Here is a 72089-nt window from a genome sequence, read left to right as displayed (position 1 = left end):
GCGTCACTAACCAAGCTTAGCTTCACCCTTGTCCCACAACTTATTCAGGCTTGAAGCTTACAGTGTCTGCTAATCACCAGAACAGCACCAGATCTCACTCTGTGTCAAGGGGTGGGACGCATATCGTTTTTTTTTTGCATTGAAGTTCCGAATACTTTGTAGTCTTAGGTGAAATTGCACAGCTCAGCACAATCAATGTATGCTATACGTAAGGCTGCTTTCTCTTTAAACTTAATCAGCAAAAAGCAGCTACTGCCGTTTTTGCAAACCTTACCCTATTTCCTAACCATTCCGTGATCAAAATGTATTAAATTAATATGTGCCTCTTCTATTGTTTCACAGATACACATAGGTGGCGGTGTATATGTTGAAAAGGGCGTGCTGAAGAGGCTGCGCCTGGATGCTGGCATTTCTGGCTCGCAGTTCTCGGGGACCTGCTCCAAGCCCTTTTCGCAAAAGAAGAGTTTGAAGGTGGGTCCTTCTTTGGGTGGCCGTCAAATGACTACCACAGAAGGAGCCATTGGATTCCAAGGTCAACGCCATACTCACTACTTATGTGACAAAGAAGCATTTTAATATTCTTTGTGAAGTTTTCAACAAAACTCTTTTCATGACTATTTCAGTGCTATCTTAGGGTAGTGCTTGCTTTCCTGGGAAAATAGCTATTAACCTTATTTTAATAGCATATTGACATTCGCCGGCTAACAAATGTTATCGCGCAGCGCTGGACGCGTCTGCATGTATCCGAAGTTTCTGGAAAGTTATCGATGCTTCTATCCGCTGTTTGTTGTCGCCGAACCTTGTGTTATCTGATTTCATCGCGTGACTCGAATGTTGTAGCACTTTTTGGAAGGCATGCGGGTCCCAGCGATTATCCTGGAACATTCGATGGCTGCTGTATAAAAACCGACGCACTTGACCCGCTGAGCAGATTTTCGACGATCGCCGACTGTGTTCGCCGCTATCGTTGTGCTTTAAGTGTAGCCTGTTTTGTGGGCACAGGTTCGCCCAATAAAAGCTAGTTTTGTCTTTCACAGTACTGCTACTGTGTTCTTTGGCGTCACTACCACGTGACAATATTATAATTGATGTTTTGACAACATAACTAGAAAACTGTGATTACTGTTGGCATATGTACTTTTGGGATAGAGGTCCTGGTCACATTCATGCACTGATAATACAATGTCCTGTCTTGCGGAAGGTTAACATGTTTAGTAACAAGCTCACTTTGACAATGTCTGCCTGCACAGTAAAGTCATTTTAGATCTTGCTTAGAACGTCCATAGAGCCTGTTCAACTGTTTACATGTTGCTTGTATCCTTTCTTGATTCTTAAGTGTCACACTTAAGTCAACTCGTCTATGTACCAGTGACCAAGCAAAGCTGCGACACAGTTTCGACTGGCACCTTGGTTTCCTAAAATAATTCACACACATGAAACTTCCATGTACTGGTCACGATACCATAATGGAAGCCAATTAAACTGAAGCTGATTTGCAGCTTTTGTTTGCAGATGACAATTAGTATGATTGAGCTTGTGTCGTGCGTTTGTTGCGCTCATCCATCTCGCTCCCAGCTCTAATTCAGCCATTTCATGCACTTTAAAAGGACTTTAGAGCTCACTAGGCTGAAAACCTGCGTCTTTTGCACTTCCTACCTCAGAAACAGATGCATAGTGTGTTGCAATGTCACAGTAACTAAACCAATACATTGCCTTCTTTCTCTAATCTAGACTACACAACGCAACATTTTCGCGTACTTATAGGGCAGCTGAATAACTCTTTGGCCTCATTACTAGCCCGGGGATATTAAATATATGTGTTCATGGACACATGCAAACCAGTCTTCTGTTGTATGCAACACCTAGCCACTTGGCAACGTGTGACACCTGCTATTGTTTAGTGCCTGCTTCTATGAGGGAAGCAATTCTTGTGCACAGCCACTATAAACCTTACAATGGCCAGCATTCTAAACTTTCTTGAGAAATGTCAAGCTAATTCATGCTGCATCAAAATGGACATTAGGTAGCTTTCATGAAATCTTGGATGCTATTCACTAAATAATAACTGCAGTCAGTTGAATGGTATATATTTTTTAAGACGGCCGCAAATCTGTGTTACTCAGAACGTCATTATAGTGCTCAGTGAACTCCGACAAGGATCTCTTGGGCAGTTGCAAACAAATTTTCAGGAAGTACATAAAACTTTTATTCGGGGCATAATAAAACGTTTCTAAATGCTTGCAACATATCCGTGGCCAATAGTTGACAGTATATTACTACCAAGTTCTTAGAGTGTATAAATGGGGTTAATAAATAGTCGCTTCAGAGTTGGCACGTTCTACCAAATAACATAATAAGCCGTCGGTAAGAATTCAATCGATATTTTATATCTATATTTTCAATTCAATATCTGTGGCCAATAGTTGGTAGGAGGTAAAGAGGAAGTTTTTATGGTGTGTAAGAAGGATTTCTTTTAATGGTACTAAAAATTTTTGTAATGGTTGTTAGGGTTTCGTGTGATGATCGACTGCAAACATAAATTTTTGTACATAATGCGACCGCAGAGTAACTGGTTTATTTTTTCAAACAAATGACTAGAATATACAAAACGTAAACGCGTATAAAGTGATGCTTGCAAGGGTGAAAGGGCGTTACCCTATCTTGCCATTCATGAACTCAGTTTCTTTATCCTGCAGAGTGATAGAAGTCTGGCTGACGCATGCGCCTGAGTGTACTAGTACATGCATGAAGTAGGCTTCCACAATCTCGCAGTTGATTTGATTCGTATATTTAAACAATATTTCCGTTGGTTCAAACATAGGATTGCCTAAGAAAGCTCTACGATGCGCGGCCAGATTAGAACCTGTTGCATTCCTGATTGCACCTTGGTGCTGCCTAAGGCGGATGTTAAGGCAGCGTCCCGTCTGCCCAAAGTACTTTTTGCCGCACGAAAGTGGAATGACGCTGACCGCTCCCACCGAACATGCCACACGCTGCCCCGAGTGTGGCGCGGCACATAGCTTGGACACCTGTTTAGGTTCATTGACAAGAATCTTGTTTAACGAGTTCTTTGCTGAAAAGACGACTGTATTTCATGGCGGCCTTTTTTAACCAATGCCCCATCTGATGTACATAAGGGATGACAGCATACTTTTTAATTTTTTCGATCTGTGTTTGCGGTGCTTCACCTTTTTCTTCACTAGCGCTTCACTTATTGACATGATAATGGAATATCTAAATAATAATAGCATATAGATAATAGATAATAAATAGATATATATTCTAGGTCATGGCACCACCTCCCCAATCTGAGCTTTTCGCAACAACTCAATCGTCTTGAGACGGCCAGTTTTCCAAAATCTATTATCGTGTCAATGTGTGAAGAGCCAGTGAAGAAAAAAAATGGGGGGAAGCACCTCAAACACAGATTGAAAAATTTGAAGCGTATGCAGTCATCCCTTATGTACATCCCCCGCAGGGGCGTCTGCGTAAGCAGGCGTTTGGTGTGTTGCGACACCACGTACCCGAGCACACGAGGGTTGGACCCTCCCGCGTGTAGCCGTGCGCGGCTCAGCCGTGTCCGGGGAAAGGGGGATCCTGGAGGTTGAGTCGATGCCGGGTGTTAGGACCTTTAAGGCCCCCCGGCGGAGGCAACACACCTCTTTGGCCTCTGCTTCACGTAAACGGCACCGCCGGACTGACCCACCCGGGGGAAATCGGTAGTTGCCTTTTCCTGTCTCTCGTTCTCTCTCCAACCTTCGTCTTTCTCTTACTTTCCATCTTTCCTGTCTTCTCCTAGCTTCCGCTCACTTCCAATTTTCCAGGCAGCAAGGGTTAACCTTGTGTGAATAACCAACCTAGGTTATCTCATATTTGGTTATTGTGATAACGTACAGCTGGCGTTTGCAGGATCTGTTCTTACAGTCCCTGTAGCGTCCCCTTGTAGGACTCCACGGTGGGTGGCTGGCGTTATTGTCGAAAATTCAATCCCTTTATGGCAACCTCTCCCTCCGCTTCCTGATCGCCTTCAGAAAAGAGGGCGCACCGATGATGTATTCCAGTTTTTTGGTCGGCAAAAAGAATGCTTCCCTCGTTTTCACGTGATCCACTCTGAAAAACCAGCTAAACCAGTTCGAACAATCTCACCATTCCTTGTCTCTAAGACATTGACTGAACTCATTGGTCCAGGTTATAAGGCGTCGAGGATGGCAAGCGGTGATCTCCTCTTGAAACTCTGCGATCAGAAACATTATGAGAAATTGACGAAACTAGTATCATTTAGGGAAAGCCAAGTAATTGCAACCCCGCACCGTACAATGAACACAAGCCGCGGTGTTGTCTCGGACGATGACTTGCTGGAGCTCACTGAGGATGAACTCTTGGTGGACTTAAGTGACCAGAATGTTATCAATGTTAAATGAATTAAGATCAGGCGTGACAGCAAAGAAATCAAGACCAAACACCTTATATTGACTTTCGGCTCGAGTATTTTGCCCGAAACTGTAGAGGCCGGGTACATCAAGCTCCGTGTTAGGCCATATGTGCCAAATCCCCTCAGATGTTTCAAATGCCAGTGGTTCGGCCACAGTTCGCAAAGCTGTCGAGGCCGTCAGACCTGTGCGAAGTGCAGTGCCCATGAACATACTTCTGAAGCTTGCGTGAACACTCTCCATTGTGTAAACTGTGAAGGGGAGCACGCCGCATACTCGCGGTCGTGCCCGTCCTGGAAAAAAGAGAAAGAAATATTCACAATCAAAGTTAAAGAAAACATATCGTTCAAAGAGGCACGCAAGGCGGGTAGCATACCTGCCAAAGAAAAGCTTTGCCGAAGTGGCGCGTCAGGGGGCAGCGTCACAACGGCCTCCGGCGGCTGTCCGACCCACAGGCAGTGAGTCGGCAGTTACGCCATCTGCCCCCACGGTGGTTGCAGCTAGCGCTGCTCCGCCAACTCAGCAAACGGGGCCATCGACCCAGAAGGTGGGCGCAGCCGAGGCTGCCCCAACCTCCCCGGCCCCTTCCAGCGCTGGCAACAGCCGGCGCAGCCAAATCCCCCAGGGAGCCCCATCGACCTCCGGGCTGGTGGGCGCAGGGGTCTTGCCCCCCAAGGCGGGACTCTCTCGGGAAACTTCTCGCTCGCAAGAGCACGTGTCCGGCGCCTCACAAGAGGCAATGGACACAACACCTATCCTCAAGGCGCACCAAGCGCCTAAGGAGCGCCGAGGTTCCTCGAACGCTCCAGAAAGGGCAAAACACCCGTTACAGGGCCTCGAAAGGGCTCTGTAATTTAATCTCTCTAATTTCCATAATCACTACTTCTGTTTCTGTACACACAGCACCTATTGACTTCCAATATGGACACACAAATAATTCAATGGAACGTCAGAGGTCTTGTTAGGAACCTTGATGACGTGCAAGAGCTTATCCAAAAACACAATTCAAAAGTGCTGTGTCTACAGGAAACACACCTAAAACCACAACACACAAACTTTCTCCGACCGTATGTCAAGTTTCGCAAAGATCGCGATGATGCTGTCGTATCATCAGGCGGTGTTGCCATTTTTATTCATAAAAGCATAGCGTGTCAACCTTTACAGTTACGAACGCCCCTTGAAGCAGTGGCGGTTCGAGCTGTTCTCCTAAACAAACTCATCACCATTAGCTCTCTTTACATACCCCCAGATTACAAATTAACGAAACATGAATTCCAATCCTTTATAGATCAATTGCCAGAACATTATGTTGTTCTTGGCGATTTCAATGCGCACAGCTCCCTGTGGGGCGACTCTCGTATAGATGCGCGAGGTCGTCTTGTTGAACAGTTCTTTTTTCTTCTGGTGCGTGCCTTCTGAATAAGAAGAAACCCACTTATTACTGCCTTGCAAGCAATACCTTTTCGTCAATTGATCTGAGCACAGTTTCCTCGTCCATACTGCCTGAACTCGAATGGGAAGTTATGAACAATCCTTACGGAAGCGACCACTTCCCCATACTATTAAGAACACTTAAAGAAAACGAATATCCACCACAGGCCCCCAGGTGGAAGATTGACACAGCAGACTGGGAGAAATTCCGAAACTTAACTAGTACATCATGGGATAACACTCTTCTTTAGAAATCGATGGTGCTGTGGAGTACTTCACAGCCTTCATAATAGATGCCGCATCTAAATGCATACGTGAATTAAGCGGCTCGACATGCAAACGGCATGTCCCGTGGCGGAACGATGAATGCAAAATAGCACGTAGGAATCAGAAGAAAGCGTGGGGGTTGCTACGCGCTTCGCCCACTGCAGAAAATATTGTCAACTTTAAAAAAGTAAAGTCCCAAGGTAGGAGAACCCGCCGACAGGCCAGAAGAGAAAGCTGGCAGAAGTATCTATTGAGTATTATCTCGTTTACAGATGAGGCCAAAGTCTGGTACAGGGCAAATAGAGTTAGAGGGCGACAAGCATATTCACTACCTCTAGTAAATACACAGGGCGATACACTGGAAGATCAGGCAGACTCACTTGGGGAGCACTTTGAGAGCGTATCAAGTTCAAATCATTATTCGCAATCCTTCCTGAAACATAAACAAATAGAAGAACGTAAGCCATTAACAAGAAAATGTCGAGAGAATGAGCCTTACAGCTGCCCTGAGCACATGCAAGAGCTCCGCACCAGGATCTGATAGAATCGTGTATGAAATGCTCAAAAACTTACACAATCACACGCAAGTTTCACTACTCACACTTTTCAACACCATCTGGGATGCAGGGTACCTTCGAACGGCATGGAAGGAAGCCATCGTGGTCCCTGTTTTGAAACAAGGCAAAGACCCTTCCTCAATGGCAAGTTACCGCCGGATAGCCCTCGCAAGTTGCATTTGTAAGGTGTTTGAAAAAATGATAAATCGGCGACTCATTCATTTCCTTGAACAGAGCAAAATGCTTGATCCTTATCAGTGCGGCTTCCGAGAAGGGCGCTCCACAACCGATCATCTCGTACGTGTTGAAGGGAATATCCGGGACGCATTTATACATAAACAGTTCTTCCTATCGATATTTCTCGATATGGAAAAGGCGTATGACAAAACGTGGCGTTACGGAATCTCAAGAGACCTGTCAGAAATGGGCATCCACGGTAATATGCTTAACATAATAGAAAGCTATCTGTCAAATCGTACCTTCCGGGTAAAAGTCGGCAATGCACTCTCACGTCCTTTTACGCAAGAAACGGGTGTACCCCAAGGAGGCGTGCTCTGCCGCACGCTCTTTATCGTGAAGATGAACACGCTTCGTGCTTCATTACCACCGGCCATCTTTTACTCTGTCTACGTGGACGACATTGAAATAGCTTTCAAATCTTGTAACCTCGCAGTCTGCGAGAGACAGGTACAGCATGGCCTGAACAAAGTGTCAATGTGGGCAGAGAGGAATGGATTTAAGATCAATCCTAACAAAAGCTCTTGTGTTCTTTTTACAAGAAAGAGAGGACTTATCCCAGATCCTTGCATAGAACTGCGTGGACAACAGATGCCTGTAAACAAAGAACACAAATTTCTAGGTGTCATACTTGACTACAGACTCACTTTCGTCCCCCACATTAAACATCTTAAAGAAAAATGTCTAAAAACAACGAACATAATGAAACTTCTATCCCAGACTACATGGGGTAGTGACAGGAAGTGTTTAATAAATTTCTATAAAAGCCTCATTCGATCACGACTAGACTATGGTGCCGTGATTTATCACTCTACCGCCACGAGCGCACTAAAGATGCTAGACCCAGTCCACCATCTAGGAATCCGACTGGCCACTGGCGCTTTCAGAACGGGTCCCATACAAAGTCTATATGTAGAATCAAATGAGTGGTCATTTCATCTGCAGAGAACATACATCAGCCAAACATATTTTCTGAAAGTCCACTCAAATCCTCAACATCTGTGTTTTAATACCGTTAATGACATGACACATGCTACACTCTTTCGCAATCGTCCCTCCGTAAGACAGCCGTTCTCGCTGCGTGTGAGGAAGTTTAGTGAAGAAATGCATGTTCCGCTCCTAGAGCTCCGCCTAATGCATCCAGCCAAGCTGCTACCTCCTTGGGAGTGGCAGCTGATACAATGCGACACATCTTTCACTCAAGTTACAAAGCACGCTTCAGACATTGAAATCCAAATGCATTTCCGGGAACTTCAGCACAAAGACTCCTGCACGGAGTTCTACACAGGCGCATCGAAGTCACACGACGGCGTGACCTATGCAGCCGTCGGTCCATCCTTCTCGGAATCCGACGTACTGCATCCGGAAACTAGTATCTTTACGGCTGAAGCCTACGCAATGCTGTCGACCGTGATGCATATAAGGAAATCAAAACTCAAAAAATCAGTTATATATAGGGACTCCCTAAGTGTTGTGAAGTCTTTGATATCGTTCTGTAAGCACAAAAATCCTGTTTTAATTGAACTCTATTCCGTTTTATGTAGAGCATATGTATCTAACCAGCATGTGATTATATGCTGGGTGCCAGGCCATAGGGGCATCCAGGGTAACGTTCTAGTGGACCAGGTGGCCACATCAATTTCATTGCATGCAGTTAAGCCTACTGCTTCGGTCCCTGTCACAGACCTGAAGCCTTTCTTAAGAAGGAAACTGCGAAACCACTGGCAACGTATATGGGACGCAGAAGTAAATAACAAACTGCACTTGATAAAGCCACAGTTAGGTTCTTGGCCCTCCGTAACAAAATTACGGCGAACAGATGTCCAATTCTGTCGCCTCAGAATAGGGCACACATTTGGCACGCATAACTTTTTACTCACTGAAAATTATCCTCCAACCTGCGGTAGATGCGGGGAGAGGCTGACCGTCCTCCACGTCCTCCTGGAGTGTCGGGCAGCTGAATCTGAGAGAAGGAAACATTTTTCTCTAGCATACCGGCAGCACATCCCCCTACATCCCGTAATGCTACTCGGCCCCGAACCTTTTTTTGACACCAACGCAGTTCTAAGTTTTCTGAAAGATAATGTTTTGCATCTTGTTAGCCCCACATGTTCGTAGCGGGTCCTCTCTTCAGAGGATGCCGCTGTGATAGCGCTTTCGTGTAGCACATGCCTCTAGGCCCTTGTGTTTCAAGGGCTCAGATGAGGCAGCAGTGCTCCAAGTAATTTTATTAGCTTATATATTTTCTATTTTGCATCATTCTCCTACGATGCATATTAATGTTCATAGTATTCGTCATTAATCATTGCCATAATTTTATAGCACGTAGATTTTACAAACTTTACAGCGACTATTTTTAGGCCACTTTACAGCCCAGTCACGTCTTCCATAAAACATCTTCAACATTACCACTTGTCATGGCGCTCTTTGGCCAAACCTGGCCCTTGCGCCACAAAACACCACACATCATCATCATCATCATATTATGTACATCAGATGGAGCATGGGTTAAAAAAGACAGCCGTGAAATATGGTGTTCAAGTCGTCTTTACAGCAAAGAAGTCGTTAGACAAGATTTGCAATCTTGTCAATCGACCTAAACAGGCGTCTAAGGTTATGTGCCGCGTCAAATACTCGGGGCAGCTTGTGGCGGGCTCGGTGGGAGTGGTCTACGTCATTTCACTTTCGTGTGGCAAAAAGTACTTTGGGCAGACGGGACGCTGCCTTAACATCCACCAAGGTGTGATCAGGAATGCGACAGGTTATAATCTGGCTGAGCGTTTGCTTATCCAAACCTATTTTTAAACAAACGGAAATATTGTATAAAAATATGAGTCAAATGAACCGCGAGATTGTGGAAGCCTACATCATGCATGTAAGCTCAGGTGCAAGCGTCAGCCAGACTTCTATCACTCTGGAGGATAAAGAACTGAGTTCTTGAATGGCAAGATAGGCAAACACCCTTTCACTATTGTAAGCGTCACTGTATATTTTAGTCCCTGGTTTGAAAAAATAAAGCAGTTGTTAGTCTGCACTCGTATTGTGTACTTCCTCTCGTCTTTCGTCCGGGTTGCGCTGCCCACCCAAAGGAACATGTTCAACCTAACAGCTTAAACGGTGGCAGTTGTCTTCCCAATGGCCGGGCCCTTTCGTTTGTCCACAGATATGTGTGCGACCCGCCGTGGTTGCTCGGTGGCCATGGTGTTAGGCTCCTGAGCACAAGGTCGCGACATAGAATCCCGGCAACGGCGGCCGCATTCCGATGTGGGCGAAATGCGGGAACACCCGTGTACTTAGATTTTGGTGCACGTTAAAGAACCCCGAGTGGTCGAAATTTACGGAGTGCTCCATTGTGGCGTGCTCACCAGGAAGTGGTTTTGGCACGTCAAACCCCATAATTTAAAAGGTATGTGTGTGTGTATCTCGGTGTGCACACTCGTGCGGATGGTATGGTATGGTAAAACTTTCTTGAAGTCCTGCAGATCGTGAGACTTCACGAAGCGGGCCGCTCCTATGTGCGAAAGGAAGGCCGAGCCTCTCGGCCGCATCGGGGGCTACCTGGACAGCCCAGAGTTGGTCAGCCAGAAAAGGGTGGCGGATATCTCGCGGAAATTGCATCTCGATAAGGCTGCTAGCACTGCAAGACCGACAGCGCTGCTAATCGCTCCCTAATCGCCGTAACCTTTTATTTGAACCAGAATTTCTGAATCTTACCCTCCATAAAACTCTGGTAAGACCTCAAATAAAATACGCATGCGCTATATGGGACTCATATTCCTCAGTGGGCTCGGCGAAAACGCAGGAAGCGGAGCGTTAACCATGCGTCCCGTATTATTGTTCCAGGTGGCTTTGCTGCCTATCGTCACTGCTTCCTGGACATCGCAGAATGATACCTGCGCTGTGCGTGCTCGTGGAACAAGCGGAAACTTCACCCATCTGGCAATCAGTTGGACGTCAGGCATTCTACAAGATACCGGCAGCGCATGCGTCACATCGGCCAGTCCCGAACGTATAAAGGAGCAGCTCCAACACGGATTCCTCAGTGGGCTCGGCGAAAACGCAGGAAGCGGAGCGTTAACCATGCGTCCCGTATTATTGTTCCAGGTTAGTTGTGTTCACTCATACCGCAGCGATGAAAGAGGCGTTGTTGTTGTGCCGTGCCCACGGACTTTGATTGCATTAGCCTACGAGTGTTATCATGTGTGCAAATTGTTACTTTGTGGCGATGTACAATTGCAACCGGGTCCTTCCAATGCTGATATGCTCCAGACGTTGATACAAGGCCAAAAGGCTATTAGGGATGATCTGGCAGAGCTTAAAAAGCGGTTGGAAGACGCCGAAAAAACCGGCAATGCATTCTCGACCCGAATGGCCCACCTTGAAACAAATGTGAGTGAAATAGCACATAAAGTAGACAATTGCGAAACCCTTAGCAATTCTGTTGAAAAACTTCAACAAACACTCGTATTGCAACAGGCTAATTTTGTAGAGCTGGAAGATCGGAGTCGGAGATCTAATCTTGTGGTTTTCGGCATAGATGACCGAACAAATGAAACTGAGGCTGATCTGCGACAGAAAGTAATCAAGGATGTGTTCGAGGACAGACTTGGTGTAAAGTGTTTGTCTATTGCTCGGATACATCGCCTGGGAAAACATCCTGGAAAGCGACCTGTAATCCTGCTTTTTCAATATTATATGGAAAAACAAGAAGTGCTACGTAACTGCAAAAAGCTTAAGGGAACGCAGATTTCCGTGCAAAATGGCTTCTCTGTCGAAACATTAAGAAAACGAAAACTGTTGTGGCAAAGTGCTAAAGCTGATAAAGAACAAGGAAAGAAGGTCGCACTAGTGAACGATAAACTTCGCATCGATTCCCAGTTCTACGCATAAGATGACGTTTCGAACACACGTGTTGTTGTCTGATCCGGGAAAGATCCTACACCAAGAGCGTAGCTTTCACAGTCTACTCTTAAGAATCTTCGTGTGCTCTCTTTTAACGCCAGAAGCATTGTGAACAAAGTGGAAAAACTAGAAATATTGCTTGTGACTTACGACCCTCATGTGGTTGCTATCACTGAGACGTGGTCGCATGATGGCGTACACGATGATGAAGTTATTCCGCCCGGCTATCAGATACACAGGGGTGATCGAGGCACACGTGGCGGAGGAGTTGCTGTCATTTCTAAACTCGGTATTGATGTATGTCTGACAAACCAGATTAATGATCACGAAAGCCTGTTTCTGAACGTCACTGTTAATGCTGTTACATTTATGCTTTGTGTTGTTTATAAAGCCCCTGAAATGTGAGAATCATTTCTCGAACAACTTTACGATCAACTTCTTCTAAAACACCCACGACACGTGATTATTACAGGAGATTTCAACCTTCCAGCTATTAAATGGGATAAATTAGTTTACGAGCAATCTAAATCGAGTGATGTTATTTAAGACACAATGCTAGCTCTGAACCTTGATCAAATTGTCTGTGAACCTACGCGCAACAGTGCTGTCTTGGACTTATTCTTTCTAAGTGATATGTTTTTAAATGGTGTTATTAGTACTGAACCTGGCATGTCGGATCACAGCTTATTGTTTTTTTCTTCGTCTTATCGAAGGTCCGCAGGGCATTCGAGTACTCATTCAGTGTGTATTAAGGACTTTGGCTGCGCTGATGATACATCTATCACAGATTACTCAGACACTGCACTAAACCACACTACACATGATGATGTTAATGCCTTGTGGGCACAATTTAAAAAGGCAGTCATATTCTCAATTGAACAATATGTCCCATTCCGGAAGGTACGTAGGAACCGTAAAAACCCATGGATCTCTAGGGAGATTATTCATATTAAACGTAGACTCAAGCGACTTAGAAACCGTAGAGACGTAATACCTGAGAACTTTAATGAACTGAAAAGAAATTTGGCAACTAAAGTAAATGAAGCGCGGACATATTACTATCAAGTCACTCTCCCTGCATTCATTAGAGATGATCCTGCTAAATTTTGGAGATTTCTGGGTCCGAAGAACGAACCCAGGGAAGTGCAGGTACCCCCCAGGGCTCAGTTATATCTCCGCTCCTTTTCAACTTAGTCATGCTGGGTCTCCCCAGCAAACTACGTGAAATCGAATGAATCCACCACGCTATATACGCAGATGATATAACGATATGGGCAGACCGCGGCAGTGATGGCCAAATTGAACACGCACTACAAATGGCCATTCACAAAGTGGAAGAGTACCTCGAAGGAACGGGCCTCAAATGCTCCCCGAGCAAGTCCGAACTACTCCTTTACCGGCCCACGCGCAGAGGCATGCCACCAAAGAGCTACACAGGACCCCGGGAGTACGAGGAAATCGGCCTGTACACCCAAGACGGAAACGCAATCCCCAAAGTAAACAAGATTAAAATCCTCGGAATGGTCATTGAGGCCAACGGAGCTAACGGTGAAACCGTGAGGAAGATCAACGGCAAAGTCATCAGCGCCACGAGACTCATAAAGAGAATAACCAATAGACACGCGGGCATGAAGGAAGACAACGTCATTCGACTGATCCACTCATTCGTTATCAGCCACATCGCCTATGTAGCCGCCTACCACAACTGGTACGTCGCGGAAAAGAACAAGATTAACACGCTCATAAGGAAAACGTACAAGATAGCCCTGGGCCTACCGGAATCGACAAGTACCGAGCTCCTGACTCAGCTGGGCATATACAACACCATAGAAGAAATAGCCGAAGCACAACGCATCTCGCAGCTCGAACGCCTGTCGACCACCACGACGGGAAGACACATTATGAACACGCTCGGCATAACGTACCACAACCAGCACGGCCAGAAAATGCAAATCCCCAACAAAATCAGAGAGACCATTACGGTGGCAACCATCCCAAGAAACGTGCACCCCGATTACAACCGAGGTAGAAGAAAGGCAAGAGCCGAGGCTCTGCTCCGTTCATTCGGCAGGGAGAGAAACGCGCGCTTTGTCGACGCAGCCGAATATGCGAATGGCCAAACATACGCCGCCGTAGTCATAGACGCAGAGTCAAAAATCAGAACCGCATGCAGTGTATACACCAAACACTCGGAAATAGTGGAGGAAGTAGCGATTGCGCTGGCCCTCACAGAACAGGAATGCGAAGTTGTACTCAGTGACTCGCAAACGGCAATAAAGAATTATGCCAAAGGTCGAATTTCCAAGGAAGCCCTGTCCATTCTGGCCAAAGCGGGCAGATCCAAAACCGCGAGCTCGAGGACCATATGGTTCCCCGCGCACGTCACCACGGAAGGCGACGCGCTCCCGAACCTAAACGAGACGGCGCACCGGACGGCGCGAGACATGACCCGCCGCGCCGAACAGGGCAACGCCTCTCGCACAATAGCGAACGCTTCTCGAGCAGAACGGGACAGGCTCACCAGATACAACGACATCACCAGTGCATATTTGAACGCCAGAAGGATATACCCACCGCCGAGTCCCAAATTGAACAGGAGGCAGGCCGTCGCCTGGCGACAACTACAAACACGTTCCCTAATCTATTCCGTCTCAAACGTATCTTCCCAGATAAGCATCAGGACGACACGTGCAAATTGTGCCAGGAAGGACCAGCAACACTCAAACACATGCTGTGGGAGTGCAATGTAGTTATAGAAGGGATGTCAGTTACTCCGAGGACCCTGTCGTCGAGGTGGGCCGCCGCTCTGCGCAGCTCAGACCTCGGAATTCAGATGTGGGCAGTCCAGCAAGCCCGTGAAGCGGCGTTGAGGCAGGGCCTTGACGTTCCTCCGTGGGAGACCTGAGCGCGGGTCGCGTTAAACCTTGCCGGACATACAAGAAAGTTGTATCCGTCCATCCATCCATCTGGGTCAAGGCAATGAAACGGTAAATAAAATTAAACTGAACGGGAAATTCGAAACTGAGGGCTTTATAATATCGCAGGCTTTTAATATATATTTTCAGAGCGTTTTCTCTCCATCAAGTGCTTACGTACCCCAACCCGCTATGCTTGATGATAGGGACATTCCTATCGTCACAAGTGAAGGTGTCTTAATTATGTTAAGGAACTTGAGCACCAGGAAGAGTATAGGACCAGATAAAATCCCAAATACATTTTTACAGCGCTATTCTATACAGATAAGTGATTTCTTGGCGAAGGTCTTTAATGAATCCTTGCGTAGTTGCGAACTTCCGGATGATTGGAAAATTGCACGCGTAATCCCCATCTTTAAAAAAGGTGAAAGGTAAATAATATTTAATTATAGGCCGATTTCTTTAACTTCTGTCTGTTGCAAGTTACTAGAGCATATTGTGGCTCACAATATTCAGGGCTTTTTAGCAGATAATAACGTCTTATCTCCTTGCCAACACGGCTTTCGGAAGGGAATGTCCACGACGACACAATTGGTAACAACTATTCACGACTTTTTAGCAGCTCTAGATCGTTCTGGGCAAATTGATATACTTCTGTTGGATTTTTCTAAAGCATTTGATAAGGTTCCGCACTGTAATTTACTTCGAAAATTAAATAACCTAGGATTGCCGCTATATCTTATCAAATGGGTTGAGGCATATTTAACTAATAGACAGCAGTTTGTTGAAATCAAATCTAGTGTATCTAGGACGCTCAGCGTTACATCCGGTGTTCCCCAGGGGAGTGTTTTGGGGCCATTATTATTTCTTATATATGTAAATGACTTAGTTCAAGTAATCCCTCACTCAGTGTCTATTAAACTTTTTGCGGACGATTGTATAGTGTTTAAAGAAATAACCTGCCATGAAGATCATAAGCTACTACAGCGAACACTCAGCCACATTGAATGCTGGTGCGCAGAATGGGACATGGAACTAAACGTTAACAAAACAGTGTTATTAAATTTAACGCGGAAAACTAATCCTAGCATGTTCACTTACACTATCCATGGCTCTCACATCAAGCAGTAACTCAAGATAAGTATTTAGGGATTACTCTTTCTAGTGATATGATATGGGGAGCGCACATCTCTGCAGTTTGCGCAACAGCTTTTTGCAAACTATGTTTTTTAAAAAGGAAGCTTACAAAGGCAACGGTGAATGTTAAACTTCAAGCATACAATGCCCTTGTCAGACCTAAATTGGAGTATGCATCCGTTGTATGGGATCCACACACAAAAAAGGATATATATACACTGCTTAGAACACCTGCAAAGGAAAACTATCAGATTTATATTTAATAAATATAAAAGGCTGGATTCTCCAACTAAGCTCATGATTGCGCATAACATTCCCACCCTGGCTGCACGCAGAAAAATCAGTCGACTAAAATTCTTGCATAATATTTTGTCTGGAAAAATAAATATATCGGTACCCCCATATTTAAAGTCCACCGCAAGAAGACCAACACGTAACACTCACAAACACTCCCTACAACCAATTTTTGCCAAAACAGAGGCTTTTAAGCAGAGTTTTTTCCCACGCACAGTTTCGGATTGGAACAGTCTACCTGAGTTTGTTTGTCAGGCTGAAAATTTTGACGAAGCCCTTGAACTCCACTTGTCTTAAATATCAACGTAACCAAACAGTTATTTCTGGTGCAAGTACTGTTGTAAATTATTGATGTGCTGTTCTTTTTACGTGTGTGTATTATAAATACCGTCCCAGTGAAACCGATGTATGATATTGTGTGCAAATGTTGTTGGAAATTATTTCTGTGCTGTTCTTTTTGCATTTCATTGTAATTCCGCTCCTGCTTGGGCCACATTGGCCTGCAGTATTGTGAAATAAATAAATAAAAATATCAAAGCAATCTTAGTGTAGTCCTCAAAGCCATCCAGAACATATTTGCTGGCTTCTTTCTGTCCAACTACTGCCGTCATTCTTTTGTCACCGCTCTGAAGAACACACTTCATCTACCAGATTTATCACTGCGCCAAAAATTCATCCGTCTATGCCTCTTCAACGAAAATTATTTTCACAATCCGAAGTTAAGAGATTCTCTCCTTATTTTTCCTCGGTACAGTTCTTCTCGTGTTGACCACAGACACAAAGTACCTTCCCCATCTTGTTGTAGCGATGGGTAAAGTCAATCTTTTACTCCACGGTATGCGTCGGTTGGAGTCACCTTCTCAACACGATTGCTGCTGTTAACGATGCTTATAACTTAAAGGTGGCTTCAAGGATTGTTGTTTAGTTTCTGTAGATTATATTTTTAATTCTGTTTCTTAGTCGAGTAAGTGTATAATTACTGTAATAATATGTAAATAATTGTATTGCTCGATAAATATTTAGAGTTTGGCCATTTTCCAATTCATTGTATTTGATGTTTCTTACACTTCAACTTATGCCTTACCGCTCCTTCCTGTTATTCATGCAAGGGCCCTGCATGTATCTGGAAATAATACGATGGCGAAATTCCACCCGAATCAAATTCGACCACAAACAGAAATTCCATGTAAAACCGAGGTAACTTGCTTAAAACTACAACGCAGACCTTTTTGAAGACACGAAAATGGATACTGAAGGAATTGTAATAAATCAGGATTAATTCGGTGCCAGCTTCCGAAGCAGCAGCAAAGCGATCGAACTTTCTAAGTGGTGTTATTTATTTATTTATTCATTTATTCATTTATTTATTTATTTATTTATTTATTTATTTATTTATTTATTGACCTCCCACGGTGGCTTAGCTGTTATGGTGTTGCCTTGCTCAAAACCCGGCCTCGGCGGGCGCATTTCGGTTGGGGCCAAATGCAGGAAAGCCCGTGTCGCGCGCATTGGGGGCTCGTTAGAGATGCATTGGGGGTCAAAAATAATCAGGAGTCCTCTACTACGCGTTTCTCATAATCAAATAATGGTTTGACACGTAAAACCCGTGACTTAATTTTATTTATTTATTTACCTATTTACTTATTTATTTATTTATTCATTTACTTAAATTTTTATTTATTTATTTATTTATTTATTTCATTGAAAACATACGGTTCCCTTAATGCTGCAGACGAAATGCCATATCAAAGATCCTCTAAGGCACTCGCTAAGAATTCGAGAAAAAAATGCAACATACTGCATAACGGCTCAAAGACAACTTCATCTTACAGTGCTTACGCGTCATTGAAAGCTTTTGTAACAGTGTGACAGCAACAACAAAACAAAAGAACCAAAGAATAACTGCAAACTTTTATGTCCTATGAAGATACATAAACACCCTATAGACCTATATAAAGCAGGAAACTGAATAAAGGAAAATAACTGAAAATATTTTCAAGAAACTGATCGGTTACTTTATACGAACTAAAAGATAAGCATAGCAAATATATTGCAAGAAAAGACTAAGTACTTAGATTTCTTGCCTAATGTTGTATTTTTGAGAGGTTGCCTTATTAAGGTTAATACTTTGACGGTGTTCACCGGGCACACATGCTCAGTGAAGAAAGACAGGCACAGTGATAGAGCGTTGTGGCAAGAGTGCTGTGAGCATCAAAATACACCATTGCCAACTGGCCTAAGGTTCAGCCCTTGTAGCCTGTGCTTGGTGCTTGCGGATGAGTATTTAAGCTATGGAGAATTTGCCATTTTATTAAATGATATCAGTAGGTATAGTTCTTGTTTTAGCAATATCGTATAACGGAAACCATCATTTCAACGGTCTTCCTTTAACTGGGGAGAAATAATGGATATTCCACGGTGTATTTTTTCAATAAAATTCCACAAAGACGCACCATTTACATTTCATGAATCTTAAGGAAACGAGACGGTGAGTAATGCGATGACACGTATTTCTTTTGTGGTGTAATAGCCATGATTACAAACGCTCTCTTTTTTGTGCTTGCGATGAATATGCGGACAGGCATAAAACGTAGGTCCGCAAATAAGGCTGCCGTATTGCAGTTTGGAATGAAATAAAGAATATTAAACTAATATTTAGGCGCTCAGATAATACCTGCAATATTTATTCACAATACCCATACCTGCGAATATTTACCATTTTATTCCAAAATGTCCAATTTCTGGAGCTTGTTTGAGGCTATTTTACGGACGCCAATAATGTTTAGATTTTTAGAGCGCTCGCTGCTGCAGCGACCATCGGCGGCGGCATAACCGGGCGCACAGAAGCGACAGCACGGAGCGGGACACGAAAACTGCGGAGACCAATTAGAGTGGGTGCTTGTGTGACGTGCGCGCGGGAAACTGATGTCAGGTGGCCCGTCCAACCACTAGTTTCGTACTGTCGTCTGCTCGCGTAAGCTCTCGCTCGCGCTCGTTTGGTTTACTTGCGACAGTAGGCACTAGTTTCGATTGTCGCGGTTTGCTACTTTTGCGATTTGCCACGCGAATTGTTGAGTACTTTCCGCAAGTCACGAGATGACATGCCATTACATGGAACCTTGGACGAGCCACGTATAAAAGCCGACGCGCTTGACCCACGGATCGAGTTTCCGATAGTCACCGACTCTGCTCTCCGCTATCATTGTTCTTGCTTGTTACTTGTGTTGCTGGACACAAATTCGCCCAATAGAGAGTCAAATTTGCAACTCTAATTTTCGACACTGTGTCGTTCTTTGCCGTCGCTAAAACGTGACAATATAATCATAATGCAAGATAGTTTCAACCAGCTCTTTCTGAAGAGTGAGCGATGCAATTGGTGGAAGTCCTTCGTCGGCCGCAGCTGCTGAACTAGCTGCCCTAGTCGAGGCTCAGTGCCGTCGGCGATAGGACCTTGTCATGCAGAATCAAATTCTTTGCCACTATATATCACGAATTCAAAACACCTAAACAGCCGCGCTTAAAATTCGCATTATTTAGTACGGTAATCCTCGGTGAATCTTTATTTGCGTCCCATTTAGAACTCAAGTTTCTGCACAAAATGCAAATATAGTTATCGAGCGATTTTTCAGAGCCTTACTTCTTGGACCCGCTTGATTATTCTGACTTGAGGAAAGTGTTTGGTTGCACATAGCTCCAAATATTTCAGCAGAAAGCACTGAGAAGGACAGAAAGAAACGACAATACACGCTAGTACACATGTCGTCGTGCTTTTCTGTTCTCGTCATCGCTTTGTGCTCCAAAGATTTCGCGCCATTCTGGCCCAATGATCCTCTAATATAGGGTGTTCCGTAGTGCATCGAGTGCCAGCACTCGACCACAGCAAGTAACCTGCAGGGAAGTCGGCGCTCCACGGCATTTCAGTCGGACATCCCGTGTACGGGAGTTGACCATTTCTTCTCCTGAAATACCTGCCTGTTTTGCCGCAAACTGCCCAAGCAGGCCACAAAAACCTTATGGAAGGGCGTCGAGAATCGTCGCGTCGACGACAGCGTCGCAAACTTCAAAAACGCGGCAAACTACCAGAGAAAATTTGATAGGACTGCAATAGCATACGACCGCACGCAAGAGCAACAGCCGTTTTGAAAACTGGCTGACACTGGCTGAAAACTAGCTGACAGCCGCTATCCCACCAATGCGCTTCCAACTTCCATGTGACCTTCAACTGTTCAGTGTACATTGTTGTTCTGTTCAGGAAGTCTGTAATCCAGCTACCTTCTAGTTTTGGGATTCGGTATACAACTTTCTCCGCGCATGCTACTTACAGCTTTTTGTGCTTTTTTGCGCATGTGTGAGACTGGTATTGCGATTGAATAGCATGGACAGTCTAGACGGATTCTTGCGGTCAGCGTTGTCGTCAAGTTCCGTATAAAGTGCAAGGGTGATAACAATGTCGCCGCGCACCCTACACTCTAACAAAAAAGGGCTAAAAGTGGTAGGGAGGTTAGTCCCTTTCGGGGCTAAGTAATTTGCCACAACCATTAGTCCTTTTGGGGACTAACTGACATGGGATGAACTGTTACTCCCCATGCACTTACTCCTTCGAGGACTAACAGTTGCTCTTTTCCGATGCTCCTCAAGGGGGTAACTGTAATTCTTTCCGAGCAAAGGCAGAAATAATGAAATTAGGTATTTGTACCCTAACAAAAAATTACTGAACTGAAAAAAGCCACGCTGCAGAGTAGGATTCGAACTCAAGTCTTGAAACTCTCGCTCGCAAGTCACGTACTCTAACCACTTAACCACGGTCGTTTTTTGTTTATTACCGGCTTGCCAAAAGAAAGTACAATGTGAATATTACAAGGCCATAAAAAACAACTAGTCAAGGTCGGACCAGTGTGTTGGGATAAAAACGATGTAGGCTAGTAACTTTGTCAAAAGCACTTAGCAAATAAGGAGGATCACTCTGTGCACAAAAAAAAATTCGCGTATATATAGCACACTTTCAATGAAGTATTCATGTGCTGGGCCCTGAACAATCCGATCATGTCTAATATCCATACGCGTTCGCCACACGCTATGCATGCACAGAAGCATTAACAGATCGACAGGCACTCTCTCTGGTTCCGCGCATGGCAGGAAGCGTATCCCGAAAGCACTTAACGGCGATTCCTTTTTATAGCTGCGTTTTAGAATATCCCACAAAAACACTGCGTCATGGCAGTCCAGAAAGATATGCTCGATCGTCTCCGGTTTTTTGCATATAAAGCAATTCACAGACCAAGGTACAAAAATGCCTTTGCTTTGCAGCCACGGTTTCATTGGGAGAGTGCCTGTATGTAGTTGAAAAAAGAAAGATTTAACAGAAGCTCTTACCGGCATTCGTTTAACTCTCTTAAGAACATCTCGTTCTGAACCTAAAACAAATACTGTACGGTACAACGGTACAGGCAAGAATACATCAACAAGATCTTTGTACAACTTCTTACTAGTAACAACGGCCAGGTATTCACTAGAAAATCTTGCTTTTAGTATTCGAAAAGACGCGACCACTTCACGCAAAAAAGCACTCAAAGGCATTGGCCCCGCATACATGGACGACACTACATAATCAGGCAATGAATCGTGCAGTCGAGCGTGAATCATTGTTCTCAGAAAAGCATCCTTTTGAACACGCAAATAAAGAAACCTGCTTACAATCTGTTTGAGGAACAAATGTGACAACCCCAGCTCACAATTCAACACTCTATGGAACAGATTACTACGACTTGTACGTTCCCATGTTGAAGCCCACATAAACGCCGCAAATACTCTATGCAGCTTTTGCACAGACATCCTCGTCAGACATAACACTTGCATCACGTAAAAGATGTTAGCGACTAAAAACAAATTCCACACGGTGGCTCTTGCAAACATTGAAAATTTATGCCCTCCCCATTTGCCGGTCTGGGTTTTCACTCGCACTACTTCCCTGTCCCAATATTATTTGCTATCACGATAATGTTCGAGGGGCACACCTAGGTAGGTGCCTGGTGCTACCACTCATTGCATGTTAAAAAAAGTCTCAGGCTTGTATTACCAATTCCCATGCCAAAAACCAAGACACTTGTTCCAGTTAATAGCACTTCTACTTGCAGTAGAAAATTTTACAGCCTCTTGTACAACTGCTTTAACACTGTCATGGTCCGTACAAAACACTGCTACATCATCAGCATATGCTAAAACTCGACCTTCAGTTTTATGAAAAGTGTAACCCCAGATGTTTGGGCTCTTAAAAGGAAGCTGAAACGGTTTTCAATTTCCATGAATTGCTGGGGTTGGGAAGAACAGACCTATTAATTTACGGTTCTGAAATTTTTTCTTTGTATTGTCAATATAAGAGGCAGAAATCGCTTTCTATATACCCCCCGCGGACACGCCCCCGGCGCTTACCGGAGCGCCGGGTGAGGAGGCAGCCGGAGGAGAGAACCGGCGACAGTGACGTCATTCCCGGGGACAGTACTGCCGAACCGGCGTGCTGACATGGGCTGGCATGTTTTTTTTCCGTTCTGCACTTTACTAAACGACGCTACGAGAGATCTGCCACCGCTCACGTTTGCTTTCTTTTGTGATTTTCGTGGACTGGTGCTTCCTTCCTGTGCTGCGTGAGTGCCCACAGCCAAGGGCGCCCAACATGCCCTCGTTCTGTGCAGCATTCGGCGGTGCGAACACAGGCGGGCGAGACGATGTGGTGTTTCACATGTTCCCGAAGGACAAGAAACTTGCAGCGCAGTTTCTTGCCGACGAAATCAACTGTGCTGTGTTCGGACCATTTCCGCGACAGTGATTATCATCGGAGCTTGACAGCGATGCGGGCAATCAGTATTCCAATTAAATCGGCGCGACTGAAGGCCGGCGTTGTTCCGTCTATGTTCTCCCACAAGAGAAACACCTCGCCACTTCCAAGAGCGGCCTTCGCCAAGAGGAGAAAGGGTGAGGTAAGGGTTTTAATGTGCACACGGGCAATGTTTTAAACGGATGATCACCTGAGTGTCGAACAAACGGCCTTACAGCGGCCTATGACGAAGCGAGGTGGAGGCACAGCCGGGAATATGCACATGCGTGCAAAGTGCTTGCCGTTCTCATCCTGTTTTTCCACTCAGCTTTGTCACGGAACACTGTACTACGGCTCTTTGTTCGGCGCTGTTTTGGTACGGTGAAATAACTGGCCGGGGGTACGCTGGCGTATTCAGTGATATTTGCTATTCGTCCTACCACGCGGTGCCCGCAGGTTTAGCTGTTCAGCATTCGTGTTCAAATCGCACCACATGAGGCGTTACGGTAATATTTTCATGCTCGCGTTAGAGTAGTTGAACTCTACGTGTAAAAACTTCGTTCCGTAGATTTCGCACTCACAGCTTGCTATACCAGCAGCGAAATGCCGCAAAAACGAGCGTCGGCACAGCCGCGCCCGTGGCAATGCGAACGGGCTCAAGTAATGAAGTAAAGTTGTGAGGATTTGAATTTGTCAGCGTTCGACGTGGTCTAGCCCAATACACGCATTGCTGCTGGACCAAAAATGTTTTCTTGCCTTTAACTAGCTATGCGCATCACGCGTGGCAAAATTATTACTTGAAAGCAAATATAATTCATTACTCATTACTTTCTTATTACGCTCATTGATTTGAATTACATTACCAATCAGCGATTTCAAAAAGTAATGGTTTTACTTTGCGATCGCTTCCAAAAAAGTTTTATTGTATACAAGAAGCAAAAAGCAACGTATAAAGGGACGCCAACCTTTCTTCAAGGTAATATACACTTGCCAACATTTCATGCCCTCCGCCCCATGTGCCTCCACGACACCTCAAGACACTACCAACGTTCTGGCTCCGTACACAGCTTACTGGTGCATATTTAACGCAATTAATAAATACTTTTGCCATAAAATTACAGACACCAAATAATTCACATTACTAAATCACTAGACAACTAATCCATCACATAAATTACTGAAAAAGTATTTCAATTACTGTCAGTAATCCAACTGTTCTCATGTTTGCTGATATGCATGATATGCTGAAATTCATGACATCCATGCCTTGCAATCTTTCAGGTTCTAGCAGAGCACCTTGAGAACCGAGCCCCTGATGAACCTGTTCCACTACCATCACCAATCGCAGAGTTTGAAGCAGCCAGTGCGACGCAGGCAGATAATGCTGAAGAGTTTGAAGTAGCCAAACGCGGCACTTATGTTCGCGATCGTGTATCAACACGCGAAAAACCACGGAACTTTAGACAAGCAGCGGCAAGGTGCATGACATCGCGGAATTGCACCCGTGTTTACAATTTAATGAGATGTTAGTGCTTCGCATTCTTCCTGTAGCAAGTTCCCAGTAACACTTCAGTGCGTTTTTTCTCCCGTCATTGGAACGTGCAACTACATGAGAAGACATATCTACCAGCTAAGACTTCCAACGTGCGAGAAGGTGCACACATCGCTCTCGTTGTTGGCACACTCAACATCGTCGTTGCCCCCGTTGCCGCCATCGTTTTCTGTATCGGCTGTCTGTTCGAACATGTACGGCGAAAATACAAGCTCTTCGAGACAGCGAGAATGTTCCATAATGCTTACAACTCAGCTGTGAAGCCAGAATAGAACAGCGTGCTACGCTCTGAAACGGCGGTGACGACCGGCGATCCCCTTGAATGACGTCAAAGCCAGTCCCGACCAATCACGGGCTACAGCGGCGTTCGCGCGATGCCCTGAGGGGCTGGTGCGCGTTTTCTTGCAAAAAACAGCTGCTTGCGTTTGTTTCCGCCCTTTTTAAACAAAATATTCGTGTTCAGTGGACTCAAAACTGTAGAATGCCACAGGGAAATCATTTTTTTTTTCAAAAAGTGTTTCAGCTTCCCTTTAAGCAGGCGCAAACAAAAGGACTCGAGGTAGAAAGCGAAAAGCAGGGTAAATAAAGGACAGCCTTGTCTCACAGATGACTGCACAGGAATGCCATCATTTAACTGCCTATTAATTATCAGCTTCGCTATACAATCATTGTACATCATTTTAACACCTTCTGTAATAACAGTTCCGACATTTATATGGTCTAGGATCAAGAACACAGCTTCGGGTACGACTTTATTGAACGCCTTGTGCAGATCTAATTGCAACATGGCCATGCGGCCATACATTCCGTCACAGCATTCAAGTACAGTTCTAGCTGTGTGAACATTGGTAAAGATTGTCCTGCCTTTGATGCCGCATGTCTGATGTGGCCCTACAAGTGACTTAATAACACTTTGAAGGCGTCGAGCTAAAATCTTAGCCAAGAGGCAACAGCCCGCGCTAGCTTCTAATCGTCGTCGTCGTCTTCACACTGCTCGCCTTTTCGTGATCGCACATATTGTTCCGTAGCTATATCTTATAGCCCACATTTGTTAGATTGATGGGACGGTATGATTCAACAGGCTATAAATTAATCCGATCATTCGTTTCAGGAATTAGTACTACGTACGACGCTCGGAAGGATGGAGGAGTTGCTTTCATTTCATAGAATTCGCTAATCAGCCTTTCAAGTGCAACTGCCATTTCTCTTCTAAAGGTTTTATATAGAGATGCACCGAGACCGTCTCGCCCAGGAGACTTGTATGAAATAAGCTCCAGAATCGCTGATTCAATTTCCTCAGCCGTAATACTGGCTTCTAGAACGTGCACAAAGTCATCCTCTAATCTCGGCATCAGCGATGGGAATTCTGTTCTAAAGTAGTCAGTATTCGGTGTATTAAGGCTGAACATATCTGTGCAATGTTCGACGAATGCCTGCTTGATTATTCCTCTTCGATTTGTGATTTCGTTTTGATAGCATATTTCTGTTGTCTCTTTCCACAGAACGTGCGTTTTTTCATCAGTGAGCGCGCGTTTGGTGGGCGTCTCTCCGGACCACAGTTCTTCGTTACGCGCCCTTATCACTGCGCCACGGTACATTTCTTCGTCTATTGCCTCGGCCTTAGTTTTAGTCTGTTTAATTTCTTTTGTGAACAATCCCGGCTCGTAGCACTCCATACTTAGCATAAAATCTAGGGCACTCTGCAGCTCTTTAACTCGTTGTTTTTTCTTTTCGCCGAAGCACACATGATCTATCAATAGCAGCTATTTTAATATCGCATTTGAACTGCTCCCATACTTGCATAAAACTTAAGGAATTACTTTGCAGCATGTTCGCTATATAATCCTTGACTTTAATCACGTACTCTTTATCTTCCAGTAATGTATCATTAAACTTCCACAAGTCTTAATTAAATTTCGCAGCTATTCTCTTCGTACCGATTGTAACCATGACTAGGCAGTGGTCGCTAAAAGCGACATAGATCGTCTGGTAGTCAGAACGTGACAGCGAACATTCAGTAGGAACATATATACGGTCCAATCTAGCATGACTGCCTCCCTGAAAACATTACCTGGCCTTCATGCGTCGACATCAAGCCTACATCTTCAAGGTCATGCTCACTTACAATTTCTGAAAGTAACTCGGCACTCCGGTCCCGAAAGGAACGGTTTGTTGTCCTATCCTCTGGTCTTCAGACGCAATTGGTCACCAAGCAAGATCACTCGCCTTTCAGTAAGCAGGACAGGCTTCACCTGTCGGGAGAAATTCTTCCTTTCAGCAGTTACATTCGGAGCGTATACGCATACAGCTCTCCATGCCACTCCATGCGATTGAAAATCACACATTACAAGACGCCCACTTTCACACGAGACCACAATATCAACAGCCCGCTCTTCCAACAGCATGGCATACGCAAACGCTGTATCTGCTACGATAGACCGCTACCATTCTGTCTCTTTGTTCTTCGCCTTCAATTTTAGTTTCCTGAACCACGAGCAAATCTATTTCGTTTTCTAGCAGAAGGCGGTTCAGTTGCACTTGCCTTCTACGTGCAGACAGGCCCCTTACATTAAGCGTAGCCACACGTAGGCTGGACGCGAGGTTGGTAGCCATCTAAGGAAATGGGAGACGGCGATCAGTCTACTAAAAAAAAAATTAAATTATGGGGTTTTACGTGCCAAAACCACTTTCTGATTATGAGGCACGCCGTAGTGGAGGACTCCGGAAATTTCGACCACCTGGGGTTCTTTAACGTGCACCTAAATCTAAGTCCACGGGTGTTTTCGCATTTCGCCCCCAACGAAATGCGGCCGCCGTGGCCGGGATTCGATCCCGCGAACTCGTGCTCAGCAGCCTAACACCATAGCCACTGAGCAACCACGGCGGGTGATCAGTCTACTCACGCATCAAACAGGGAGAATCCATATTCATTCAGGCGCCAGAGCTTAGTACTGACCCGATCAAAGACCGGGCTTCTACTGTTGTTGCAGAAGAAGCCTCCGCTAAGGCGGAGGGAGGGCAGACGCAGTACTGCGTTCCGGAGGTAATTTCGTTTTGGGCTTGAACGGTCCGCGACGCGTTGGAGGTGCCTTCGGCGGAGGCTCCTCACCGCGTTCACCGCCCAATCTCGTTTCCTGACTATCCGAACCCTCGTGTGCCCGCTTCACTGGTACATTTGACGCTGAGGGCATCTCGGCATCAGCGTCTTCCGGTTGTCGCCCTGCTGCACAGTCGTAGCCAGGCTTACAGCATTCATGCTATCCGCTTTTTCCGGAAGTAACGCTGGCTTTGATGCGACGGCCGGCTGGGTTTGGCCCTTACCGGCTTGGCTGGTATCTGCAAGGGGTGCTGGTGCAGTTTCCTTGGATTTTGACTCCTTGGTAGCATCATCTCCCCCACTTCTGCGCTTTGTTTCGATCGCGTCTACTTCATCCATGATGTGTTCGGCCGCTTCATCATTTCGTGCCTGGCCCGTAACATTAGCGTAGGTATCCACGCACTGGCTCTCATCGTGGCCGAAACGCCGGCATAGCCCGCAGCATGGCACCCGACACTCACGGCGTATATGTCCTTTTCCACGGCACCGAAGGCAGAGCAGAGCCCTACCAGGAACATGGGCAAGAGTGATATCCTCACCAAGACGTAACTGATGGGACAAGTCCTCTATGATAACACCCAACTTAAGTTTCAGTGTAGCCGACCGTGTTGTTGAAGCTTTGTCGACGCAGCCTTGGGGGTCCCAGAGACCAGTCGCCCCCAAAGCGACCTGGGTGTTTGATATGCGGCGGGCTTCGTGCCCGTCAAGCGTGTCCCCAGTATCGCTCCCTGGATCCCACAGCTGACGTCTGCAGTCTCATCCGCTTGATGCTTTAGGAGCTGGTTGTCGGACGACGCTTTTTTCACGATATCGAGGTGTGTTCCGCATCATCCTCGGACGAGTCAAATACGAAAGCGCCGAAGGCGCGGGCATTACCCGTCGCCTGGCGGCTTTGCCGTCTCGGCTACGTTACAAGTGTCGGTCGGTCCACCAGTGCTGCGGGCTCAAGAGAAACCGCAAGCCGCAATCGAGTCGACACAACCAGTGCGAACACATGCGAGAGTTATCGTGGGTTATTTCGGTCAGTTTTCCGAACCTTGATAATGCCACTCGCACGTCGTCGTCTTGCACACCGTGAAGCAGCCAAAACAGCTTCAGCCTGACACCTTCGTTGGTCGGGTCAATAACCACGCAACGGTGGTCTTTCACATTGAAAGCTTCATCCTGTAGAATATTTGCCTTCGCTTCTTCGCTGTTGAAAGTAACGGCCCACAGGTGGCTCATCTGATATGCCCCAAGGGCAACCACATCCGTCAGCAATGACAGACGCGCTAGGGCGTCGCAAAAATGCTCGACGCGATATGGCTTGGCGCTGACATCACCAGGCAAAAATACTGTGTTCAAAACAATCGAACCTAATGGCTGATGCGGGACAACCATTTCATAATGCTGAGCAGGCATTTCCGTGCTCCTGATACACGACCCTGCTGGGCCGTTAAAGCCGCGCCTTGGGAGCCCATGATGCACACGTCCGTCACGCTCGGTGGCCGGAAGTTGGTTGACAGGATCAGATATTGAGACAAGGTTAAGCGTCTGAACGCAAGTGCGGCAATTATAAAAGCGACATGGCATTTTGCGCATGCTATGCAGTGAGAGTCTAACGTTGAGTGTATTCGCAACCATAAGAGACTCCGAAAGGAATCAGCCTAAGTATTATTAAGGTGGTGTAAACTGAGGCACTACGCTATGTATAAGTTTAGCGAGGTCAAATGGGGCACCCAAGACGACAGAGAAGGCCTATTTCTCTGTCGCTTAGCGTGTCCTGTTTGAGCTACACATCACTACAGTTAAGTTCGTAACTTCCTTGGAACGGAAGGAACTTAGGTACTATTGACCAAGAAAATCTAGCCGTCCATCAATGACTTGTGCGTTTAATGTCTATCGCTCACTTATGATGTGTGCACCAAGGGCATGGCTCTTCACATTCCAGCTTTTAAGTTTCACCCAATTTTCTCACGAGGAGGCAAGGTGCTGCTTTGCATGTAGTTCGAGAGACAGTGCATTATATATAGCTTCGCACTATTCATGATTTATAGACAATACCGTTTTCGCCGCATCGCTCCATGACACGGATGAAAACAGCGAAGTCAATCGGGAGTAACTGTTGTCCTTCATCCTCCGGTTGCTATCTTTCCGACCAGGGACTTACTCTCCGAAATTTGCACACGGCACGCACATTCATGCAGTCAGACCTTTGAGGGACGCCCTTTTTAGGACTAATGGCCCAGTTACTTCCATTTTCCCCGGAATTTTTCTTAGAATGTACGTGCATGCTGTGCGTGCGAGCGAATGCACGCTCGACCAGCCGGCGATCACGCCTCAATCTCGCACGCACAAGGAAGCGGGGAGAAAACGCGCCGTCTTCCAGCGCGTGAGAGGCACCGTGGGTCGGCGTTGTGCTAAAGTGCTCCGCGTTGGGGCAGGTTCTAGGTGCGCCAACTGCTCGTGCCTTCGCGTATGTTCTGTTCTGGCCGCTCAGTTTGCATCATAGCGATAGACAGCACGAAGGTCACTTCACTCGCTGTCACGCTTCCTCATGCCAGTGCTTTGACAGCGAGCGTCCGCGCTCATTGAGTGTGATGTGTTCATATTTGTCTGTGCGTGCTGACACTCTGCCTAATAATTTAGTTGATAAGCGAATGTTTGCAAGTTTATACGCATGGTAAAACTGCTATCCTTACTTTGTGTAGCTGTCTGCTAATTTGCTATCGCATCTGTTGCTTAGGATTTCGATTAAAATTGGGACTTCTTACTTTTCGCAGTCCTTGCGTACCTTGCACAGATACGCTAGCTTGTGGGGCGCAGACAAAAACTTTCACTACCAGGATTGTGGCGCTAGACTGCTTTTCAAATATTGCACATTGGTCACCACGCACCGCAAGCACATGACCAGACAAATTATTCCGATGGCAGAAGTTATTCACCTGGCAGTTAAATGCGTTAGTATGGCCTGCCATAGGGTTGTAACGAAAAAGTTGCATTTTCTATGGCACAATCCACGGCTAAACAAATAGCATTGCCAAGTATACGTAGCTCACGGAAGGGTCCTTCCGTTTGTGCGACAGGTCTTACCGTTTTCATATTCCACTTGATTGTTGTGTCCTTGTTTCACCAGCCGGATGCATCGTCTGTGTATGTATTATAACCCTTCTCGTCGATAAAAATACACTTCAAAGTTTGCGCTTGCGTTTGTCAAAGCTTTGTTCTTTAGTTCACGCGCAAGAACTTGCCGCCATAAAACTATCAACTCGGCCAATCTAGTACCGTAGTCGTAAATATATGCTTCGGTCTTGGAAGGTGGTGCGTACACGCAGAACATGCTTGTTCCAGAAACTCATCGTCGGCGTGGTTTTCTTTTGCTGTCTCTCGTGATGAGATTCCTCTTTCTGACAACCGCCTAGCTGTCTTTATACAGCGCAGGTGTGCTTATGTCGACGTAATGGGAATATGTGGTTTTTACAATGCAGGACTCTCAGCATCAGTATCTAAATAGGAAAGTATCTATAAATAGATGCGATGTAAAAACAGGTTGCTTTTGGCGTAGCGGTTGTTTCCACAAACATTCCGGATGCGTATTACAAACTTCTAGTTGAAGGTTTGCCGTACGGCGTCAACCAATTTCAACATTTCATGAAAGCATTGCCAACCTTCAACAGGTAGCAACACCGCCAAGTTGGCTAAAAACGGAGCAAGCCTAATAATATTCTAGCCGATCAGAAGCCCTTCTGCAAGCATTAGCTCCGGACTTATCGTCTCAATGCCATACTCGTCGCAATCCCCGCGGAAACAAGCGTTAACTGGTCCGGATCGGCTTTCCTAGAAAGCTCCCGGCCGGCCCTGACGCCGCGTGTACACACACTCATCCCTCCTGAGCGGTGGTGCGTCAACGAGTCTGCGTGCTGGAAAGAGCGGAGCAGCCATGCGAGGCTGCACATCCTCGCAGCCATTTCCTCGTTTGTGCGGCGCAGCTAAGGACGAAGGCCTCGCCTTGGGCGCCAATTCAATCCACACGGCGGCCCGGCACAAGGAACGCAGATGGGGCCCAAACTGGCAACAGAGGGCCAGAACACCCTCTTTTCGGGCTATTGTAAGCAGCAGTGGTGTGCGAATAGCGATTTATGAGACTGAATGGAATAAGAATCAAATACTGCCAGAAGCGAATACAATGAAATCGAATATCTAATACTTTTCGAATAGTTCTCAAATAGTCAATACCTGTTATCACAATTTATATAAAACGATGAACATGTCCCAGTATTCGGAAAGTTTGCAAGGTTCGGACATTACATAGTACTTTATGAAGCGTTGTTCATTAAAAGCGGAAACGGAGCATTAATAGCCAACAGGTAGTTTCTTCGCATGATGCACAGTGATATTCAGAGAGTGCGAATAATCGCTCTACACCATTTCAGCCTGCAAAGCATGGCAACCGGAGTGACGAAGTCTTATTCACTATGCAAGTTCTTAGGCGTTGTGTCTATAATATATAGCAATAATAATAGCCCAAGGGGGTCTGAATTTAACCTACTTTCCTCCAATTTTGTTTCTTTGGGGGCAGTTGCCAATTTTAAATATTTGAAAAGTATTGACAAATTATTCGCATCCATCAATAGTGGCTATTAGATTCGAAGACCGAATCAAACATGGCACTATACGATTCATAACTCGAAAGTTTCGAACATTCGCACATCCCTCAAGCCGTTCTTGCACGAACGTCTGCCGAGCATGGAGGACGAAGGTGGCACACGCGTGGGCCCGAATGTTCCCGTGCGTGTATTGCCTTCCAGTCTCGTGTCTCCAATCAATCAACTTTATTTCCTTTCAATGTGAGCAAACGGGGGCAAAAGCTGGAACAGCTTCTCCTTCAATCTGCCCCCTTGTGTAGTAAACACCATGCGTAGCATCTAGCACAATTCCTAAAGAAAGGCAAAAGACGCTCAAAAAGCATTCACTGCTCAGAAAAGCCACAAGAAAAACCAGAACAAAAATGTCACTAGCTCATTTTGCATACTGTAAATCAAATAATGGCCGGGCAAAATGTACACGAACACTACACATGCCACCTGCCCGTAAATTGTAGAAAAAATTCTACATGTGTAGAATGAGTAACAATAAGTATCACTAGAACGTTTATACAATATTGCTGGCATAGTGGGCACGCTTGTATAGTCATACAAATACTATGTGCATAATACTTCCGGTGTACTTAGGTTTGGCAGAACACTTTTTTCGCTGGGTTTGTAATATATAAAGGATTCAAATGATCTTTTACAACTATATTAGGGAGGGCGAGCACAGTGTCAGTCAAGTTCGCCAGGAACCAAAGCGAACCGGTTTTTAAACAAGTATTTACGCAGTTTTCAACATGCACAGTGGGGATTCACTCTTTGGCACAGAAGGAGGCCGTGCAAGCGCTACTGCGATTCTCGCGATCTGCCGGCCTTTGTGAGCGTCTCTAACTGGAACGCCCTTTGCGTGCGTGTCTGTGTGTGGGCTTTTTTTTAACCATTTCCTGTCTGCCCTCTCTCTAACCCTTATCTCCCAACGCCAGTGCAGGGTAGAAAATCAGGCATCTGGTCCTCTTCATCTCTCGGCAGCAGGATGACATGGTGGTGGAAAATCGAGAGGCGCGCACGTGCCCACCGTTTCCGGTCAGTGCTCAAGGTTGAACTTGCGCGACAACTCCATCGCAGTGCTAGGCGCCGTCTAGACAATATCGCCGCTGTGGTCACGCCATTCAAGCGCGCCGATGACGTACTTTTGTGCGGATTTCCTTTCATTATCATGCCATGTTTATGGTGGTCTCTTGTGTTTAACGACGTTCTCGAATAATGACGAGGGTGCGTGCACACCGTTAGCGTCACCTTCTTTCTGCCTCGATTAAAACTGCCGCCTTGATCGAGGTATTCTTCTGGTGAACTCTTGATTGCGGTGTTGGTGTTGGATAACAATACAAGCCCCATTCCTCACGGATAAAAGCAGCTGCACTATAAGCTATAAAGTAAACCTATTTCAATTTTTTCCATTCCACTTATCTAATGAGCCCTCCATGATTCGCAATTTTTTTTTCGGTCACCGCCTCTTCGCTTGTCTGTCACACGACGTCAGGAAAACTGCCAAGCCTCTTGCTCTGGGTTTACAGATACACATTGACTATGCACAATTACAATGTATCAAATAAAAATAATTTTCCTCTGATTCTACGAATTTTTAACCAGCAGCTCTCCGCAATTCGTCAAAAGTTTTCGGACTTCTTCCATTTCTTCTGTCTGTAACGCGAAGTCACAAAACCGTGGAATCTCACCGCGTCAAAGTGTTGTGTACGCCGTAAAGGTACATTAATAAGCCGAGCAAAACATGACTAAGTTGCGGTTTCCGCAATTTATTAGACAAAATGTTCTTACGCTGATATAAAAGTGCACCCGAACTGGCTGCGCATTTAACTTACGTCGTCGTACGAAAGCGATGAGAATGTAAAGCGAGGAATAAAGGACAAGAAATGAAAGCAGTGTGGTCAACCGATAGCGTGATCGCAAGCCATGCATATGCAGCTGAGGCTATGTTTTACGACAAATCACTACACACCCCTGTTCGATAGCTTAGTTTTCCGGGCGTCTGCTATACACCGACAAGCACAATCGCGCTCGACCGTTGAAATCACGCCGTCAAAAGAATTGCAGTTGAAGTGTCACACATTCTCAAATTTCTGCTTAAGGCAGGAGTGTGGACTCATAGTGACATATTCTGCGCAGAAAGACACGCTCAGTCGGAGCAATGGCCGCTGTTAGGGTCGGCCTGCAGGGGTACTGCTGCATGTGCTTCCGCTGCAGGTGCGTCGACCGATCCGGGGTGGTGGCTCCTTTCAGAGAACGAACGAGGACAGCGCTAACCAACCGTGAACTCCCTTTGGAGAACTGCGGACTACGTCCGCTCTGGAATTTAGAGGCGCCTGCTGTGGTCGGGCGTGACCACCTGACTACGGAGACGCAGGACAATGGATACCACGACGACTGCGCTGCAAAGGTCGTCTGCTTTCGGAGAACACTGAAACCTGTGCGGCACGTGTATGTGAGCCCTCCTCCTCCAAAAGGGCGGGTCATCTTCAATGACGTCGAACTATGACGTCGAGCGGAGTGCTTATAAGCGGCTGTTGTCGGTTGCTAATGTGTGCTCGTTGTCGTGCTCGAAATGTACTCGTGAGCTGTGTGCTCGTTTGCTGTATGCTTGGTCTTGCGGGCTCCATTTGGAAGTCACGCTAGACTGTGTAAATGTATCCCATATTCAACTGTAAAACATGTAAATAAACCCTGCTCGCCTATCCTGTCGCCCCAGGTTCCTCCGATCGTCCTTCAAGCCCGACAAATCTAATAGCGCACAGGTCAGCCAGGCTAACTACTCCTGTATACATCACCACCACCAACGCCCGAATATCACAGAGCGACTCAATGTCTTTATTTTGATGCTAATTACGAGAAAAGCTACATAATGTATAGCTCGTATAACCTCAAGGCAAGGGGCCCAGCACCCGTACGTTTATTGGTATGGTATGTAATTGCGCTTGACACGGTTGCAAGTGCGGTTTGCAAGTGACACGGTTGCAATATCAGCTCCCTCGGTAGCAGGTACCACACGGTGCTGAATCGCCAAGCAATGACGAAACACGCGATCCCTTCGCATGGTTTAATTGCCAACGGCGTGGAAAGCTATGAAAACAGCTTAAAAATGAAATCCATAATGAAGCCATGGCTAGCGGTAGTCCAAAATTATGACAGAAAACTTATCGCTATCACTCTTCATTGCATCAGCGTTTATCGCTCCTTCTTGGCTTCTCCTCAGCTGATAAAACACGATGATGCTTTTCAGCAGATCAAGAGTTTGTTTTGCAGGTTCAGGAGGCTGCATTCCGACAGAAGCACAATTCACAAAGGTGCGTCGACACCGATTTGGAGGCTGGTATTAAATCATAGGTTGGTGACGTTAGGGCCTGGTGACCTTCAATACGCTGTCTACCATAGCACAAGTGGCACCTCAAAGAAATCAAGGCTAATCAGTCAACATCATCACGATGCTCAGCGCCAACCTTGCCATAAACTTACCACTCTCATAAGCACACACGATCAAGTTCACTTCAAAATACTGTACAGCACCGTAAGCACATAGCAGTTCAACATTCTAGTTGGTTTCGGATCAAAATGGCCCAAGTCTTCGATCTTGCGACATTGACGCACTTTGGTTAGAGTCCGTCACTACGCATATAATGCAAGGACAAGGTGGGTTAGGCTGAGCATGAGGTCGCGGGATCGAATCCCGGCCACGGCGGCCGCATTTCGATGGGGGCGAAATGCGAAAACACCCGTGTACTTAGATTTAGGTGCACGTTAAAGATCCCCAGGTGGTCGAAATTTCCGGAGTCCTCCACTACGGCGTGCCTCATAATGAGAAAGTGGTTTTGGCACGTTAAACCCCATAATTTAATGTTTAAGGTGGGTTAGGTGGCGTACAAGCGGCACCAGGCGCCGTTATGCGAACACACCAAAGCGGCTTCGCAGTAGGAAGCGAACTGGGGCTCAAGAGCAACAGTCCGTTGAAATTACGGAGCAATTTTGGATGTCGTAAAACGTGATCAGCGTACTCCTATATTCACTGCAGGACGAAGGCCTCTCCCAGCGTCTCGTACTTGCATCTGACATGAAATTCAAAGTTCTGCCTGCAAATGTCTCGATTTCATTACCATACCTTGTTTTCTGCCGTCCTCGACAGCGCTTCCTTTCCTTAACAGCCATTCTGTATTTCTAACGGACCACCGATTATCCGCCATATGAATCACGCGGACTTTCCCAGCTCCAATTTTCCCTCTTAATTTCACCTATCACACGTTTGGTCTTTGATCCGCACTCTTTTCCGCTCTTTTAGCATTAGACCTACCATTTTTTGCTTCGCCGCTTCTTTGAGCGGTCCTTAACTTATCCTCAAGTTTTTTCATTAACAACCGAGTTTCTGCCCCATATGATAGTAGTTGAAGAGCATAACGATTGTAGACATTTCACTTCAACGAAAGTGATACGCTCCGACCCATTTTGATTCCTCTGTAATTTTCCATCTTATGATGATATGTCCAGTATCAGCATTGGCTGAAACTTTCGCTTAGGAAAAATTTTATCGTAAGAGCTTTTTGTGAATACGGGCCCTGGTTGTTTCGAAATAGCCGGAGACTGCCTCGTTCTGGATTGAATAGAAGATTGCTGCCCGCCGATTCCTCTGGCGCTGGCTAATCGGAAGTGCCAGAGAGGCTGGGTTTATTTCCATAGAATAAAGCTTTTAGTGTCGCAGTATAACCACACAATACAGAACCAACTTTAGAGAAGAGAAACTGTACCTTCCGCAGTGGTACGAAAATAAGCAGCGGCAGCGCATATCGGGTCGGACGCCAGATGGCGTTGTTCAACCAGGAAGCGGAAGTGCAGTTTTTTTTATACCAAAATCCAATATGGCCGCTTTCCGCCGGTGGCGACAGGGCGAACACGACGCTGATACGCGCCGTGTTCACCCTTCTGCCTCTGCGGCATGCCTGATTGCCTAGGCTGCCTCCTCACTGTTGCTTTCCGATTGCCAGGAGACCAGAGAGCCTCAACTGTCGCCCCTACGAACAAGCCACAAGTGAGTGAACAGGACGTGCGACTTTATTGGCAGAAGAAAAGCAGTGCATATTCTCTTACAAGAGAAGAAATAAAATGTGCATTTCGAAATGCGCTGAGCTCACTTACGTCGTCGCACATGGCGGTCGGGTAACGAGCAACAATCCGCAGCGCAAGCAGCTTGGACAGTGTGTCACCTATTTGTATCAACAGTCGCCGTAAGTTGCATTGCGAATCAATCTGGTGATGCACGCATCTGCTGCCATAGCCAACACAGCTACATGAACTACGTGGCATTTTAGCGTTACTTCCTTTCTAACCTGCATGTTTCTTTTTGTTCTTTCGGTGGCCTCTAATGTGTCGCTCACACTTCGTGCACCACCTGCTCTCAATGTGGACATGGTCTGTTTTGTGGGAATCACCATTTTGCAGGCCTTTCCATCCATGTTGATATCAACCTCATACACTTCGGACCATGTAATCACGTATGAGTCTCTGTTGACACCAAATCATGGCCGAGAAAGGCCACAAGCAAAATTCGCACACGGCTGCAGCAGGAAAGCAAGGAACGGGGAGCATCGATCACGCTGCATGTAAACAGGGAGTCTATGTCGCTGTGCTGACTGCGGGAGCAGGTGCTTATCTTGAGAGGCTGTTGCCCAATGCAACTGACCAGGCCGCTACATCCGAGAAATGTAACACGGCAACCATTACCAATTGGTACAGCATTGAAATAAGACTATGCAATCAAATCACTTCAGCATACCTCTAACATACCGCACTGGCACTATACACCATACATTGGCTACGATCCCTATGACTAAAATAAGCATACACGCACACGGGTCGCTTACGTCACATTCAACCGTCCGACTGCAGGTATACTGCTTGCATTTATCGCACATGGTGGTCTGGTAACAAGCGACAATCAGCAGCACAAGCAGATTCAACAGTTTGTCCTACCTGTTTGCACTGACAGTCGCCATTGAAGATGAGCAACTTACGTTGCAAAGCAATCGGGTGACGCAAGCATCCGCTACCACAGCCAACCTAGCGACATGAAGTACCTGGCATTTCAGCGTTACCTCCTTTTGAACCTGAAATTTCTTTTTGTTCTTTCGCGTGCCGCTAATGTTTAACTTACGCTTGGTGACGCACCTTCTCTAAATATGGGCATGGTGGGTTTTGTGGATATCACCATTTTGCAGCCACTTTTGCAGGCCTTTCTACACATGTGGATATCAGCTTCATACACTTAGAACCATGTAATCATGTATGTAATCATGTACGCCAAATCATGGCCGAGGAAGGCCACAAGCAAAATTCGCACACGGCAGCCGCAGGAAAGGATGGAACGGGGAGCACCAACCACGGTGCGTGTAAATTCGTAGTCTATGTCACTGTGCGAACTGTAGGAGCAGGTGCTTGCGTCGAGAGACTGTTTCCCAATGCAACTGACCAGGCTCCCACATACGAGAAACGTAAGACGGTGGCGGGTACCAAGTCGGACAGCAGCGAAACCAGATTCTGCAACCAATCATTTCAATGTAGCTTGCTCAAAAACACAGGCTGTCGAGCAAGAATAGCAATCGTGAACGAGACTTGGTATTAAATATGGGAACGGGAAAGTTTACATTCAAGAAAGAAGCCACTCCACCTAGCAAGCAGCGAGAGAGAGAGAGTGAACATTAATGAGCACCAGCAGTTCAGTCGGCTGGGCCTAGGCCTCCCACGATGGGACGTCGAGGTCTTGCCTCTTCGCCGCTTCGGAGGCCTGCTGGGTCGCCCAGAGTTGGTCGTCGAGATGGGAACTGCGCAGGGCGGCGTGCCATCTCGACGAGCGGGTCACGGGATTAAGGTCTTGGTATTGTTGTTTGCTCTCCCATACCATGTGGGGGAGTGTTGCCGATTCAGTTTTACAGACCTTGCACGTCTGGCTCGGGTAGATGTCGGGGTATATAATGTGATAGCGTGTGAGGGAGAGGTATGTATTCGTCTGTAACAGGCAAAGGGTGGTTGCCTGTGCCCTGTTTAACTTGCGGTGAGGGGTGGGGAAGGTTCTCCTTGCGAGGTAAAATGACTTAACAAGGTCGTTGTATATTGTAAGGCGGTCGCGTCCTGCGGGTGCACCTGCACCGTCTCCGGCACGTTTATCTAGTCCTCGTCCTACGGAGTGTGTAACCTCGTTGAGGTTGGTGAGCTACGGGTGGACAACGCCGGCGTGTGCTGGGATCCAGACGAGGGCGATTTGATTTTGAGACGAATGCGGGGCTTGTCGTAAGATACGGAGTGATTGATGAGAAATACGACCTTTGATGTAGTTGTTGACTGCTGCGCGAGAATCGCTCAGTATGGTGTGACAGGCTGGGTCAAGAGTGGCCAGGGCGATGGCCACTTCCTCGGCCGTCTCGGCATTTTTGGTAATGATGCTGGCAGCATGTCGGAGCAAGCCGCCTGCTGTGGTAACCGCCGCAAAGCGCCGTCCATCTTGGTACTCAGCTGCGTCGACGAATTGACGCCCACGGTGTTGGCGTAAGCTTTGATGAGGGAAGTAGCTCGTGCCTTCCTGCGTTCTTTGTTGTAGTCTGGGTGCATGTTTTTCGGAATAGGGTCGGCGTGTATCCATTGCTGAATGTCGCGTGGTATTGGCTGTTTGTCTCCATGTTGACGGTGGTAGGTGACATTAAGCTTGTTTAGAATGCTGCGGCCCGTTTCCGTGAGAGTCAGCCGCTCTAGTTGAGATCGACGTTGGGCCTCACTTACTCGTCTAGCGCGTTGTGGATACCTAATTGTAGTAGAAGTTCCGTGCTGGTGTGGTTGGGTAGTGCTAAGGCCTGCTTATAGGCTCCTCTAATGATGATGCTCAGTTTAGTCTTTTCAGCTTTGTACCAGTTGAGAAAGGGCGCAACATAAGTAATGTGACAGACGATAAAAGATTGGACAAGGTGGATGAGGCTTTCTTCCTTCATACCCCCTCGCCGGTTGGTCACTCGTTTCAGCAGTCTGGATGTATTGGCGGTCTGTCGAAGGATCTTTGAGATAGCCGTAGAGTTAGCTCCGTTGGCTTCTATGGTCATAGCAAGAACGCGGATGCAGGGGACCACGGGTATAGGTCTGCCATCCCTCAGGTTGAGCTCTATTTCCTCGTATTGGCGTTTAGTCGTGGAGCCCCGCGGGGGGCGTCCACGGAGTGTGGAGCGGTATAGGAGAAGCTCCGACTTTTCAGGGGAACAGCGGAGTCCCGTGCCTTCAAGATAGTTTTCTACGACGTCAATGGCATCTTTTAGGGCAGTTTCAATTTGGCCGTCACTGCCGTTTGCAGCCCAGATTGTAATGTCGTCGGCGTATATGGTGTGTTCAATGCCGTCGAGTTTTTGTAGTTCTTGTGCTGATCCGAGCATAACCAGATTACACAGTATTGGGGAAATGACAGAGCCTTGCGGTGTGCCCGCGCTGCCGAGGGAGAGTTCCTCCGATCGAATGTCTCCGACCGACAGGAAGGCCTTCCGATTGTATAGAAAGTCTCTTACGTAGTTGTAAGTGCGTTCTCCGAGGTTGAGCAAGGAGATGCGCTCGAGGATGGTGGAGTGCCTTATATTATCGAAGGCGCGCTCGAGATCGAGGCCCAAGGTCGCCTTCGTGTGAAGGGATTTACCACCTAGGATTTGATGTCGAAGTTGGAGCATAGCGTCTTGGGTGCAAAGATGCTGTGTAAAGCCAATTATCGAGTGGGGGCAAGCATATGTGTCTTCGAGGTGACTGTTTACACGGGTTAGGAGTGCGTGCTCCATGACCTTGCCTACACATCAAGTCAGCGATATGGGCCGGAGATTGGCGAGGCTAGATGGCTTACCGGGTTTGGGGACGAGAATTACTCTGGCCGTTTTCCATGTCGGGGGAATGGAGCCCTGGCGCCAGCAGTTAATGTATTCGGTGAGTTGTTGCACCGAGAGGTCATCTAGTTTTTTTTAGTCTTTTATTCGTAACACCATGTGGACCTGGCGCCGAACGGCTGTTCAGCTTATGTAGGGCAGCATGAATCTCGGCCACGCTGAAATCTTTATCAAGGGCAGGGTTGGAGGTCCCTGTGTATGGGCCGTGAGGTTGACTGGGCCCAGATGGGACGTACTTTTGACATAAGCTATTCTTAACGTGGTCCTGGCCATGCGTCTTGCTTTCTGTGAATAAAAGCTTGGTGAGGCGATTTTGTTGATATGAGCGGGTGGTGGTGCTATCAATCAAATGTTTGAGGGTTTTCCACGAGCGGGGGTGGTGGAGTTGCCCGTCTAGAGAGTGACGGAGCTCTGTCCATTGCTGTTGACTTAGAACACGGCAGTGTGCTTCAATTTCCTTGTTGAGAAGTGCGACCTTCCGTCTGAGTCTTTTATTGAGCCGTTGTCCCTTCAATCTAGAGATGATGGATCATTTGGCCTCGATAAGGTGGGCGGGTCTACTGTCCATGCGCTCAGTCGGGGCGGGGCGTCTGTTGTGATAATGCGGGTGGCCGAATTAGTATCAGACAGTAGATCGCATGACCTCGGTAATGGGAGTGTCCGTCGTTGCTGTTACACGGCATTTACGGAACGCATCCCAGTCCATCCAAGTAAAGTCCCTTGTTCTTCTCATAACGGCTGTTAGGTTTGGGAGAGTACTTTCGATGATAGAGTGATCACTCCCGAGGTTTTGTTGGGTGTTGCGCCAGTGGGCGTTGTCTGCTTTTTTGGTGAAAGTGAGGTCTGGCGTCGTGTCTCGTTCAGTAGAAGTGCCGAGGTGAGTGGGGAAGGCTGGGTCAGTAATGAGTGTAAGCCCGAGATCATGGGAGTCTTGCCATAAGTTACGACCTGCAGCAGAGCTGTGTCTGTAACCCCATCCTGTGTGCGGGAGATTGAAGTCACCTCCGATGATAAGGGGGCTGCTGCCTGCGATGTTAAGGGCCTTCTTGAAGAGGGTTAGAAATCGGCTATGGCGTTGAGATGGAGTATTGTAGATATTGAGGATAAATATTCCTTCCTTTCGTTTTTTGTGCGGGATGAGCTCAATGAAGAGGTGTTCGGTGCGCCGATCGTTCAGATCGTGTTCGATTGCGCTAATTCTTCTTCGAACGAGTGTGGAGACTCCGTGTGGAGCGTTGTTCGCAGTGAAACAGTGATATCCTGGAAGGCTGACCGGAGTATTGTGCGTTCCCTGGAGCAAGATTACGTCGGGTTGACATGAAGTAGTACGGAGGTGTTGACGGAGAACGGGTTGTTTATGGCGGTAGCCTCGACAGTTCCATTGCCACAATGTTGTGTCAGTTTTAGTGTGGGCCATGATGAAGGATAGGGGATGCTACAGGTGGCAGGGTGGCGGCAACGGTTCCTGTGGTGTCCATGGCTACGGTTTGAGCGGTGGAAGCTGTTTGTGTGAAAAGGGTTTGAATATTAGCTTCTATGGCGGTGACTCTGTGCATAAGGGCGATTAGAGAATTCTCTAAAGTTTCCACCGTGCTTTGGAGTGTTACGAGCATATCCTTGACTTCGGAGCGTACTTGGCCCTGAGCTCCTTCTTGGAGGGCTCGCTTTTTTGGGGCTGGTCTTGGGAGTTCTTCGGTTTGGCTGTTGGTAGCGGGTTCTGAGGTGTTAGGTGTGGGTTGGGTTTTGGGATGTTTGAGGCTGTGAACCTCCTGGCTAAGCTTTTGGATTAAATCACGCATAACTGCGTTTTCTTTCTTAAGGTGTTCGATGTCTGTGTTGTCTGTGTTGGGTTTAGGCAGGAGGGGGGGGGGGGGATTTTACGTGACCCTCTCGCGAGACGCCCGTCAGGGCCTCTGCGAAGCTCACCTTTTCTGAGGTATATCTGGCTCCAGGAGTCGACGTGGATCTTGATCTGGACCGACCTCGGTCCGACCTCGGTCTGGAGAGGGAGCGCGACCGGGACCGGTGCTTGGTCTCCATGGGCGGGAAATCTTCTGATTGAAGGGCTGAATGCTGTGCTACTCGGCGTTCTCCGAGGCGTCTTAGTATAACGTGCGGCGTTTTGTATCTGGCAGTACAAGCTTTGTCCGCTGTGAGGTGGGGTCCACCACACAACATGCACTTGGGTGTAAACTGTAGATCTTGATCTGGGTTGCGAGCTCCGCAGCCCCGGCAGATCTTGTTATTAGGGAACGGGCAAACGTCCATGCGGTGCCCGAGTCGGCCGCAGTGGTAACAGATATCGATCTGCTTGTGGTACAGAGAGCATGGGATTAGTGTTGCGCCATACCGAACCATGTATGGTACGTCAGGTCCGTCGAAGGCAATGATGATGGTCGGGGTGGAACCGATTCGCTTTGCGGCCAGGGCTAGAGGATTACGATCATTTATGATGTTAGCATCGACTTTTTTGGCGTCATCGGTGAGAGGGATGCCTCTGATGACTCCTTTGGTGGTATTATCTGGGGCGGCTTCGTACGCGCTGACCTCGTGGGTTACCCCGTCGACTTGGATGGACTTGATTCTTACGTACCGGTCCGCCTTTTGCGGGCTTGGCGTGCTGATCTCCATTATGTTTTGCTGGTTGTTCGAGCATATTGTGTCGTTTTGACTGTCTTCTGAGCTAAGTTGCGCTGCCTGAAGAATAGCTGCAGTCACTGTACGGCTGTTCGACCTTGGAAATATTGAGCGCTCCTTTGGGTCTGACGATGATCTTGATCTCATTTGCTGGTAGTGGGAGCATGCGCCCGGCCTTGAGAACCTGAGTTCTAACTTGCTGCCTGGGTCTATAGCGTGAGCGAGAGTCTTGCGTGCGTTCTAGGTTGTTGTTCTTGGGATAGTTTTCGGCCCCGCTGCTCGTCTGGGCGACGGGCGGTACACCGACGGGAACGGGCGGTACACCAGCCCATCTCGGCGGTTAAGTCTTCTGGGGAAATATCTTTGCCACATACTTGACCTTCCATGCTTCGCGGATTTGGCCAGGGGCTTGTGCATCGTGGCAGAGCTCGCACGGACACGCGCGGGAACGTGCCAGGCAGCCTGGTAGGCCGAGCACCTGGCGCACGCGCTTAGCCTTAGCGCGGCGACAGCGTGATCGTAATACAAAAGTGGTCGCAGTCCCGGAAAAATAAATGGCCCACCTGATAACTTGGTATCTACAGAGTCCTGGTGGTCTCACGGTTCGAATGGTACAAAATTAGGGCTGGTATGCACAGAAAATCATGGTGAAAACATTTCGAGAAGATGGAGCCGATGTAAACACAAGCTATGGACGCTGCACTTCTTTAGCAAGCAGCGAAAGCCAAAAACATTAAGAAAAGTTTAATGCTACATAGCACAGGGTGCAAAGTTAAATGCAAGACAGACGCCAATGCCGTATTGGATATTTCAGGAAAGGAATTGCACATGGCAGCGTACGTAAGGAGATAGTGCTAGAGATATGCTACTAAGGTTTTCCCGCTCAATTTAATCGAAGCGCCAGTCAATTTAATCAAAGTGCCAGTGATTTTAATCCGAGCGCCACTCAATTTAATCCAAACGCCAGCCGAAATAATTCAAACATCAGTGAATTTAATCCAGGCACAACGAAATTCAACCTTTGGATTTCAAGACTTCTGAAAAATTGCGAACATATTATGAGTTAACATCTTGAACATGAAAGAGTGGGGTGGTAGACCAGCAGCTGTCCTGCCACGGGACTAACGACAACTTTTGGAGGTTTTGAAGCGAAAAGTTGGAGGTTGAAGCGACATACGCCGGCTCGCGCCGGCGTAGGTCCAGTTAATGTTACACATGCGATTTGGTCATGGCTATCATACGAAACAATAAAGGTTGATTCGACGATAATCACTGGGCCCTCGCCGGGAGGCTTCGGGCGCTAGCGAATACGATTCACTATTGTACTGCGATATCCGCAGCCTCCAATCAAAGACCTTGTCATCGGTACCGCTAAAACAGTCATGAATACCATTTAATTGCATAACTGATATGGTCGAGTCACTAGTGATCACAAGTGAAATACAATGCGCAGTTCGGGGTTCTTGTTGTTTTGCGCTACATAACGTCATATACATCCAATGAAATACGACGAAACGAGTGACTCACTATGCCTACTATAAACTCGTATACTTAAGTCACTTGTGAATATTATTCCCCTATCTTATTATCCCTGAGGCAGCTTTCCCTCGTGAGTGCCGTCAGTAGTATCCATGAAGCTGTAGCACGATGAGCACTTTTGCGTTACCACTGCCAACTGATACTGCCGAGTTTTTAGTCATCACTAGTGATGCGCTCGCTGCGATGTTCTCGAATTTTCATGCAGAATAGCATCATAGATATGAAATGAAATATAGTTAGTGGAATGTATTCACTAACTATAATTTCATAACTATAGGAAATACCAAGATTCATTCACTCTAGTGATGAATAATCACTTTGTGTAGTTTGATGGTCACAGCCATCATTCATGCACACCATCGATGGTATAAATGAAAGTATCAAGAAATGAGAGTTTTAATCAGTCAACATTGCTAATTGACATTGCAGAGCCATTATTGATCACTAGCGATAAGCTCTGTTATGTGTTCTTGCACTTTTATGCTGCATAGCGTCATGCATGTCAAATGGTAATTCATTCAAACGATGATTCAAGATCAATAACCTGGAGGTGATAAGAATTAGTCACTAGTAATCACAAATCACTTTGTTTCTTATGACAGCGGTAGCCACCATTCGTTCATTTTGCCACAGGTATTGAATGTGTTTCCCTAATTACTTTCCTCTGAGATTGTTGATGTGATCGAATTACTGGGGGTCAATGGTGACTACGTTCACTTTAATTTTCTCGACTACTGACAAATCACAGCTTCATGGACATAAAATGAAAAGTTGCTCAAAAGGTGATTAAGTTATGACAATTATGAAATGAGAAGTTTGAGCCCGTAGTAAATATCAATAATTTTTTACCATTACAGCGTCTACTTCTACGCGCCGCGATTGAGTAAAGCTTCAATAAACCAGCAATAACTTGAAGAATATAAAGAACATCAGCGAGTCATTAGCAATGCATAGTGATTTTGCACAGTTTGTTTGCCGGGTATATACAATTCTTCACTGTAAGGGCATTTCTTGAAAAGTCTTTAGCAGCGTAATTAGATTATGATGTGTAGGATCTCATATGGTTTAGTCCCTGGAGATGATAGATCACATCACATTTCCCGTACATCGCACACATGTAAACTGCGGTAATACGCTATGAAGTGAACAGCATGTTCACGGTGCTTTACACTGCGTATGGTAGCTGTGATGCGTACAGAACGTTTTCGCAGGTCTGACACGTTCAGAGAAAGGCGGCCCATTATACGGTTTGCTGTTCTAACAAATTTCTTGAAAAGGCGAATGATGTGAATGAGTAAAAAGGGAGGCAACAAACGACGAAACGCCCAAAAGGACTGTAATGGACACATAATTGCTCAAGATGCAATCGGCAAGAACGGCTTTACAAAAAATAAAAAAAAGCATCACGCCTCTTCAGAAGCAAGCATACCTGCGTGCACTACAATTTGTGTTTTGTTGTCCTTCACTTAAAGAAGGCCGTACTAATAACAGGGTAAATGATAAATGCCGAGAACGGTTGCATTTGTTTTGCTTTGACGTGTTTCTACGTGGAATATTCCTTTCAGGGAGAGCTTAATTTGTATATATAGCCTTGCTTGCCGTCATCTCTCTCAATCATTGCTGGTGGACATTAGTCAGGTTCATCGTACGGGATGCTCTCTTCTTGCCAGTATTCCTGTATAATTCTGTTCACTGTGTGCGTCCGCTGGATGCACGCTTATGAAGCAAAGGCCAGGCGCTCCTGAGCTTCATCAATGGCTGACAAAAGTGGTGAATCTTGAACTGCGGGAAAGCTTACTCTCGCGACCGCCATGAGCCTGCCACTTTCGTATTTCGACTTTAAGAAGCCCTTCGAATGGCCACGATGAATTTTCCCGTTTGAGTATCACAGTTTTGCTTCCGGTCTTTGCTATATGCTACTGGCTAGGCAAAAGTAAGACCATCCCTATATACTATGGGCTCGCAAGAAGCTAGGTGGGTTTTCGAAAAGCTAGACTTCCGAGCATCAAAGTGCTTTGATGTCGTAGAGAAAAAGTTCAAAGTAATTTTTATTCATCACACTAATAATTTGTGCTAACGAGTCAAGTTGCGCCAGTTAACGCAAGGAGGCGAAACGAAGCTGGACTGATATTTGTCGAATGTGTCTTCCTCAAATTTTGCAGAAGGTTCAAGAAAGTGAAAGCCATTTCTTGCAGGGCACGAGCAGACGATCAATGAAGTTGCAGTGGTCTGTGGGGTGTTACCACGATTGTCTGGATGTTGTAAATGAGACATTTCGTTATATCGGATAATGAAGACCGTAAGAGCTTGCATCTGGGAATTATGGCAGCTTTCTACAAAACAATTTTTAGAACTAATGTTCGAGAGGAAAGACTACCATTCTAACTAAAGCAGATGACATGCGGCTGATTCTATCAGGGGTGCAGCACTTCCGTGCAGACGACAGGCAGATGACCAGCGTCAGGCGTTGTCCGATCATCGTGAGAGGCGTGCTTCAGCTTTAATGTAAAGTTAATATTTTGAAAATTTGTACCATGGAAGCAGGCAAGGTGCAAGCTGCTGGACGACCAAGAAAGATGCCTGATGAAGAAAAGACCAAGTACGCTCGCGTTTCTGCCGGTACAGATCATCGATGCGTACCGACGAGGTGGTGACTTGAAGCAATTGGCCCAAACACTGGGAATAAATATAAATACTGTGCGCTCAATCACCGCAACAGATCGCGAAACAGCCAAGAAACGTGGTGGCTCGTCAAAAATGTTTGACCGAGATGTGGTCAATACCGTGCGTGAAATTCTAGAAAAGAATCCCTCCTTCACGCTTAAGCAAATCCGGATGTCTTTGACAGAGAAGTTTCCCGGTACCGAAATCAGCAATTCGACTATCGATCGGCTTCTCGATGGCAATGGTTATACACTTAAGTTATTTACTCAGAGGCCGGTTGACCGTAACCGTCCTGATGTCAAGGAAGAGCGCCGCAAGTTCGTTCAATGGCTTCAAAACGAGGGTACCACAGTCACGTGGTACTACATCGACGAAGCGAATTTCAACGTGTGGTGCGTAAGAAGTTTTGGCAGAACGAAACGAGGCGCCCCAGCTATTCGTGTTGCAACCAGCACAAAGGGCGCGAATATAAATGTTTTGACTTGCATGTCTGCGAATGGCCTTCTGCATTGAACTTTAGTGGACGAGATCCACTCGGCTGTATTCAACGAATTTCACGATGATCTGTCCAAGAAGGTTCATCATCAGGAACCTGACACTGAAGCTGTGTTCTTGTTTGACAACGCGCCAGCGCACCGCCGTGCTGAGGAGGTTCTCTTGGCCACTACTGATCACTCAGTGAAGCGGCATCCACCCTACAGCCCACTCTTCAATCCAATCGAAGAAGTTTTTTCGAAGTTCAAGGCTGGTGTGAAGGTTTTTCTTGCCAAAAAATAGCATCGCTATTTCTTGGCAAGAAATATCTCCAAGAAATAGCATCGCCGGGCACTGTTGGTTGAGGCCGCGGGAGAGTCAATGCAGCACAGCACGTCCTGCGAGTTAAGTGCGCTGCCTACGGCAGGCACAACTACACTTTTGTGCAAGCTGCCGTAGAGTGCCACAATATGTGAAAATTGCTCAGTGCTGCACTCAAAGGAAAGTCGACAGTCTTCCAACAAAGTGCCTTTGGTTTATAATAATAATTTTTTCTTCTCGCAGATCTACGCATAGCTCTTATGGTCATTGTTTACATAAACGATTCACAAGCGTCGGCTTTGCAACGCAGTAAATTGCTTCATAAGAGTTTAAAGGCACTTAACATACTAACCTTTTCTGCTAAATTTTGAATTAGCTCTTTTGCACATCAGTCTACTATAAGCCAATTGATGAAGCGTTGCTCCTGCTACGGTAACATTTTTGTTTCCATTTATTTATTCAAGGCACTTGGTGTCTGTTCCGCAGTTCTAGTGAAACAAGGCTTCAGAATTCAGAAAGTTGGCGACTATAACCTCACCTCGGCTTCTTTGCGTCAATTGGCTCACACATGTCAGTTCCTAGTCGTCATAATCGAATCACCTTTTGAGCGACCTTTCATTTTATGTGCCTGAAGCTGTGATTTGCGAGTAGTCAAGAAAATTGAAGTCAACATAGCACAATTGAACACCGGTATTTCGACCACATCTGCAATCTCAGAGGAAAAATATTCCCCTATAGCAAAATGAACGAATGATGGCTACCATTGTCAATGTGACTCGTGATTACTAGTGACTAATTTTTAGCAACCCCAGGTTATACAATTTGAATCATCCTTCGAATTATCATTTGACATCCATGCCACTACAAACTCTAATTGTAACAGAACGCTCAACTGAGCTTATCACTAGTGATCACTAATAACTCTTTACTATCAGGTAGCAATGATAAGCAATGATATCAGAGAAAATACTAATTCAATAACATTTTGATAGATTTCGATGACTACGTGCACGATTGATGGCTGCCGCCGCCATACCAAAGTGACTCTTAATCACTAGTGACAAATGCTAAGCACCTCCTAGTTATTAAACTTGAATTGTTATTTGACTCAATTTTAATTTGATACCTGTGACTTTAAGCGGTACGAAGTACGAAAACAAAGAACTGAGCATGTCACTAATGATTACGAATCACTCTTCACTATCAGGTAACAATGGTAGCAGACCAAATGCTCACTGATCGTAAATGATCATAACTGGATCATTGTTTAAAAGTTTCATTTGACATGCATGACGCTATGCAGCATAAAAGTGCAAGAACACCGAACAGAGCTTATCGCTAGCGATCATTATGGCTCTGCGATGTCAATTACCAATGTTGACTGATTAAAACTCCATTTATTGACAATTTCATTTATACCATTGACGGCGTGCATGAATGATGGCTGTGACCACCAAACTACACAAAATGATTCTTCATCATTAGAGTAAATCAATCTTGGTATCTCCTATAGTTAAGAAATTATAGTTAGTGAATAGCCGTCTGAGTTACAATTCATTTCATGTCTATGACGCAATTCTGCATGAAAATTCGAGAACATCGCAGTGAGCGTATCACTAGTGATGACTATAAATTCGGCGGTATCAGTTGGCAGAGGTAACGCAAAAGGGCTCATCATGCTACAGCTTCATTGATACTACTGACGGCACTCACGGGGGAAAGCTGCCTCAGGGATAGTAAAATAGGGGAATAATATTCACCAATGACTTAAGTATACGAGTTTATAGTAGGCATAGTGATTGAAAGAGAGCAAGGAACTCACTCTGAAGCCATTTTTCACGGTAAAAACCCACAAAGAGGGAATCCCTTTTAGGACGATTGTTAAAGATCGCGGAACCTGGCAAAGATGCATCGCGGACTACCTTCACGCCTGCTTGAACTCTTTACCTTTCGACGACCCGTTTTTGATCCGCAACTCTGACGAAGTTATTGCAACACTAAAGAGTAGCCCGCCGACGTCTTGTTTTTCAATCGACGTGCAGGACCTGTTCTACAGTGTCCCGAGGCCAGCGGTGGTACAAGCAGTAGAAGAAGCCGTCGACACGTTGGGCTACACCAAATTTCAGGACGTGTACAAGTGCAGTATTTCTAGTTTTGTGAACTTGTTAAAACTGTATCTACATGGTGCGTTTATCGAATATGGTGACAGTGTGTATGAGCAGAAGGATGGCATCGCTATTGGTTCTTGTATAGCTCCCGTGCTTTCCGACTTATTTTTGAGTGTGGGAGACAGGAAACTTGCCGCCTTGTTTGGAGAAACTAACATAACTACCTGTTTCAGATATGTTGACGATTATTTGGTGTGCATTAAAGAAAACCAAACCGATCCATTTAGCGTAGAAACTGTCATCAGCATGTTCAAAAAAGCGCATGAAGGTTTAGAGTTCCCGTACGAGACTCCTACCGAAGGTCGATTGCAGTACCTTGATATTGCCATGTGGTGGTGACGTTGAAAAACACAGTAACAATACTGTGAACGCGAAAACTAACTTTTATTGGGCGAACCTGTGCCCACAAAACAGGCTACACATATAGCACAACGATAGCGGCGAACACTGTCGGCGATCGTCGAAAATCTCATCAGCGGGTCAATCGCGTCGGCTTTTAAAGAACAGTCGTCGAATGTTCCAGACTAATCGTTCGGACCCGCGTGCCTTCCGCAAAGTTCTACACCATTCGCGTCAGGCGATGAAATCAGATGATATAAGGTTCGGCGACAACAGACAGCGGATAGAAGCATCGATAACTTTCCAGAAACTTCGGATACATGCAGGTGCGTCCCGCGCTGTGCGATTACATTTGTTAGGCGGCGAAACGTGGTCGCCCGATAAAGATAAGTACACGTGTCAATACCCCCCTCTTAAAAAGCATCGTCCCGATGCTACAAATATACGAGAGTGAAACACAAACGGACACTTATTAAACATATGTAACAAAACAACGAAAAGAAAGAAAGTGCAAAGGTCAGTTACGCGAAGCCCCAAAGTTCATTAACGCTAATAGTACGGCTTGAGTCGCACAACGTGGACTATTTCAGGTCGTGAGCGGTGCCGCTGTGATAGCGAAATGCCGTCTGGCACGACCTCATAGTCTACTGCGCCAATACGTCGGATGATCTTGTACGGTCCGAAATAGCGACGCAAAAGCTTCTCGCTCAGTCCTCGTCGGCGTATAGGGGTCCAAACCCAAACACGGTCACCGGGCTGGTACTCGACGAAGCGTCGTCGGAGGTTGTAGTGTCGGCTGTCGGTCCTCTGCTGGTTCTTGATTCGCAGGCGGGCGAGCTTTCGGGCTTCTTCGGCGCGCTGGAGATAGGTAGCGACGTCAAGATTTTCCTCGTCAGTGACGTGCGGCAGCATGGCGTCGAGCGTCGTCGTCGGGTTCCTGCCGTAAACCAGCTTAAATGGCGTGATCTGTGTTGTTTCTTGCACCGCCGTGTTGTAAGCGAATGTTACGTACGGCAGGACCACATCCCACGTCTTGTGCTCAACGTCGACGTACATTGCTAGCATGTCGGTGAGGGTCTTATTCAGCCGCTCCGTAAGACCATTCGTCTGTGGGTGGTAGGCCGTTGTCCTCCTGTGACTTGTCTGGCTGTATTGCAGAATGGCTTGCGTGAGCTCTGCTGTGAAAGCAGTTCCTCTGTCGGTGATGAGGACTTCTGGAGCACCATGTCGCATGTCGCAGCAGGATGTTCTCGACGAAAATTTCGCCACTTCGGCTCCGCTGCCTTTCGGTAGAGCTTTAGTTTCAGCGAAGTGGGTGAGATAGTCCGTCGCCACGACAATCCACTTATTTCCGTATGTTGATGTCGGAAACGGTCCTAACAAGTCCATCCCGATCTGCTGAAAAGGTCGGTAAGGAGGCTTGATCGACTGTAGTAATCCCGCTGGCCTTGTCGGTGGTGTCTTGCGTCGCTGACAGTCTCGGCATGTCTTGACGTAACGGGCGACATCGGCGGTTAGGTGCGGCCAGTAATACCTGTCTTGTATCCTCGATAGCGTCCGGGAGAAACCGAGGTGCCCAGCGGTCGGGTCGTCATGTAGGGCGTGCAGTGCTTCTGGACGCAGCGCCGATGGAACAACAAGAAGGTAGTTGGCGTGGACTGGTGAGAAGTTCTTCTTCACTAGTAGGTTGTTTTGAAGCGTGAACGAAGATAATCCACGCTTAAATGCCCTAGGGACAACGTCGGTGTGCCCTTCCAAATACTCGACCAGGGCTTTTAGCTCCGGGTCCCCTCGTTGTTGTTCGCGAAGTCTTCCGCGTTTATTATGCCAAGGAAGGCGTCGTCATCCTCATCATCTTGTGGCGGCGGGTCACTGGGGACGCGTGATAGGCAATCGGCATCTGAGTGTTTTCGTCCGGATTTGTATGTTACAGCGATGTCGTATTCTTGTAGTCTGAGGCTCCACCGTGCCAGCCGTCCTGAAAGGTCCTTTAAGTTAGCTAGCCAACACAACGCGTGATGGTCGGTGACCACTTTGAATGGCCTGCCATAGAGGTAAGGGCGAAATTTCGCTGTAGCCCAAACGATGGCGAGGCATTCCTTTTCGGTTGTAGAATAATTGCATTCCGCTTTTGACAACGACCGGCTAGCGTAAGCTATCACGTGTTCATGTCCATCTTTTCTCTGGACTAGGACGGCACCGAGGCCTAGGCTACTGGCGTCAGTGTGTATCGTCGAAGTGCTCGTCGAAGTGCGCAAGTACGGGCGGCGACTTCATGCCTCGTTTGAGATCTTGAAATGCGTCGGCCTGCGGCGTTTCCCACTTGAACTTGACGTCACATTTAGTTAGCTTTGTCAGCGGCTCAGCGATGCGTGAGAAGTCCTTGACAAATCGCCTGTAGTAGGCACACATGCCAAGAAATCTACGCACTGCCTTCTTGTCGATGGGCTGCGGGAACTTTGCAATGGCAGCTGTCTTCTGCGGGTCGGGGCGGACTCCACAGTTGCTGATGACGTGGCGTAGGAACAGAAGCTCATCGTAAGCGAAGCGGCACTATTCTGGCTTCAGAGTAAGCCCTGATGACTTGATGGTCGCTAGTACTGTCGCAAACCGCCTCAGGTGATCGTCGAAATTTCCGGCGAAGACGACGACGTCATCCAAGTAAACCAGACAGGTCTGCCACTTCAATCCTGCTAAAACCGTGTCCATCACGCGCTGGAACGTTGCAGGCGCCAAGCACAGTCCGAATGGCATAAACTTGAACTCGTAGAGGCCGTCTGGGGTGATGAAGGCCGTGTTTTCGCGATCTCTTTCGTCGACTTCTATTTGCCAATAGCCAGACTTGAGGTCCATTGACGAGAAGTATTTAGCGTTGCAGAGCCGATCTAATGTGTCGTCTATCCGTGGGAGGGGGTACACGTCCTTCTTTGCGATCTTGTTCAGACGACGATAATCGACGCAGAAACGTAGGGTTCCGTCCTTTTTCTTCACCAGGACAACAGGGGATGCCCACGGGCTTTTCGACGGCTGGATGATGTCGTCGCGCAGCATTTCGTCGACTTGTCCTTTTATAGCTTTACGTTCTCGCGGCGAAACTCGGTAAGGGCTCTGGCGGAGTGGTCGAGCGCACTCCTCGGTGATGATGCGATGCTTGGCGACTGGTGTTTGTGGAATCCTCGATGACGTCGAAAAGCAGCCTTTGTATCGTCGGAGCAGACTTCTCAGCTGCTGTTGCTTAATCACGGGGAGACTTGGATTAATATCGTAGTCTGGTTAGGGAACCATGGTCATCGGGGTAGATGCGGCGGAATCCGAGAGGACAAACGCGTTACTGGTTTCCAGAATTTCCTCCATGTACGCGATCGTCGTGCCCTTGTTGATGTGCTTGAACTCCCGGCTGAAGTTTCTCAGCAACACTTCGGTTTTTCCTCCATGCAGTCGAGCGATCCCTCTTGCGACGCAAATTTCACGGTCTAACAGTAGACGTTGGTCGCCTTCCATGACGCCTTCTACGTCAGCGGGTGTTTTGGTGCCGACCGAAATAACAATGCTGGAGCGAGGCGGGATGCTCACTTGATCTTCCAGCACACTCAAGGCGTGGTGACTACGGCAGCTCTCCGGCAGTATCGCTTGATCTTGCGACAGCGTTATTGATTTCGACTTCAGGTCGATGACTGCGCCGTGTTGGTTGAGGAAGTCCATGCCGAGAATGACGTCTCGTGAACACTGTTGGAGGACAACGAAGGTGGCAGGGTAAGTCCGGTCATGAACGGTAATTCTAACCGTGCAGATCCCAGTTGGCGTAATCAGGTGTCCTCCAGCGGTCCGAATTTGAGGGCCTTCCCATGCAGTCTTAACTTTCCTCAACTGGGCGGCGATGGGTCCGCTCATGACGGAGTAATCGGCTCCTGTGTCTACTAAGGCGGTGACTGCGTGACCGTCGAGAAGTACGTCGAGGTCGGTGCCTCTTTGTCTTGCGTTACAGTTAGGTCTTGGCTTCGGATCACGGCTGCGTCGTGTTGAACTGAAGTTGGAACGTCGCCTCGTCAAGTCGTCTTTTGTCGGTGTTGTCTTGGCTTCCTGATTTCGTCGGGACGGTGGCGTGTCGTTATTATGTCGTCTAGATGTTCTCTTCGTCGTCTTCGTCGGCGGCGGAGGATCTTCGTCAGTTCGACGAACAGCAACCGCACCTCCATCGGTTGCTGCTTTTAGTTTTCCGGATATGGGCTGACGGACCGGCCCCGGACTGGGCCAGTGTATGGTCGGCGCTGCGGCGACAGGTAGCGGCCTGGTGACGGCGAACGGGAAGGTCGTCGATGGCTCCATTGAGTGGCGGCGAGGTAGTCGGCGATATCGCGAGCTCGTTCGCCAATCTGTGGCCGCGGCGCGTTAACGGCGAAACCTCGCAGTCCCATCTCCCGGTATGGACATCGTCGGTAGACGTGACCCACTTCTCCGCAGCGGTAGCAGAGCGGGCGGTGGTCAGCAGCGCGCCAAACGTCTGTCTTCCTCGGGTAGCTGCGCTGGGCGAAGGGTGGGCGTGCTGGCGGCGGTGGCGGCGGTGGTCGACGGAATTGCGGCGTTACAGGGCCCTGGCGCGGTCGCGGAGGAGAACCTTGACGGCGAGCGACGGCGGCGTAGGTCATCGCTTCTGGCTGGGGTTGCGGTAATTGAGGTTGCACCTCCGGAACTCCAAGCGACCGCTGAACCTCATTTTTCACGATGTCAGTGATCCAGGCCACTTGAGGCTGCGACGACGGGAAGATCTTCTAAAGCTCCTCTCGTACGACTGCCCTGATAGCCTCGCACAGGTCGTCGGAAGCCAGTGATTCAACTCCGGCATAGTTTGTAGAGTTGGTGCGGCGGTTGAATTGCCGGTTTCGCATCTCGAGTGTCTTCTCGATGCTGGTGGCCTCACGAAGAAACTCGTCGACGGTCTTCGGTAGGCTTCGTACCATTCCGACAAAACGTTCCTCCTTCACACCACGCCTGAGTAGGTGGACTTTCTTCTCCTCGGGCATTTCAGGGTCGGCGTGGAGGAATAGACGACTCATTTCCTCCGTGAAGATTGCGGTTGTCTCATTAAGAAGCTGCACCCGGGTTTCTAATAGTGTTTGGGCTCGTTCTCGGCGTACGACGGTTGCGAATGTCTGCAGGAAGGCGCTTCGGAACAGGTCCCAGGTCGTTAAGTTGGCTTCTCGGTTCTCGAACCACGTCCTGGCGGCGTCCTCCAATGCAAAATAGACATGTCGCAGCTTGTCGTTGCTTTCCCAGCCGTTAAATGTAGCCACCCTCTCCTACGTTTCCAGCCAGCTTTCCGGGTCCTCAAATGTGGAACCGCGGAATGTCGGTGGTTCCCTGGGCTGCTGAAGAATAATTGGGGCTGCTGCGGCTGCCATTGGGAATGTCTTCTTGGTCGTTTCTGGACGATCTTCTTGGACTGTCTTCTTGGTTGTATCTGGTAGAAGACCGTGTTCCGGGGGCAGCTGCTGTAGCCGGCGGCTTGCTCGGTGTTCTTGGACGACGTTGGTGTTGTCTTTGCGGTCCGGGCTTGGATTACGGCCTGTCGGGGGCGTCCGGTACATGAACGTAAAGCACCTCCACCAGATGTCACGTGGTGGTGACGTTGAAGAGCACAGTAGCAATACTGTGAACGACAAAACTAACTTTTATTGAGCCAACCTGTGCCCAGAAAACAGGCTACACATATAGCACAACGATAGCGGCGAACACTGTCGGCGATCATAGAAAATCTCATCAGCAGGTCAAGCGCGTCGGCTTTTAAAGAACAGTCGTCGAATGTTCCAGACTAATCGTTCGGACCCGCGTGCCTTCCACAAAGTTCTACACCATTCGCGTCAGGCGATGAAATCAGAGAACATAAGGTTCGGTGACAACAGACAGCGGATAGAAGCATCGATAACTTTCCAGAAACTTCGGATACATGCAGGCGCGTCCCGCGTTGTGCGATTACATTTGTTAGGCGGCGAAACGTGGTTGCCCGATAAAGATAAGTACGCGTGTCAATATAAAAATTAGGCTCAGAGGCTCCCACATTTGCTGGTGCTAAAAACTAGAGAGTCATACCTCAGAATCCTGAGGTATGACTCTTGCCATTCTAAAATCATAAAAAGAGGCATCGCCAAGGCTTGCATCAGTCAAGCAATTGAAAAATCATGCCGCCATGCTGTGAGGGAGAGCATCGATTTGCAAGTAAGCCGCTTAAGAAACAGTGGGTACCCGAACAGCATGGTGGCGCAAATCTGTGAAAACTTGTTGCCCGAAATCAGAGTCAACAGAAAAAGGCGGAAAACACAGGAAAAATTGAAAAAGCGCGTAGTGTTGCCTTACATCCATGGCTTTTCACATAGGATAAAAAAGACAGCCCAACGCCATGATGTTCAAGTTCTGTTCTCCGCCCCGCAAAAACTAAAAGGCATGTGCAAGAGGGTGAACGCAGGATCCAAAGAGGCCAACCCTAGTGCTTCGGTCTGTCAGACTAAGCACTTGAAAAAGTACGTGGAATGCGCTACTTCAGTTGTTTGCCAAATCCCACTAGATTACGGGAAAGTATACATTGGGCAAACTGGACGTTGTCTAAATGATAGGTTACGGGAGCACAAATACACGTGCCAGCTTCTGACAGCACCTAGCAACTTGGCCGCACATTGCAAACAATGCAAATGCTCCCCGCTGCTAGAAAGCGCCACAGTCATTGGAACATCAAAAACAAAAACGGAGCGAGAAATATGGGAGGCGCTTGCGATAGCTAAAGAAAAAGAGATGTGCGTAAGCACTCCGTCCATCGCGCTTATCAAAGCTGAGGTCGAGTTTGCCAGGGCGAACGGGTGCATGTGAATGATGTATGCCTGACCCAAGCTATGATCACATGTCGTCACCTTGTCATATCTTTTTATATGTACCCCCCCCCCCCGCACCATATCTCCTTGTAATAAGCGCGTTCTTTAACAGTATTAAACAGTTGGTAGTTTGCGCTACGTCCGTCCACGTCCTGTCCTTCCATAATATCGTGTTTGTAAAACTGAGCGCAATATAACCATTAACCATGAGTCACTCGTTTCATCGTATTTCATTGGATGTATATGACGTTATGTTGCGCAAACCAACAAGAACCCCGAACAGCGCATTGTATTTCACTTGTGATCACTAGTGACTCGACCACATCAGTTCTACAATTAAATGGCATTCATGACTGTTTTAGCGGTACCGATGACAAGGTCTATGGTTGTAGGCTGCGGATATCGCAGTAGAATAGTGAATTGTATTCGCTAGCGGGTGAAGCCCCCCGGCGAGGGCCCAGTGATTATCATCGAATCAACCTTTATTGTTTCGTATGATAGCCATGACCAAATCGCATGTGTACCATTAACTGGACGTACTCATGCTGACGTTTCCTCTCAAATAATTTGGAGAATTTTCATCTTCTGTGTCGCTCTCATAACGAAGTAGAACATGAAAAAAAATTGGCTGGGGCTTAGCTAAGGTTAAGCCTGGATATCTCCAAGCGAAAAGGTTCGGTGATGCTTTTTAGCTTATGGTTATGCTTTATGATTTAGCCTATGGTGATGCTTACGGTTTCACTTATGGATGTGCTTTGGTTAGCTTATGGTTATGCTATACGTGTGCCTTGTGTAGTTATGCAAATTGCTTATCGATGATATATACCGTAAGTTATGCAGGATTATTAAACTTCTTTATTCATCATTGTTGGGCACATTGTCTTGCGATTTCTGTACAGCCCTAAACACATCTCAATGTATCGGTAGTATCACTCTCTTCTTCCATGTAGAGTGCGCACGCCTATTCTCTGGCAAGCGGTTATATAGTCGGCCTCTGCGATAAACACGCGCTTGCGGCTAACGTCAAACGATGACGCATAGCGCGCGGCAGTGGGCACCTGCGCCGACTCAGAACACGCTCACGGAGCCCATTCGACTCCGAAGATGCTTACGGAGCCAATTGCGACATACGCCGTCTCGCGCGATGCGCTGTGTTTAGCGTAGTGAAACTTCTCGCTTCAAAACCTCCAAAAGTTGTCGTTGGTCCCGTGGCAGGATAGCTGCTGGTCTACCACCCCACTCTTTCATGTTCAAGGTGTTAACTCATAATATGTTCGCAAATTTTCAAGTCTTGAAATCCAAAGGCTCCCGAATTCCGTTGTGCCTGGATTAAATTTACTGCCGTTTGGATTATTTCGGCTGGTGTTTGGATTAAATTGAGTGGCGTTTGAATTAAATTGAGTGGCGCTCGGATTAAAATCACTGGCACTTGGATTAAATTGACTGGCGCTCGGAATAAATTGACTGGCGGTTGGATTAAATTGAGCGGAAAAACCTGTAGACAGTCACTGGTATTAAGTATGAGCAAAGAATCGGTTGACCTTTAATGTTTGGATGAGTAAGAGGAACCATCTTTAACAAGAATATGGAATGAAACAGCTTGCATTCATTGAAAAAAAATTATACTTGGGACAAATTGTATTTGACAAAGCCAGGAAGCTCATTAAGGAAGGGCAAGCTGACGGAACTTTTTTGGCCAGCGTCGTCTGTGCTTGTTCAGAGGTTGCAGGTACATCTGGAGACACAGAATTTTTGTTGTTGAGGTACCTGGATGACTCGGCCAATATCCGTGCTGGTAGAATGATGGTAGAGGCTCTTTTCAGTCTTGACACAGTCGTCCGTAGACTAGATATCTCATCCAAATACTTATGGAACGACTTCTTTGTTCGTGGTCTAAAGCCTTGCGAATTCGGCTACCGCACCTGTGTAGATGGGGGCTACCGTGATAACCAAGGAGTGCTAGGCACAGACTCTGTTGGGGCAGAACAGTGACACATGAGATACAGCTGAGATAATCCAAACACAGGTAGTGTTTTTTTTTATCTTCGAACGAATTATGCTGAACTGTATTTACGAACAAACTTTCATATCATCTGCTACAAACAAATGACATGTATCGCAAGACTAGCAAGCCAATACAGCACATATAAAGCATATTTATTTCTGAACCGGGTGTTTTTTACTTTGTAGTAGCACCCAAAGTCCACACAATGACCTTGTTGTAGCAGGCAGCAGCTTCTATTTAGTGCGTGGACTGTGTTGCTTTGTACTGGTGCCATCCTCATTACTGGATGTCTAGAACACAAATTTTGGCTGCTTAAGCAATTGAATAGGCACAATTTTGCAATATGAAATGCGAGAATGTGTGACATATACATTGTAATGGTTTCGGACGACTGAACAGATGCAAATGTACACTGTTTGTTCTAGGGTGCTCAGCAGCATGGTAAATAAATAATGCTACCCTCTATAACATTGATGTCTGCCTAACTACCATACATGACAACAGCTTTAGTATTATTAAGATCACAAATGAGAAGTTTTGTGCGCTCGTTTGTACACTAAAGGAGATCACACTGTTGGTTTCACAAGCAAACAGATGAAAGACATGAATCTATTAGAAATGATGCATTCTTTTTCTGCATGAACGTGATACACCACTTCACTACTGCAAAAATAAATTTCCTGAGGTAAACCAAACTGAACAGCAAGACCATTTGGAACCAACAGGTACGAAATATGGGTGAATTATCATGCGTGCAATGCTTTAATACATTAAATTCAGTACTTTAGCTTAAGTTTATCACAGCGTTATTTGGTTTTGTGGAAGAAAGAAATTGCCGGCAGACTGGAAAAAAAAATATTGATAAGGCTACCCAGTCACCCATGGCTGCGGCTACAATGAGATGAAAAATGCCACGGGCACTCCCATATCGCTCTCTCTTTCCTGAATGTTGGTATAATGATGGCCTCGCAACTGAAACTTTACTTCGGAAACTGCAACTGAGGCTCCTGACTGCCAATATGTAATTCTGCATCTAGTTCGTTAACTTGTCTCCGCCTGTAAGTTAACGAGAGCAATATTACATAAGGATTCAGGCAGTGATATTAAACGACTCACTGGTACTGCTGTCCTCAGTCGCAGAATACGGTTCCCGTTTCGATGCAGATGCATGGCTCACGACCGAAACGTAGCCTTCGGGCTTACATGTCCGCTTGCAAACAAGTCACTTCACCCCAAGTTACGATGCATCGAAGTGCAATAAACTATTTCTAGCAACAAAGAAGGAAGCAGTCTAAATGTACGAACGAACGAATCTGTGCCACCACGCACTCGAAAATACCGTTAAAAAATTTAAATCCAGGCCAGAAGTCACGTGGAAGATCGATGATGCCGAACGTTATTTGCATTGATAATGACAAAAAGCAAAAGACTTACTAGTAAAGTATAAAATATCTAAACATCAATAATAATTTTGTACTCTTTTTATGTAATAAAAATGCTACGGTAATCGTAGGAGAAAGTTTGTGAAAAGAAATTGCGCTTATTACGGCGCCTCTCGCGGGTAATATTGAAACTAACCAGTGCATTCTTTGAGTGCTTCTAATATGCTTGTTTTATTAGCAGCGGCGCGTGGTCGATTTTTTCGCCCTCTGTGACCATTTGTTGAGCATGAGAGTGTGCGGGGCTTGGCATAAACTTTTGATTTGATTGATAACGTTGTAGACCAGATGGCTCTGCCAAATTCCCAGAGGATCCATTTTAGCACCATACACGCCGCCGCAATTTTGGCACCGAAGACGCGCGCCAATCACATGCGTTTTCACCACCCTCCTCACGCGCTCATACATACTTTCATTCCTCGACCCTACCGAAGCCCTCTCCTTTTCAGCGTGCTCCTCGAACTAGGGAAAAAGAACTGCCAAGCTATTCGACTTCAAGCAAACAAAAGTGAACTCCTGTAAACGAGCAGAGCGGTTCATTGGCCCGCTCTTACAACGCTGCGAGTCACCGCCCGATGCTTGAGCCGGCCGTTACGTAAATTTGACGTCAGGAGATTCGAATAAAAACAGATTACCATAGCTTTACGTTAATAACCGTTGTTACAGGTAATACTACCCGGCTCTGCGAAAAATTAAACTAGCAAAAATTGTGCTTCAGATAAATGGAATCTATATTACATGAGATACAATTTTTAGCGGGCTTTTGTGGCGACTAGTTTTCGAGTGGTATTCAAGAATGTGTGGTTTTAAGCCGAGCTTGCATTAGACATCACAAGGGTCTTTTAAGAAAACTTCATATAGGTGATTGGATTTATCAGCTACTACAGATGTAGATCTGTGGCGTGGCATAAAACTTTGGTAAACACGTATTAATGTACAATCTGCATACGTGTAGTTGCTTCAATTGACAGATCCTTGCGCAAAGTTTTTTTTTATACATACTGGGTGTTTTTTTATGTCCAGAGAACAGTTAGTTTGTTTATGTGGATGAAAGGGCTATGAACTACGAAACAAAACAAGGAAAGAGCGAGCGAAAGTACGCCTATCAAATATTGAATTTCCGTGGGCAAAAGGCTCCGTCACTTTTTATTCGGGTCTCAAGAGAAGTGGCAAACATCCCTCAAGACATTTAAAGGGACGCAAGAGTAAGCTGACGTCAGGCGCTTAGAAATGGGCCAGGACCCGATCAAAATTGATGGTTTTTTATGTAGTGTTATGTTATGCTAAACAGCACACAATGTGAAATTGTGCAACGTAACTACTTCTTCTCCGCCCTCCTCTCTACAGCTCTATCTACGTCCCCTCTGGACTCGCATGTTAGTAGAAGGGGAAGCACTGCAGTTTGTGTAATGCTTTTGAGGGGAGTCACGGATAATTACTGCTGTCAAGCGGCTTACGTGCCGACGACCAGGGAGCTCCAGATGGCAGTGTGCGCATTCCACGCCGTGGGGTGAAAACGAGTTTCTAGCGTCACCATCCCTCTCTGACTCGCTCCTGTGAGGTTTCGCAATTTCTTTGAGGAAGCATGGTACACAGAATTATACTCTGCTGGATGCACGTGAAAAGGGTAACAGCCATTTTTTTTTCTCTGATGTCACATGTAACCAGCCTTGGCAGTGTAATGTTGCACAATTGTCAAAGACTGGGGATGTTGCATCGGAGATATTTTGCCACTTAGAGCAACAATAAGTTGATACAGCTGTTTTACAGGGCTGAGTTTTAATGTGGAAAACAGCTCTCGCGTATATCCATCATGCTGGGCATTTGCTGTATGACGAACTTGCCTTCTTCTGGAGCACAGTCAACTTTCATAAGTTTGCTTAAGAGGTGTGCTGGACTAGGCTGGTTGGTCATTAGGACAGGATTAGAGCAGCACGACAAACTAGGCGCTTAACTAACAACCACTGGTTTATTGCGCAAAATGCAGCAGATAGAAAACACAGGCTAAGCGCAGAAGACCACCAAGAACACGCACGCGAGGATAGGATTCAGACCGTCACACCACGTGTGTCGTCAAAGCAGGCTGTCGCGTTTTTAACAACTAGTTGATCTCGCAGATGATGCAGTGACGCAAGAGTTTGCGTGTGATTGGACTGGAAAAAAAGCACTCCTAAAGCATGGTCACCACATGAACAGGCAAAAGCGATAATGAGGTGAAAGAATGGTGACACAAAATATTTACAATATGGACTGCATGCGAAGTTCGACTTGCATGGTGTAGCACTCGGATTAAATAAAACAGCGTCGGTGTTGGATTATCTTCACGGACTGGAAGGGGCGGTATATTTTTTATATACTAATTTACTGCTTACGTAAATTTGTTACAGCGTGTAGGGGTGTTTGTGCAAGCCTTGTGCTTATATATATATATATATATATATATATATATATATATATATATATATATATATATATATATATATATTATTATTATTAGGTGAATTTTTAAGAATCGGGATACCACTTTTTGCTGCTGAGTTACAAAGATGAAAACATGATATTTTCGCATTTTAACGTTTGCAACTACCTAGAAGATTGATAAAAGTATGGACAACCGAAATAAAAAAAAAATGCTTCCACTAAATTTTATAACTTTCTGTTAAATGTGAACAGCCTCACTCAATTCCGTGCAGTGGTTTCTCTGCTGCCATGGATTTAAATGGGAGCCCTCGAGCTAAAGCTTCCCCTTACGAAGGGCATGAAAATGATTGGGACCGAGGGAAAAGTACACAACACAAGCAATAAATTTGCAAAAAAAGAGGTTTATTGTGATAACAGCAGACATAAATATATTCCCGATAGCCGTTATTATAAACCCCAAGTTGACGCACCTTATGTTTAATGATAGAATCAGCGTTTGCAAGTTGTATGCGTCATGTGTACAAACACGTAAGCGCCTCTTAACATGCGTAATTCCCTGCGAAACCATCGAGGTATGCGTAATGTTTTCTTCTGAAAAACGTATGTTGGATTGGCTCACGCTCCTGAGGGCTTTGTTGGCAATAAAGTGCGCTTCCATGACCTTCCTTGTCAGTTGAATTGTGCCGATATTGAATCTGTGTCTGTCTGGCGACAGCCGGCAATGCGGTGGTGGCAGCGGACGAGAACTTGGGGGGGACTGGAGTGTGACGTCGACTGACTGCATGAACGAGTCGAAGAGGGAGCCAGCAGCACGTTCAGTTGGAGCAGAGCATGATTGCTGGCCACCTGGTGCGTCGAATTCTTGCTGCGACGGCGAAAGAATTGGGAGGCCCACGTGACGCGGCACCGCAGAAACACGAAGAACACGTGTACACTGCGCGAAGAAAGAGGAGAAAGCACGTTTTTTGAACCTGTTCATGACGCCTGTTAAGAATGTGTTCATTCGGCAGCTTGATCCTAGCGTCCCTTACGGTACACGCCGAAAGTCCGGCAACTTTTCACGTTCTCAAGCAATACACAATTCGACTGCGTCTATTTTGCGTCTTCAAGAACGCCTCTGCCAGAGACGCGAGGGACGTGCAGTCAGCTTGGTTGCAAAACCACAAAGAAGCAACATGGATGCACCGTCAGATTGCGCTCGATTTCTTCAGCAGCTGAGTAACCTGGGCTCCGACTCGACGAATGTGCTGCGTCGTTTGAGCGTGCCATTCACGCGCGTTCTAGCCGCGTTCACGTACACGGAAAACTGCAGCTATATCAGCCGAGTAACACAATGGCGAACGTATCGCCAGTAAATGCTGTCCAGTATAGGGCTGTCTATTGAGGCACCCTATCATGTATGCCGTTACAGGGATACATTTTCGAGTGTGCCAGCCGGGTGCCATTCTGCTGTACTCCTATCGCTGAGCGATCAAGGGTCTTCTTGCTCCCCCTTGAAATATTTCTTTTCCACTTGGGTGTCCTAGACGAATTGCCTCTGTATCGTATCTGGCGCAGCGCTGGCTTCGCATCTATGGCACGTGTGACGTGACAGCTATCGGTATAGCCCATGACACATGGTGCTGAGGGAACACACCCTCTCCCACTTAGTGTATATATGCACGGCTCTTGAATAAACGGGGACGCTTTCCGCTCCCTTTGCTTGGAGCCTCTGGTCATGTCTTGCCTGCGGCACCGCACGATACATGGTGTCAGAAGTGGGATGAACGCCGACGTCCAGTCTTGGTGAACCGACGATTATACTACAGGACCAGCCCCATGGACTTCCTGAAGCCACCAGGCCCGCTGAGCTCGGCTGGTGAAATTGCCAAGAACTGGCAGGCATTCAAGCAAAGGTTCGAAATTTTTCTTGCCGCGTCAGAACACCCAACCGGCAAGGCTCGAACGGAACCATGCAAGACAGCCCTTCTGCTGAGCTTTGCAGGCGAGGAAGCCATCGAGATCTTCAACACGTTCAGCTTTGGCGAAGACGAGAGCAGGAATGACTACGCCACTGTCATTGCGAAGTTCGATGCATATTGTGCGGCTCAGCAGAACGAAGTCCATGAGCGCTACGTTTTCCGTACGCGAGTCCAGGCCCTTGGTGAGCTTTTCGAACCTTTTTTGCGAGACTTAAAGAACCAGGCACGAGCATGCAACTTTGGCTCCCAAATGAACGCAATGATTAGGGACCAAATTGTTTATGGAACTTACGACGAGAAACTTCGAGAAAGGTTGCTGCGGGACACTACGCTGAACTTACTGAAGGCTGAGCAGGTTGCTAAAGCAGCTGAAGCGACTGCAGCGCAACAAAAAGTTTGGGCACGGGAAGAAAGCCACATTGACGCGATGCGTAAGGAACACCCAAGTAAACAAAGTGAGTTACCCAGGCATTATAAGTGTCCTAAGTGCGCACGTATGCACCCGCCACGACGGTGTGCTGCATTCGGGAAAACATGTCGCAAATGTCAACGCCCCAACCATTTTGCTATCTGCTGCAGACGATTTGCCGATATTGGCGAACTTCAGGGCGGTGAAGATAACTTTGACATTCTGGACGTGTCAAGCTACGCAGCAAACCAACACGACTGGACAGTTGTCGGCCAAATCAAGATCGTACCACTTGAATTCAAGGTCAACACAGGAGCGCAAGCAAATCTACTACCTTTCGGATGCTACCGTAAAATTCGCCCAAAACTGCCCCTGAAACCAAGCAGCGCGGTGTTACGTTCGTATGGCGGAGGGGTTATCAAGCATGATGGCGTCATTCGCACAGAATTAGCACTAGGTGATCGTTGCGCCGTCCTCGACTTCTTCGTGGTGTCCAAGGGGCATCAGGCCATCCTGGGCTTACAGGCTAGCGAGAATCTTGGACTTGCGTCACGCATACACGCAGTATCTCGAAACAGTTCCGAGGAAGTCGCAAGGAACCTTCGCCACTTGTTCACAGGAACCGGGTGCGTTGGAAGGGTCTGTCGAATGGTTCTACGTGACCACGCCACGCCAATCGTCCAAGCAGCCCGACGAGTGCCGCTGGCTCTACAGGAACCCTTGCGAGAAGAACTGGAACGCATGGAGCGCGCAGGCATCATAACCAAAGTCACTGAGCCCACAGACTGGGTAATCCCATTGGTCATTGTTAGAAAGAAGGACGGGAAAATTCGAGTATGTATCGACCCCAGGAGGATTAACCAATGCATCATGAGAGAACATTACGCAACGCCGCGAAGACATAGAGGCAGAGTTAGCGGGCGCTACAGTTTTCACCCGTCTTGACGCGAACTCTGGTTTTCACCAAATTCCGTTGGACAACGAAACCTCACGAATTTGCACCTTTGCAACGCCATTCGGGCGCTACAGATTTCTGCGCTTACCGTTTGGTATAGCATCGGCGCCTGAGGTATTCCAGAAAACGCTAAATGAAATTGTTGAAGGCCTTCCTGGGGTCAGAGTATACGTTGATGATGTACTGGTGTGGGGGTCGTCGAGGCAGGAGCATGACAGGCGCCTGCAGTCGGTACTGCAAGCACCAGAACGCGGCGGCCTGACGTTTAATCCGAACAAGTGTTCCATTGCTGTCGGTAAAATCGAGTTTCTTGGTGACGTCATTGACCAGGAAGGCATCAAACCAAGCCCGTCACCGGCCACAGCTGGCTACATTCTCGCCTCATCCAACGCTCCTGCGTGCTTGCCGCAGAACCAAGAACCTGCGTTCAGAAGGTGAAGCCGGCTTACTTATAATCGAAGCTTTGTGCAAGTTCCCTAAATCCCGTTCTCAATGTTCGTTTCTACTTATGTTCTTTCCTGTGTTTCTTTTTTTTCCTCCTTTGAAATAAAAGGGGATGTATCGTATCTGGCGCAGCGCTGGCTTCGCATCTATGGCACGTGTGACGTGACAGCTATCGGTATCGCCCATGACACATGATGGTGAGGGAACACACCCTCTCCCACTTAGTGTTTATATACACGGCTGTTGAATAAACGGGGACGCTTTCCGCTCCCCTTGCTTGGAGCCTCTGGTCATGTCTTGCCTGCGGCACCGCACGATACAGCCTCCGCAAGTGAAGAATGGAAAAACTGATAGCGTAGTTTTGCGGGACGGCGCCTCAACGAAAGCTGTCAACGCGGCGCTTTAGCCTGGCGTGCACAAGTCGTCTTACACAGAAAGAGGTTCCCAGTATGGTGACATTGGCAACAGCACGCAGTCACTAATAAGTACGGCATTCAAGTACCCAGAGAGCTGCCTACCCGGAGGAGCCAACGGGCCTCTTAAAGCCCAAACTCAAGGAGCCGATTTTCCACATATTTTTGGCATTGCCGCTTGCAGGCGGCATACGGCATTGACGCACAACAAGGTCTATTGACGGCTCTCAACCACAAGATAATCGTAGCTTCGACGTATTTCAAGCGTGGCGCAATGTGGCAGGACCCTCCGTTCTTAAAAGGTCCGAATTTATCCGGACAGTTTTACAAAATGTTGGGCTAACAGAACACTTGTTTTTACTGCATAGGGACTTTGTGTAGTGCTGGAACTGCATAAAAATTGTCTTTAATTACAGCCTTGTCGAAAACAGTCTATTTTTATCATTCTTGTGATTCTTACTGGAGTTATACGCCACCCACGGAGATAGTAATCGAAGGCAAGAAGCACATGTACCCATCCAGGCCTCATCAGTGCGTGTGATCGCCGACAGAAACGGATGGATGGCACGAAGTGTGTGTTGTGTTTGCCAGAGCGTCGGAAGGAATATCTTAAACCGCCGACTTAGTGATTTTCTGTGCTTTCCTTATGCATTGCAAACGAGAAGTGCCTCACATGCACGAGCATTCTGAGCAGGGCACATGTCCAGGGCGTGGCCCAACGAGAAGTTCCTGATCGGCACAACCAGCGTATGCGACTTTTGTTTGCGTTAAAAAATTAAATTATGGGGTTTTACGCACCAAAACCACTTCCTGATTATGAGGCTCGCCGTAGTGGAGGCCTCCGAAAATTTGGCCCCCTGGGGTTCTTAAGTGCGCACATAAATCTAAGTACATGGGTGTTTTCGCCCCCATCAAAATGCGGCCGCCGTGGCTGGGATTCGATCCCGCGACCTCGCGCTCAGCAGCCCAACACCATAGCCACTGAGCAACCACGGCGGGTTTTGTACGCGTTCTATGTGTGTGGTCGGTTCGTTGCAGCAAAGTGGTGAACGCCAGTCCTTTGCAACATTGAGAAGAGATGGCAGGATCAGGTGCGATAAGGTTATCGGCTTTGCCGGCTGCGATGCACCGTGGTGTCCGCGACGTTCGAGCTGTGTGCTTGCTGTTACGAAGTGTTTTCGCAAGTTATACATTGTAATGTATATATGCGATGTGTCCCAGCGGTACTAGGCATAAAAGTGCTTGTTTCATGCGATGTGCGCGTACTCAGAAGTGAACTGCGCAGCGCATAATTGTTGCCGATCACATTTTCATGTGTTTTCACGTTTTCTCCGAGAAAGAAAGCCCTATCACCCTGGCCTTTGCTTCTTCGCACATGTATCGCCTAGTTCAAAAGCTGTGACTGCAATTATGAAGACGCTTCTGTGGGTGAAGGGAATTTAGAGATCATCTTATAAGTTGCATGCTTCAATTCATACAGCGCTGTCGTGAAATGTGGGTACGCCTGAGAGCACTTATGTCATGAATGCAAATTTTGGGCAGCCTTAATTTTTGTCATGTGGGCGTTAGTGCGAATAGCAGGGATTCATAGATTGCACTAAACAAATGGCTGTATATTTTGTGATGCAAGCGGCTTGCGTACAAGAATCCTAGCTGCTTGGTTTCTGCTGGTGACCAAGCCAGCTGTGAGATGTTCTACGAATTTTTATTTTTATTTATTTTATTTAAATACTGCTGTCTCAGTTTCTGAGAAATAGCAGGAGTGAGTACAGAATAATAAAAAAATACAATTACAAATACATTCAACAAAATCCACCAGAATACAAGGAAACCTTAACAGAATAGATAATTACGCAATTCTTTTTCAAAATGCTCAGTACCGAGTCTACGCAGAGACCCATCAACTATATTCCATAAATCCAGCGTCTGCGGAAAGAAGGAAAACTTAAATCAATCAAGATTCGACCTGAAGGGCACAATGTTCAGGGGATCAAATCGTCGCGTGCAGGAGCTGCAACAAAAGCAATGGGTCCCAGAACACTAAAGCCGGTGTGAACTACCTTGTGCAGAAGGACAACGCGATCACAAATACGCCCATGTTCGATAGATTGCAATAAGCGTAAAGCACCATTGAGTTGCGTAGAAGCTCTTGTTTACGAGCTTCCGCTGTCCTGTGCGAAAAGAAAATACGTCAGGAGACAGGAAGGTCTCTTATAGACCGGTTACGAGAACATAGTCTAAACGTGAGAAATAAGCAATACGGTCATCTGTCAACTCAGTGTTGGCAGTGCGGCTGTGAACCGGTGTATGGGACCTGGTTCTGGCGAAGCACAAAGATAAAGATGTGCGAGAGATTATTTAGGCTCAGGCTATCCGTCGGAATAGTGATAAGTGTGTTGGCGACCCTTCGGTCGATTTTTTAGATAAAGAGAAAGCTTTTTTGAATGGTTAAAAATTTGGATGAGGTGGCTCTGTGCAATGGGTTAAATAGGGCGTTGTTTATGTGTATATATATATATATATATAGTCATATTGCAAGAAACCAACAAACATTGACACCAAGGACAACATAGCGAAAATTACCTGTGCTTAATAAATGAAATAAAGAAGCGATAACTTAAGGGAAATTAAAGTGGATGAAAAAACAACTTGCCGCAGGTGCGAACCGAACCCACAACCTTCGCATTTCGCGTGCGATGCTCTACCAATTCAGCTACCGCGGCGTCTTTTTTCTCATCCACTTCCTTGGGTATTTATGTGTCCTAGTAGATTGCGTTCTCGTGCCGCCTGCGGCAAAAAAGACGTTCCCCGTCCGCCGCCAAGGTCTGTGAGTGGAGGCGCTGGCTAACACTCCCAGGGTTCTACGCGTTGTGCTTGGTTTCGAGACAAACGCCAGTGGGTTCGGACAGCAGTTGGAATGAGTTGGCTGTTGGACAGCAGTTGGCTCCCGTTCCTGTGGAGATAATTGCACTTTCACACTACGAGAATGCATGCGAAGGAAGAATGACAAGCTCATGAGTTCGAATTTGGGAACAAGACCCCAACAAGCAATCACCCATAACAAGCTTGATAATGCCGTGTGAATTACGCTGGTTGTCACAAAAGGAAGAATTTTAAACTGACACAGAAGGTTGTTTTTTAGCTTCCTGTCCATCCGTTGTCGGCAGAGAATTTGTAATTTCATATTACTTACGTGCATTTTCCAGGTCGTACAAGAGTTTCACACAGATTGCTCTTTTCATAGATAACTGTTGTAGAGTTATTCGCTGTGATGTCTGTCTGAAGAATGTGTTCAAACAAGTCGCCCTCTACCATTCATTCATTTTTTTATTTATAGCATATTTTACAAGATACGAAATCATTACTGAACCCATAGCCATTGGCTAGTCCCGGGTCCATAGTCAACTTAAGGTATAAAACGCAGCACGCAAGCAAAGAAATGCCATAATGCAATATTGGCACCTTTTCAGCACGTCCGATATAGCTTTTTTTGATGACGCAAGGCGGTATCTCGCTGCAGCCCTCAGCAATATCTACCTTTAGCGCTTCTGGTGTAGTTGTAGGTTTGCGGTACAATCAGTATTTCACATGTCCCCACATGGAGAAGTCAAGAAGTGTTATGTCCGTTAACCTTGCAGGCCATGCCACTGGTCACTCACTGGCGTTTGAAGGCTTCGTCAAGCCAGGCTCGGGTAAGGCTGCTGCTGTGAGCTGGTGCACCATCGTGCTGATACCAAGTTTGCTTTAATAACGCAAGAGGAAGACCACAGCGAAAATCTTCGCCTGGGCCTTCCAAGATGTCGTTCACGTACCGCTGAGCAGTGAGCATGTGGTCAAAAAATATGGGGCCCATTATTCTTCAGTCAAACATACCGCCCCACA

This window comes from Dermacentor andersoni, chromosome 7 (genome assembly GCF_023375885.2).
Source record: "Dermacentor andersoni chromosome 7, qqDerAnde1_hic_scaffold, whole genome shotgun sequence".
Taxonomy (NCBI): domain Eukaryota; kingdom Metazoa; phylum Arthropoda; class Arachnida; order Ixodida; family Ixodidae; genus Dermacentor; species Dermacentor andersoni.
The sequence above is the reverse complement of the archived record's forward strand: the minus strand, read 5'-3'. Positions refer to the sequence as shown.